The sequence below is a fragment of the Hevea brasiliensis genome, chromosome 5 (genome assembly GCF_030052815.1).
Source record: "Hevea brasiliensis isolate MT/VB/25A 57/8 chromosome 5, ASM3005281v1, whole genome shotgun sequence".
NCBI lineage: Eukaryota > Viridiplantae > Streptophyta > Magnoliopsida > Malpighiales > Euphorbiaceae > Hevea > Hevea brasiliensis.
The window spans coordinates 111,430,455-111,493,392 of record NC_079497.1 but is presented as its reverse complement, the minus strand read 5'-3'; the positions used below and the strand labels follow the sequence as shown (position 1 = coordinate 111,493,392).

At 29.5% G+C, this 62,938-nt stretch overlaps 5 protein-coding genes across 5 annotated transcripts; 1 reads left to right on the top strand and 4 right to left on the bottom strand.

Moving 5' to 3' along the window:
• Window positions 1-17,983: 17,983 nt before the first annotated feature.
• On the bottom strand, window positions 17,984-21,617 carry LOC110649673 (GDSL esterase/lipase At5g03610). Its single transcript, XM_021804343.2, has 5 exons — window positions 21,414-21,617; window positions 21,058-21,258; window positions 20,070-20,341; window positions 18,449-18,755; window positions 17,984-18,242 (listed from the first exon to the last, which is right to left on the bottom strand). The coding sequence occupies exons 1-5, from the start codon at window positions 21,565-21,567 to the stop codon at window positions 18,034-18,036; spliced, it is 1,143 nt and encodes a 380-aa protein (XP_021660035.2). The 5' UTR covers window positions 21,568-21,617; the 3' UTR covers window positions 17,984-18,033.
• Window positions 21,618-24,895: 3,278 nt separating this feature from the next.
• Window positions 24,896-25,819, bottom strand: LOC110649676 (uncharacterized). Its single transcript, XM_058147789.1, has 2 exons — window positions 25,503-25,819; window positions 24,896-24,947 (listed from the first exon to the last, which is right to left on the bottom strand). The coding sequence occupies exons 1-2, from the start codon at window positions 25,817-25,819 to the stop codon at window positions 24,896-24,898; spliced, it is 369 nt and encodes a 122-aa protein (XP_058003772.1).
• Window positions 25,820-26,525: 706 nt separating this feature from the next.
• On the bottom strand, window positions 26,526-31,193 carry LOC110649674 (uridine nucleosidase 1). Its single transcript, XM_058147429.1, is given in 11 exon segments — window positions 26,526-27,216; window positions 27,219-27,314; window positions 27,434-27,514; window positions 27,517-27,540; window positions 27,624-27,720; window positions 28,089-28,151; window positions 28,153-28,194; window positions 28,280-28,372; window positions 28,374-28,463; window positions 29,939-30,054; window positions 31,080-31,193. Coding segments are annotated over 11 exon segments (861 nt in total). The 5' UTR covers window positions 31,186-31,193; the 3' UTR covers window positions 26,526-27,163.
• An 11,609-nt stretch (window positions 31,194-42,802) lies between these two features.
• Window positions 42,803-43,840, top strand: LOC110649672 (zinc finger A20 and AN1 domain-containing stress-associated protein 4). Its single transcript, XM_021804342.2, has 2 exons — window positions 42,803-42,983; window positions 43,082-43,840. Exon 2 carries the CDS (start codon window positions 43,123-43,125, stop codon window positions 43,594-43,596), a length of 474 nt encoding a protein of 157 aa, XP_021660034.2. The 5' UTR covers window positions 42,803-42,983; window positions 43,082-43,122; the 3' UTR covers window positions 43,597-43,840.
• A 3,403-nt stretch (window positions 43,841-47,243) lies between these two features.
• On the bottom strand, window positions 47,244-52,530 carry LOC110653265 (purple acid phosphatase 22). Its single transcript, XM_058147428.1, has 5 exons — window positions 52,022-52,530; window positions 51,624-51,915; window positions 48,682-49,250; window positions 48,489-48,577; window positions 47,244-47,571 (listed from the first exon to the last, which is right to left on the bottom strand). The coding sequence occupies exons 1-5, from the start codon at window positions 52,184-52,186 to the stop codon at window positions 47,343-47,345; spliced, it is 1,344 nt and encodes a 447-aa protein (XP_058003411.1). The 5' UTR covers window positions 52,187-52,530; the 3' UTR covers window positions 47,244-47,342.
• Between the last annotated feature and the right edge of the window lie 10,408 nt (window positions 52,531-62,938).

Here is a 62,938-nt window from a genome sequence, read left to right as displayed (position 1 = left end):
ACAAATACAAATAAATAATCCAACAATCTCCCACTTAGATAGCAGTAATTAATTTATTAAACTAAAAGAATAGATTAATAAAATACAAAATAATATCCAATAACAAGTAGGCAATTTAACCTATAAAATCCAGTTAATGAAACGGTGAACAAAATAACATTGAATCCAATAGAGAAAATAATATTATATATATATGTGCCAACAAAGTCTAAAAAAAACTGAATTTAAATGGAATATATGATAAAATATGTCCAAAAACAAATGGTCTAAGCATTTCATACAAATGTTAACCCAAATGTAACATAAAACAGACTCCCACTAAACGAAAGCATCATCAAAAGTTTTCACTACACCTATATGTGTAACATGCTTTTGAAAAACACTAATAGCCAAAGCTTTGGTTAACAGATCCACAATCATTTAGTCCATAGTAATATGTTCAATCAGAGTCTGTGATTCATGAATCTTCTCTCAAACAACAGGAATTTGACATCAAAATGTTTAGTCCAACTAGAATTCCAGTGATTTTGAGAGAAGCAAACAGCAGGAGCATTGTCGTAATAAATGGTCAAGGGCTTTGAGATGCTCTCAATAACAAGTATACCATAAATCAATTTCTTTAACCAAATAGCTTGACAAGTGGCCTCATAACAACCAACATACTTTGCTTCCATAGTGGAGGTAGTTGTAAGTGTCTGTTTGGCACTCCTTCAAGAAACAGCTCCTTTAAGCATCATAAAGATGTAACCAGAAGTAGATTTTCTATCATATACACAGCCTACAAAGTCAAAATCAAAGTACTCAATGACTTTCATATTGCCAGATCTTTTGTAAGTCAACATATAATTTTTAGTACCCTGCAAATATCTCATAACTTTCTTTGCAGCTTTCCAATGACTCCATCTAGAATTACTCAAGTATCTACCAAAAACACTAATAGCAAATGCTATATCAAGACGAGTGCATACTTGAGCATACATCAAGCTCCCAACAGCACAACTATATGGAATCTTTTCCATTTCAGTTCTTTCCTTGTCATCCTTAGGACACTGAGCTTTAGAGAGCTTCCCACCTGACAGAACAGGTGCAACAGAAGAGAAGCAAGTATGCATGTTAAATCTCTTAAGAACTCGATCAATATAAGTTCTTTGAGACAAACCCAATATGCCTCGAGACTTGTCATGGTGAATCTGAATACCCAGAACATATGCAGCCTCACCAAGACCTTTCATGTCAAAATGACTAGAAAGCATGTATTTTTTCTCATTCAAGAGATTGATGCTATTATTGGCAAGAAAAATGTCATCAACATACAACACAATAATAATAAAATGGCTCCCACTCACCTTCTGAAAGATGCATTGATCTGAAGCATTCTCCTCAAAACCAAGAGAAGTCAGAACTTGATCAAACTTTAGATACCATTGTCTAGAAGCTTGTTTCAACCCATAAATGGATCTTTTCAACTTGCACACTAAGTGTTCTTTACCGGCTTCTATGAAACTATCAGGTTGAACCATATACTCATCTTCATATAAGTCTCCATTTAAGAAAGTTGTTTTAACATCCATCTGGTGGAGTTCTAAGTCATAATGAGCAACTAAAGCCATAACCACACAAAAGGCATCTTTAGTGGACACTGGGGAAAATGTTTCTGTATAATTTACACACTCCCTCTTATTATAACCTTTTGCTACTAGTCTAGCCTTATACCTTACTATTTCACCTTTAACTCCACGTTTGGTCTTAAAGACCCATTTACAACCTACAACATTACAACCATCTAGTAATTTAATAAGATCCCAAAATTGATTGTGATACATAGAAGATAGTTCATCTTGCATGCCTCTCTTCTATTCTGAAGAATTAGGACCACATATAGCCTCCTGATAAGAAATAGGATCAGAAATATCATCACCATCAAACTTGTGTTCCTATAAATAGACCATTTAATCATTTGATATTGTAGGTCTACAAATCCTCTGAGATCTCCTCAATGGTATAACTTCATTGACTGTATTAGGCCCCTCAGCATCCACAACCGGTTATTCTAAATTGGCATTAATAGGATTCTGAACTTCATCATTGTCCTCAGGAGGATTAAAATCTACTGAGGAAGGTAGCAAATGTACAGAAAAAACAACAGTTTCATCTCTAGGATGAACAACACGTGGTACTTGACTCCTACTATCCATCTCATCCTCAAAATAAATAGCACGATTTAATTCAATCGCTTTAGTAGAATGAGTTAGACAGTAAAATCTCCTACCTCTAGAACTTGTACAATAGCCAATAAAGAAACCACTAACAGATTTAGTATTTAGCTTTCTAATCTGATAATTATATGGCCTCACCTCTACCTTACAACCCCATACATGAAAATGTTTCAAACTGGGCTTCTTACCAAATATTAACTCATAAGGAGTCTTAGGTACTAATTTACTAGGAACCTGATTAAGAATGTACACAGTAGTTTTCAAGGCATCACCCCACAAAATTTCTAGTAAAGAAGAATGACTAAGCATACATCTCACCATGTCCATCAAAGTACGATTTCGCCTCTCAGTAACCCCATTTTGTTGTGCCTCAATCCCACATTCTTGTAAACATAAAGCAAAAGGACCTAGATTTCTACCAGTCTCAGTATAGCTGCCATAATACTCACCGCCCTAACTGACCTTACACATTTTATCTTCTTCCCAGTTTTCAGTTCAACTGCAGCTTTAAATGCTTTAAAGGCATCCAAGGAACTAGACTTCTCATAAAGAAGATCAATCCAACCATATCTAGAATAGTCATTAATAAAAGAGATGGAGTATTTAAAACCTCCCATAGCAATAGGAGAAATGGGTCCACAGATATTTATTTGAATCAAATTCAATACATCTTCATTCTTAATTGCCCCTTTATTTCTAGCTCTAGTATGAAATTCTTCCTTAACACAATCAACACATGTATTAAAATCAGAGAAATCCAAATTATGTAAAACACTTTGTTTAACCATCCTTTCTAATCTTTCCCTAGAAATGTGACCCAAATGTCTATGCCATAACATTGAAGAGTTCTCATTAACTATTTGACGTTTATGCCCAATAACAACATTGATAGGAAGATCAATAGATTGAAAAGGAACAAAATTTAAATCCAACATATATAAAGCATTGCATAAAATAGAGGAACCAACAATATCAGATTTAAAATAAATAACAATTTTTCCATTGCCCTGAAGAAACACATAACCACACTTATCTAAAACAGAATTGGAAATTAAATTTCTCCTTGAAGAAGGAACATAAATAATATCATTTAGTTCCAACACATGTCTAAAAGATAAATTCAAAGAAACAGTCCCAATGAGTTCTACTACTGCAACTCCATTTACTCCTAAAATAGTCTTCTCCTTTTCACTTGGCTTCCTCACATTTTTGAACCCCTACAAGGAATTTGAAACATGAATGGTAGCACCAGAATCCAAGCACCAAGAATTTGAAGGAACGTTAACAACATTTGATTCAAAACATACTAGAGCTAGAGGGGCAAGTTCCAGACTATGACCTTCCTTCTCATGCTTCTTCTCAAGCTTAAAACAGTCCTCCAACTTATGGCCAGGCTTCTTGCAATAGTTGCACTTGCCCTTAAAGGGCTTCTTCTTAACAGTCAAATTATGATCATGCTTACCACTTTTCTTATTCTCAAATTTAGCTTTAGGCTTCTTATCCTTCTGAAATTTCTCATTAGTCTTACTCCTAGAACCGTGAAAAACATAATTAATAGAAAGAGTATTCCCTTTCCTCATAGATTCCTCTTCTTGGCACACAATGGCTATCAACTGATCAACTGTCCACTCCCCTTATTGGGAGTTGTAAGAAGTCTTGAGAATCTTGTATTGAGATGGAAGAGATTCAAGAATACGCCAGACCAGAAACTCTCTCCCAAATCAAGATCAAAAGACTTGAGCTTGTTGAAATAACTTATAAGTGTCACGATGTGTTCCCATACACCACTGACACCATCATATTGGGTGTGCTCCACCAAGGAAAGATAATGACTCTTTTGAGCCTTGTTGAACTTTTTAAACTTTTCAGCAACGACCTGCAGAAATTCCTTAGCAGTCTTCTTGTCAGGAACACCCTGTCTTATGGACTTATCTATAGTATACTTTATCACCATTAAGCAAACCTATTAGAATTTTGCCACTTCTTATGATAAGTCTTTTCAGTAGCAGTGGATTCATTAATAAGTTTAGCAGGTGCATCAACCCTTAAGGCTAAATCCAATTGGGCTATTGCTAGGTACATGCCCAGATACTCTTTCCAATCATCAAAAATAGAGCCATTCAGAGTTTTGATAGCATATAATTGCATAAAAATAGTAGTTGGAATAAAACAACAGAGGAAACATGAATTATGTATGTAACATAATCATAAAACTAAAGTTTCCTTTCAAATTTAGCTAAGAAAGTAAATATATACAAAGTTGTTATTTATTATAATTCCGCCTAAGGGTCCCAGATTACAATAAAATAAAATAAAAACTCATTAAACTCATCAAAAAAAAATTATAAACCAATATCTTTAACACTTTTATATCAATAGGTTATTAAAAATATTAAAGATAATCAACAGATAACATTATAACCAACAATGACATATTATATTAATAGTGTTATACCAATGGATATATCCATTACTAATATAATCCAAATAACTCTTGAAATCCATGGAATAAATTTTAACCAAATTAACAAAACAATTTTATTATTAGTCCCATAATAGGTGAGCTCATAATCACAAAAGTATTTACCATAATCAAAATTTCCATGGACACCATATTATGAACATAGTAACAATTTTACTACTCATGAATATGTTCTCAATATGCTTGAATATAATTAGTCCAACAAAGCCAATAACTATTAATAAATACATAATATTATCATAATTAATAAACACATACCCAAATAGAATTGTAAATATTTTATGCTCTTGGCTTTTGTTAAATTAATCACATGTAACAGTATGCAGGTTTCATATGGGCTACGTGTGTGTGTGTGTGTGTGTGTGTGTGTGTAGCCATATAATTTGGTCATGAAAAAGAACACGCAAACACATCACCATTTTTAAAAATTTGTGAAATTGATCAGCTCATGACAAAAACCATAAGATTGGTGTTCAGTATGATCATGGCTGCCAAACGAATAGGGGTGGTGATACCAATTGTTAAATAATTAAATCATTATAGATTACATGATTAGAAAATATGTGTACCAAGAAATACGATTGTATTCATGCGCTTGTATCCATGATTTTTTATGAACGATCAAGAACAGAGAAAAAGAAGCGAAATAGTAGGTTTACAACTCTCAATATCCACAGCGTTCAAATTCTATATGATATTAAATGGGGTTATCAGAATATATATATATATATATATATATATATATATATATATATATATATATATATATATATATATATATATATATATATAGTACTGAGAGTTAGGGCTTCTTCCTTAATGGGCTTATGGATAGCCTGACCGATTACAGGCTTGCCCAATTACATAACTCAATCAATTTAGATATTACCAGTTACTAAACTTATTATTTGATATCATTATTTAATCTGCCAATGAGCCTAACAATTGATTATTGCTAATCCACATAGAAATATAAATAAATAATCCAACAATTCTATGTAGGAAATCTTACGCAGAATTACTGTTTTATTATATAATTTCTCCCACCTAAAAGCTTTGTTGACCCCGTGTAGCTCAAAATGAGCATTGATTTTGATGATAACAAAACTCAAAGAGAATCTATCTAACCTAACCTTAAAGTGATGTGTAGATTCTTTGTCTTATGCATAAAGAACCTTTGAAGTTGTATCTAAGGAGAAAGGATACTCAAAGGTATTTCAAGACAAATCCAAAATGAGAAAAAGGCTATGGAAATCAAGACTCAAAGCAAAGGTATGAAAAGCATAGTGTTAGAGTCTTAGGTCTTTTTATGAAAAAGAATAGATGAGAATTTAGTCATATGGAGCTCAAAAATGAAAATTTATTTTCTAATTACTTTTTCTCATCATGACCTTGAACACAACTATTGAAACATTTTTTAAAAGGTCTAAATCATTTTGCATTGCAAGTTGAGACATGCAGCTGTTGACTTAGTTTCCTAACTGGTTTGCTAAAATTTTCGGTTTGCTAATGTGTTTGCTAAAAAAATTAGTTTACTAACCAGTTTACTGACTGCTCCTAAAATTTCATTAGTTTGCTAATTTATCAGAGCTGCTCAACTTCGCACAAAAGGACAAAATAACAACTATTTTGTCTTGGGCAGTGTGTGTAACGTTCCAAAAGGGTTTCAAACGGTCTAAAATAATTTGGGACTATAAATACACATTATCTACTTCATTTACACTTGATGAAAGCCTACATTTGAACTCCAACATTGATTTTTCATTTATTGCTTTCATTCAAGAGCTTTAAAGATTTTGAGCTTCCATTGGCAAATCAACTCATCTCTTCTTTATAGTTTGATTTGTATTGAGTAAGAGTGAGTGTTACAATATTGAATTGCATTCAAGAGAGGTTGTACAAGCACCTATTGAAGCTTGGGAGAGTTAGTGCTTGTGATTGCACTTGAGAAGGTTTCAAGCTACCTTGGTGTAAAAGCTTGGTGTTGAGAAATTGTAAAGGGCTTTTGGTCTCTTGCCTTCAAAAGAGCAAATAGTGGAGAGAAGACTCAAAGAGGGTTCTTTGAGAGAGTGGATGTAGGCTAGTTAAGCCGAACCACTATAAAAATCCTTGTGTTTGATCTCTCTATCCTTTACCTTTTTACTTTTGTGCAATTTTAAATTTTTCCTCATATACATGATATTGAATGTTGGTTAAATAGATTGAGTTGATAAATTTGTGGACATATTGAGTGACTTGAGAAATTGGTTGTATATTGTATGATAAATGCTTTGTTGGATATTGCCATATATATTGATTGAGGCTTAAATTGTAACCTAGGAACACATTGTTGAAGCACATATTATTTTCATTATATATAGAGAAACACTTAGTTGAACAAAGCCACAATTTTTCATTAGGCTACAAGCAAGGGCCGAAAAATTGTTAAAGTCCAATTCACCCCCCTCTTGGACTATTTTTGGGACAACAAATTGGTATCAGAGCCTGACTCTCTTGCTTAGGGTATTACAACCTTAGAGTGATCCATAATGGCTAGTTCATCTAGTAATACTTCTGGTATACCTGTACCTTTAATTGAAGGCTACTCAATCACTAGACCACCACTTTTCAATGGCACTAATTATTCTTTTTGGAAAGTAAGAATGAGAAATTTCATACAATCTGTAAATATTGATGCATGGAGAATTATTAAAAATGGTCCACATGTTCCTCAAAAGAATGGTCCAGGAACTTCAAAAGTTCCAAAACTTGAAGATGAATATGATGACAATGATTGGAAGAAAATTTCTATAAATGCTAAAGCCATTAATATTTTGCATTGCTCACTTGACCTAAATGAATACAATCGTGTTTCAGAATGTCAATCTGCTAAGGAAATTTGGGATAAGCTTGAAGTGACTTATGAAGGAACTGATGTTGTTAAAGAATCCAAAGCAAACCTTCTTATTCGAGATTATGAGCTGTTTGAAATGAGGCCAGGAGAATCAATTGCGGATATGAGTACAAGGTTTACTGATCTTGTGAATCTTCTCAAAGCGCTTGGTAAAAGATTTGAGGAAGCTGAACTTGTGAAGAAAATTCTTAGATCACTTCCAAAGTCTTGGGAAGCAAAGACAACAGTTATCCAAGATACTAAAGATTTTAAAACATTCACCTATGATGAACTCATTGGTTCTCTCATTGCACATGAGATGGTATATAAAAAGGATGAAGTTGAAATTGAGCAAAAGAAGAAGAGAAGTATTGCTCTCAAGTCAAACATAGATGAAGATAAGAAGAAAGGAGTTGCATTCAAAGCTGATTCTAGTAACAACTCAAGTGCTTCAAGTGAAGATGATGATGAAATGGCTATGCTTGCACGAAAATTTAAAAGAGCTTTCAAGAAGGGAGGAAGCAAATACAAGAAATTCTTGAAAAAGTATACTCCCAAGGATAAACATTTCAAAGATTCAAAAGAAGAAATTATATGTTATGAGTGTCACAAACCTGGACATATCAAGCCCAAATGTCCATTGCTCAAAAAGAAGAAAGGAAAAGAAGATAGGAGCAAGAAAGCTATGAAAGTAGTTTGGAGCAACAGTGAAGAATCTTCAAATGATGAATCAAGTGACAAAGAGACTGCTCTTCTTTGTATGATGGCACTTGAAGAAAAAGTTGAGAGTTCACAAAAGGAAGAAGAAAGTGACAATGAGGTAAATTCTTATGAATCTCCTAATGTAGAAGAACTTGAACATGCATTTGCTAGAGTATATGATGAGTATAGAAATTACAAGAGAAAATGCAGTAAAATGAATTTAGAGATTGAATCATTGAAATCACAAAATATTGCCATGTCCAATGTGTATAAAGAAAATGAATTTTACAAAGGACAAATTGCTTTGTTTAAAGAACTAGACTTAGAGTTGAAATCCTCAAAAGAAACTTGTGAAATGCTCATTGAGAAAAATAAAGTTCTTGAAGCTAAAGTAGAGTCTTTGACAAATGACTTGGCAAAATTTACAAAAGGAAAAGAAACTCTAGATGTACTTCTTGGAAACCAAAGAATTTCAAATGAGAAATATGGAATTGGTTTTGATGGTTTCATGAACTATGACAAGTACAAGAATCATTTCATTAAAGCATCTACATCCTCCTTGCCTAATGTTACATGTTATTATTGCAATAAAAGAGGTCATATGATTAGTTCTTGTGCATTTAGGAAAGGTCGTCTTAAGGTAAAGAAGGTATGGGTACCAAAGGGAACCTTACCTAAGGTCACTAACCCCCAAGGACCCAAAGTTGCTTGGGTACCTAAAGTTCAATGATTAAATTTCAGGTTTGTTTCAAAGGGATGAAGGAATGTGAAAAATGGTACATAGATAGTGGTTGTTCAAAGCACATGACTAGTGAAAAGGACAAGTTTTCAAAAATCACAATGAAAGATGGAGGATACGTAAAATGGGGTAGTGGAAAGGAAAAATAGGACTTTGCAAGAAATGACTAGAACTATGTTGAGTGAAAATAATTTGCCAAAATACTTTTGGGCTGAAGCTGTTAATACATCTTGCTATGTGTTGAATAGAGTTTTGATTAGACCAATTTTGAAAAAGACCCCCTATGAGCTATGGAAAGGAAGAAAACCAAATATCTCATATTTCAAAGCATTTGGCTGTAAGTGCTACATTTTAAATAACAAGAAGGATAACTTAAAGAAATTTGATGCTAAATCCGATGAAGGAATCTTTGTTGGGTATTCAACAAAGAGTAAAGCCTATAGAGTGCTCAATAGAAGAACTTTGGCTATTGAGGAAACTATTCATATTTTGTTTGATGAGACTAACCCTTCTATTAGAAGAAAAAATGTTTGTGATGATAATAATGAGCAGGTTTTTGGAAAAGAAAATATAATATCAAGTTAAGAAATGGAACAAATTGATGACAAAGATGAAGAAACTCAAGGAGAAACTACAATAGATGTCCATGATGCTAATGAAGATCAAATTAATGAAGAAATGCCAAATTTGGAAGAATTACAAGTAAATGAGCCTCAACATGAAGATTTTCCTAAAGAATGGAGATTCCATAGAAACCATCCTCAAGAAGACATTATTGATGATCCATCTCAGAGGATGATGACTAGAGCACAGTTGAGAAGATATTTTGGTAATGTTGCTTTTGTTTCACAAATTGAACCTAAATGTTTTGAAGATGCTCAAAATGATGAAAGTTGGATTCTTGCCATGCAAGAAGAACTAAATCAATTTGAGAGAAATAAAGTTTGGAATTTAGTGCCTAAACCAAAAGATCATTCAATTATTGGTACTAAATGGGTTTTTAGAAACAAAATGAATGAAAAAGGCAATGTTGTTAGAAACAAAGCTAGACTAGTGGCTCAAGGCTACAATCAAGAGGAAGGGATTGATTTTGATGAAACCTTTGCTCCGGTTGCTAGAATTGAGGCTATTAGGATGTTGTGTGCCTTTGCATGTTTCAAGGATTTTATGCTTTATCAAATGGATGTCAAGAGTGCATTTTTAAATGGTTATATTGATGAGGAAGTATATGTTGCACAACCTCCAGGCTTTGAAAATCATGAGCATCCAAATCATGTTTATAAACTTACTAAAGCCTTATATGGTTTAAAGCAAGCTCCTAGAGCATGGTATGAAAGGCTTAGTAAATTCCTTTTACAAAATGATTTTCAAAGAGGCAAAGTGGATACAACACTTTTTGTTAAGAAGCATCATAATGATATACTCATTGTGCAAATTTATGTTGATGATATAATTTTTGGTGCTACTAATGAATCTCTTTGCAAGAAATTTTCTAAGATTATGCAGAATGAATTTGAAATGAGCGTGATGGGTGAGCTCACATTCTTCCTTGGACTTCAAATTAAGCAAATGAAAGATGGCATCTTCATAAATCAATCAAAGTACATCAAGGATATGCTAAAGAAATTTAAAATGGAAGATTTGAAGAGCATGGACACTCCTATGAGTTCAACAATTAAAATGGACAGTGATGAAAAAGGTAAAGAAGTAGATACCAAGCTTTATAGAGGTATGATTGGCTCTCTTTTGTATCTTACTGCATCTAGGCCAGACATACACTTCAGTGTTTGCTTGTGTGCAAGATTTCAATCATGTCCAAAAGAATCTCATCTAAGTGCAATTAAAAGGATTTTTAGATATCTCATTGGCTCACAATCAATTGGTTTATGGTATCCAAAGTGTGAATCATTTAATCTTGTTGGCTATAGTGACTCTGATTTTGCTGGAAGTAGACTGGATAGAAAAAGTACTTCAGGTACTTGTCAATTTCTTGGTCTTGCACTAGTTTCTTGGCACAGTAAGAAACAAACTTTAGTAGCTTTATCTACAGCTGAGGCAGAATATATAGCTGCTGGTAGTTGTGTTGCTCAAATTTTATGGATGAAACAATAATTGGAAGATTTTGGTTTAAAATACAATCTTGTTCCAGTTAGGTGTGACAACACAAGTGCCATAAACTTGGTCAAAAATCCAGTCCAACATTCAAGAACTAAACATATTGAGATTAGACATCATTTTATTAGAGATCATGTTCAAAATGGAAATATCAAAATAGAGTTTGTTGCCTCTGAAAATCAACTTGCTGACATTTTTACAAAACCTCTTAATGAAGAAACTTTTTGTAGAATTAGAAGGGAAATTGATATGTGTGAACCACTTGCTTAAAATTTAAGTCATAAAAATTTCATGTTTTGCATCTTGTTTAATGCATGTGTGATCTGCTGTGATATAAAGTTTACTAAGAAATTTCTGAAGATATTAGCTAACTTGTTTGTGTACTCGTAAAATTAGTTTACTGTGTTGTATGCTAATATTGCGTGGCTAAAATTAGTTTGCTATATCATGTACTGTTCAAATTTCAAACCAAAAGGTGATTGTTCTTGAAATTTTATACGTGTCCACCAATGCATTTATCTTTTCACATTTGATATCCCATTCTCAATGCTATGTCAGACATGTAGAAATGTGTTTTTGTGCATATAGGTATAGGTAGACTTGTTTGAAATGCAAAATAAAGTAAAAAAAAAAAAAAGGGAAGAAAAGGGAAAAACAGGTTCAGTTGAAAGTACAGTGAAAATGAAAAGTGCGGGACTCAAGAGGACTTAAACCCTCTGCCACACGAAACCCCCACGCTTTCTCTCTCTCCTCTGTTTCGATTTCCGACACCTCCCAAACCATACCCGATACCTCTATCCGGCGAAACATACCCTAACTCACAAAAAATCTCAAGTTTCCTTTCCTCTTCCTCTCTTCACTCACCGAACCATCATTACCCGATTTCATTTTTGTTTCAATGGCTCGCACCAAACGAAAATCCCCTGTTGTTGCAGCTGCTTCATCTTCCTCGTCAGCCTCTGACGATGTTCCTGTCGCGGCATTGCGGAAGAAAATGAAAGGAAAGCAAAACGTGCCGAAATCAAAATCAGCTAGTGAGTCTTCTCACTCGTCCAAGGGTGTCGAATCCCCTAAATCGACGCCAGAAAAGAAAAAGACAGTACAGAAGCAAGGGATGGATGCCAAAAGAAAAATGGGTATCGAAAAACTTTCGGGTTCAGTGGATAAAGCACTGTTGGATTGCAAATTCATCAAATGGGAGAACTTTAATCAGGTAAACTTTCAATTTAAAGAGCTTTTTGAGTTTCAAGGATGGTTGGATGTATGTGAATGTGCGAATGAGTACTACCCTAGGCTTGTTCAAGAGTTTTATAGAACCATGAGAACTGTTGATGATGAGGATCGATTTGAAGTAATTTTAAATACAAATACATATAGTGTTTCTGTTGAACTGATAGCCACGGCTTTAAAATTGCCCAATGATGGAAATAGAATTTCCACACATAAGGATGTTGCTAGAGTAGCAGGATTCAATCTGGTTGAGTTTGAAAATGAGGTGTTCCCTGCTAACACTGCCAAAAATGAGAAATCCACCAGTACCAAAGCCCTCCAGCATATCAAAATTATTCACAGTATGGTGAACTATGTGTTTTGTCCTAAATCTGGTAGTTATGGTTATCTGAGTCACTTAGACATGTGTATTATGTGGCACATTGTGAATAAAGTTAGGATGAACTTGGCTTATTTAATTTTTAAGAATATGTGCAAAGCCTATGGGATTGGAAAACTGCCTTATGCACATTTGTTGACTGCTGTGTTTAAAGAGCTAAAGGTGAATGTCGCTAAGGAAAGCTCTAGGTCTGACTTGATAGTGCTTAGAGAAATACATTCAGACACTGATGGGAGAAAGACAAGATTTGAAAAGGGTGGTTCCTCCTCTGCTAAGGTTGATTCTGCTTCTGCTAGTGAAGTTTTGAATGAAATTCAAGGGATAAAAGCTACTGTTAATGAACATTTTAGTTCAACAAATCAGTCCCTTGACATTCTCAGATGTGGTTGACTACAAAGTGAGTCACCTGCTCACTCAAAATGAAGAATTGAAAAAGTTGATTATGGATCTTCAACAAGCCAAGGAAACTGGTGTTCCAACTAAAGTTGAGGCTGCTACTCAAGTCTCTGCTGATAAGGGAGAAAGCAACAAAGTTGATGAGTCTCCTGCTGCTATGGCACATGAAAGTGGCCAAGTAGCTGAACCTGACCTTGAACCTGCAGTGGAAACCCATGTTGAGCATGCTGGTCACCAAGTCATTGAACCTGAGATTGGTACTACAGCTGATGTACCTACTGAGCTTGATGGCAAAAAGGTTGTAGAAGCTGAAAGTGAGTTACCAAAGGAAGGTGACAAAGTTCTAGAATCTGAAAAAGTTGTTGAACCTCAAATTACACCACCAATTGAGCCAGCTGCTGCCCCTATGCAGCACCAGGAAACTTCTTTAAAAGATCACCAAGCTAGTGCTCAAACACAGCTATCTGCAGCTGCTGCCCCTACAGCAAAGAAAGGTAAGAAAAGGTACAAGTCAACCGTGTCAAATCCATACCAAACCCTCGCTGCTGCTCTTCAACCACAATCTGAAGAAGATGAGTCCGAGAAAGATGATCAAGTGGTTGAACAAGCACCTCAGCCCCCTGTTATTAAACTCCCTAGGAAGAAAATGGTGCCTTCAAAATCCACTCGCAGGAGTAACAGACTTAAATAGCCTCTCATCTGGATTTTTAGTTTACTGATTGCATATTTAGTTTACCAGTCTGTTTGCTGCTATTGGTTTTTAGTTTGCTACTGTCTATCTTACTGCATTTACATTCTGGCTCACATGATTCTTTTTGGGTACTTTCTCCTGTTTCCTTTTTGATTGATGACAAAAAGGGGGAGAATGGTTATGGATATGAGAATATGTGTTGATGACCATGAAAATATGGAAAGTGTTGATATATATATACTTGTGAAGTGTGGTGATATATATATGTGATGATACTTGTGTTGCTGGATATATGCTTATACTTGTGATTGATACTTGTGAAGTGTGAATATGTTTTTTAGCATAATTTCAGGGGGAGCTTATGTACAGAAAATGGATTTCTTGGATATTATGTGCATATATTTAAGGGGAGCATTTTCGGTATACTATACTTGGATTTACATACTCACATAAATTCTCACACACTTTTATTTTTGGTGATTGATTGATTGAGTTTTGTCATCATCAAAAAGGGGGAGATTGTTGACCCCGTGTAGCTCAAAATGAGCATTGATTTTGATGATAACAAAACTCAAAGAGAATCTATCTAACCTAACCTTAAAGTGATGTGTAAATTCTTTGTCTTATGCATAAAGAACCTTTGAAGTTGTATCTAAGGAGAAATGATACTCAAAGGTATTTCAAGACAAATCCAAAATGAGAAAAAGGCTATGGAAATCAAGACTCAAAGCAAAGGTATGAAAAGCATAGTGTTAGAGTCTTAGGTCTTTTTGTGAAAAAGAATAGATGAGAATTTAGTCATATGGAGCTCAAAAATGAAAATTTATTTTCTGATTACTTTTTCTCATCATGACCTTGAACACAACTATTGAAACATTTTTTAAAAGGTCTAAATCATTTTGCATTGCAAGTTGAGACATGCAGCTGTTGACTTAGTTTCCTAACTGGTTTGCTAAAATTTTCGGTTTGCTAATGTGTTTGCTAAAAACATTAGTTTACTAACTTGATTCTTGTTGCTCCTAAAATTTCATTAGTTTGCTAATTTATTAGAGCTGCTCAACTTCGCACAAAAGGACAAAATAACGGCTATTTTGTCTTGGGCGGTGTGTGTAACGTTCCAAAAGGGTTTCAAACGGTCTAAAATAATTTGGGACTATAAATACACATTCTCTACTTCATTTACACTTGATGAAAGCCTACATTTGAACTCCAACATTGATTTTTTATTTATTGCTTTCATTCAAGAGCTTTAAAGATTTTGAGCTTCCATTGGCAAATCAACTCATCTCTTCTTTATAGTTTGATTTGTATTGAGTAAGAGTGAGTGTTACAATATTGAATTGCATTCAAGAGAGGTTGTACAAGCACCTATTGAAGCTTGGGAGAGTTAGTGCTTGTGATTGCACTTGAGAAGGTTTCAAGCTACCTTGGTGTAAAAGCTTGGTGTTGAGAAATTGTAAAGGGCTTTTGGTCTCTTGCCTTCAAAAGAGCAAATAGTGGAGAGAAGACTCAAAGAGGGTTCTTTGAGAGAGTGGATGTAGGCTAGTTAAGCCGAACTACTATAAAAATCCTTGTGTTTGACCTCTCTATCCTTTACCTTTTTACTTTTGTGCAATTTTAAATTTTTCCTCATATACATGATATTGAATGTTGGTTAAATAGATTGAGTTGATAAATTTGTGGACATATTGAGTGACTTGAGAAATTGGTTGTATATTGTATGATAAATGCTTTGTTAGATATTGCCATATATATTGATTGAGGCTTAAATTGCAACATAGGAACACATTGTTGAAGCACATATTATTTTCATTATATATAGAGAAACACTTAGTTGAACAAAGCCACAATTTTTCATTAGGCTACAAGTAAGGGCCGAAAAATTGTTAAAGTCCAATTCACCCCCTCTTGGACTATTTTTGGGACAACAAGCTTGATTTTGGGTTTTCATTTGCGAACTAATATAACTTGTCTTCTTTTCGTTTGGTTTTTCTTAGTTTTCTTGTCTTGCTTCACCTCTACGGATCATGAAGCTTGTTAGTACTGTAATATCAGATTAATCATTCTTTAATAGATTACTTTGGACTAGAAAAGAATATAATTACTATGATTTACAATCAACGCCAAACAGAAACAGATGTTCTTGGAAAAAGATGCCTATATATTACACATTGAATGATGCAGAATGGGGAAAAGAGAAAAAAAGTTGCTTTCTACTGAGACGACATTCTTGGAGGCTTGCAAAAAGTTCACTTTCTGCAACCCCAAATGCGCAAGGCAGCTGGTTAGTCACTCATCACGCAAGAAAAGTTTAGAAATATCAGTTTATTTGTTGTCTATATTACGTATTTACACAAATAGAATGGAGGGTTCGCTTTTTTAGGCATAGGTTGAATGTTCTTTTCCTTTTAAAGTAAAAAAAAAAAAAAAGAGAATGTTTTTCATGCATGGATGTTGTCAATTTTTTTAATAAAAAATTAATAGTATGAAATAAAAATATTAATATTGCAAAGTTCAAATTCATGACCATTAACTGTTTTTGAAATAAAATGAGAAATGATCAATTAAAATAGTTATATTTAACGTAGAATGTCAAATATTTCAATATGAAGAGTGATACTAAAAGAAATTCAAAAGAAAAAAGATACAGAATTAAATTAATATAAGAGAAAAATTATAATTTTTAAATATTAATACAGAATTAATTTTATGGAGTTGAATAAAAAAAAAAAAAAGCATGGTGGGTTGTTTCACTGTTTGCTTGATTAACTTCAGCTCTCTCAAGGATCTTAATTCGGCTGTTTCAATATGGTGAAGCCTTGGTGCTTCGAATAAAAAACGATGTAGAACCTTGGGTACGACATCCAGATGGGTGGAAAAAGAAGAGATGGACCCTATTGCCAAAGTAACCCAAGTCCAAATTTTTTAGATCAAACTGGGTTAAAGACAACATGAAGAAGTGTGGGAAGCAGTGGGCTGGGTCTTTTGCCAATGACATCGTAAATTGGTCTGTGAGATGATGGACTTGGAAGCTCTTAATATTAGTTGAAGTTTATTTATAAGCCCAAAACTCTTTCTACTAAGACCAAACTCAAAAGTCAAACCCCTTTTTTTAATATTACGAATTTATGAGGGCTAGATTGTTATTCTAATTCAATTTGCCACAATCACAATGAAAATTTTCTCAATTAAAAAGAAAATTAAGTCATTTATTAAAAAAATAATTTTCTTTTTTTAAAATAAAAAATTATTTTTTATTTTTTAAATTTTAATAATTTTATTAAAACATAAAAATATTTTTATTTATATATATATATATGACATAAATAAATATTATTAATTTAATATTGTAACAAAATAATAAAATATATTTTTATAAAAAATATTCTTTCAAAAATATTTTTTACGAAAAATATTTTCAATTATTTTATACGAAACAAATAAAAATTCACAGTATTGAAAATGATATGTTGTCATAAATTTTAGTCCATAAAATGCAGTGACATTGATAGGCCATTGCCAATTTATGTCTCACAATATTAGAATTTTAAATTTTGATTACTTTCTCTTTTCTTTAAAATTTTTAGGTGTATAAAGAAAAATAATAGAATAAATGGCTAAAAATAGAATAATAATACACACTGACACAATGCATGCAAGAATAATTTATTATTCTAACCATTTCAAGTAATATTTTAAAAAGAAATTGTCTTACTTTATTTATTTTTTTATAAATTAAAAAAACTATTAATTTTTTTCAATTTTACTCTTATCTATTAAAAATATCTTTATTTATCCTTATCTCCAATGCATTTATTTCTTCTTCATTAACATTTTTTTATATACAAATAAAATTATTTGATTATTTTATTTTTATGAAAAATTTAAAAGAGATAAAGACAGAAGTAAATAAAGGAAAATTAAAGAGATTTTTTTTTTTTATATATGTGGGAAACCGAAGAGTATGAAAAATTAAAATATAAAAGGAAAAAACACAAAATATTTATATTTTTTTCAAAGGTAATAAGGTAAATAATTGTATACTTTTTGTATATATACACTCTCACTTATAAAAGTGTAGGTCTCATACTTTTAAATTTAAGGAGTAATTATTTTTTTTATGTGTAATAATTGTAATTTTTTTTTTAGCGCATTGAGTGATTTGTGTAACTTGTTGATACAGCAAATTATTGTGTGCTCCATATAATTAATTAAAGTTTTTTAAGAGTGGCTTGCAAAGCTCGATACACAGATCTCCATCCCTGTTGTGTGGGGTGCACTCGGTCCCAGAAGAATGCTGCTTCAGGGTTATCGCAAACTGTATACTTCTTTGCCCCATTTTCATCTACATTACCACAGGAATATTCAGTGCTTACTCCAATGCAACATGGCTTCAATGGATTCTCAAACTTTGAATCTCCTGCAAAGACAAATAGAAAATTGTAGAGTCAACCTAAACTTAATGGAAACTCACTGGTTATGAAATAAGAAAAAAAAAACGTAAAAGAAATAGAAAAAAAATAATATGATAATCCATAAACTGAATGAAAATTATTTCAATTAGACCGACTAGAAAATTAAATGATCAAAATATTACAAATAATTAAAAAAAAAAAAAGAGTTTACCTGGATGTTTTCCTTTGTTCTTTAAAATGGTCATGAAAGCTGAATAAAGATCAAGAATGAGAAAAGAAGAATCCTTTGTCTGCTTGTTCAACTTAGCGACTTTTTGCTTCAACAAGAGGTTGTGGAAGCTGACGCCCTTGTTATCAGCTCCATTGCATCGTTGGAAGGAGGAGGCAAAGGTGCTGCTAGGGAGACACCCTAAGGGTTGTAAGCCACACACTGCTATTTTCTTCACTCCCAGTCCTTTAATGCGTTTCAGGTCCACTGTATACTTATTCACCACTTTTGTAATGAAGCCTTGCAAAGCCTATAAAAGGCCAAACACTCATTAAATTAATAAATGAGTAAACAATGTTGATTTTACACTATTAAATTAATAAATAAGTAACTTTTAAGACCCAAAAAATAACTAAAATATTAGAAATAATTAAACGTAAATTTAATTAAAAAAAAATAAAGCAAATGAAACAAAGAGAAAAGATTTTCCTTCACTTTCCCGGCAACAAAACACCAAAATAAGTTTAGAAGCCAACCATTCATTCAATGTTTCTACTAAAAAACTATCTCCTCCCATAATTTCATATACAGATCATTTCCTACAGTCACCAAGCTCAAACCCAAATTAAAAGATAATAAAAAAGAGTGATATAAAGGGTCAAATAAGAAAAGAAAATAGATTTAAACTCTGATTGGTTACCAAGAAAGCATAGATGAAAATGGATGCTAGTGAATGAACAAAAAGCTCAAGAAAAATTGATTTCCTTCACTTAATCAGCAACCAAGCACTAAAAATTTCAGATTTTTATCACCATCTCAACAATTAAATACCGAACTTTTCCTCCATTATCTCAAATTTAATAAAAAAAAATTAAAGCAAAGTTAAAAAAAGAAAAATCGGAAAACTTCATGCTACCTGCAAAAAAAAACAAACAATTGAAAGAAGATATGTCTTATATGGTTGAAGAATGAGATGCTAAGGTTGGTTTGTTCTAACAATTTAAATGAAATAGAGTGACGAGGTCATTTTTCCAAATCTTGAACAAACGGATCTTAGCCTTGTAACACAACAATTGATGAGCTATTGACTTGTGCCCAGGAAGGGATATCATAATGAGGCTGTGGAAGATATAATGATAATTATAGGAAGATTAGGGTATGAGGTTGTGAAGGTGGAGATGGCCGTGAAAGCAGAGAAGAGTCAAGGGTATCAATTTAGTTGGTGAGAAAATTTGGGTGAGTGAAGATAAATCTGGGTTTTTTTTATTTTTTTTAATTTTTCTTTGATAAATTTAAGTTTAAATATTTATAAATTAAGTATTTTTTATCAAAAAAATTAATTAAGTTTATTTTGAGTTAAAGTATGTTCCTCAAAGAACTAATTTAATATTATTAGATGGTCGTTTGGGTCGCATGATCTAAAATTGAGTTTAATTATTTATTTTTCAATAGTTTATAAATCTATATAACCTAATTAAAAATAATGAAACCTAATTGACCCTAAACTTTGTTTAAGGGTTTGACAGACTATTTTGAAATAATTGAGGGGCTAAAATAGCGAGAAAAGATATATATTTCCTGTGAGATTTATCAAATTGGGTCTGCTCAAGTGTATGAAAATTACCTGAGTAGAGCCAGTTCTGGCTATGTAAGTAGAGTAGTCATTGCCTGAAAGAGTGACAAGGGCCACAGAGGACAGTAGGTCTGTGGTGTTGTAGACTTTGTCGTTGATCAGTTGCCGAAAGAAATCGATCTGGGTGGTCATGTTTGGCCCTGGAAACAATGTATCAAACACTCCTGTCCCTCCATATGCGAAATTCATTCCATATTTCAAGTTATTGACTGCAAAATTTCTCAATCTGTATGGGATTGGAGACTTCACCCCAATAAACCTGGCTGCATGCACGTATGCACATACATTACACACAAAATATTAATTAATGGAGAGTTAATAAATCCAATAATATAGTTGATTAACTACATAATGAGATTAGAAGATAATGACATAGGGATTAGGAGGGGGAATTAATCATTCAAAACAAAGATTAAACTACAAAATAATTTACGGGAATTGAGGAAACTTCTTATGGGTCTAAAAGAAGGAAAATAAAGAATGGAAACGAGGGGTAAAGTTGCACAGGGCAAGAGAATATACCAGAAAAAAGCAGTGAAACTTATAGGGATAGTAAATGGTACTAATAAATAAAAACGTGCAAGCTGAAGGTTACATGATAAAGTAAGGATTGAATAAAAAGGGCTAATTGGTCCAATAATTTTATTAATCGAAAAATTGTATCTAAATATTTTAATTTTTATTAATAAAAAAAATTAATATTTAAATATATTGTGGTATATAATTGCTAATTAACAAAAACGTTTAGCTTTTTGTGTATAATAAACTAAAAAAGGGGAAAAAATTGCACCAATGATGCAGCGTTTTACAGGCAAAGCAATTGAACAACTCGGTAGTAATTTTCACTATAAAATAGAAGTGGCGAGCGTGGAAGCAACATGAACCCCACTTGCACACTAAAGCAAAGCAAATCCCATCATATGTAGTTGATATACCTCAAAAAGTTGATTCATAAAGGCAAAAGAGAATAAGGACTAACCAAGATAATCAGTCAAGACACGGCCGTCGGAGAAACGTCCAGCGGGTTTTCCAGGGAAGGTGATTCCATAAGGGATTTTCCATGAGCTGGCTAAGGATTTCGGCGTATTGCCTGTATCTGCATATGAGTCTCCAAAAACAAAGAGCTTGTTTGGCCTGAAATTGAAGTGATGGCTGTGTCTATGGTGGTGGCCTCCATGCACTACTCTTATACGTCACATGAGAGAAACCAGAGTTCAATTTTTGAAGCAAAGAATCATGAAAAATTATTAACAATATATAAGTATGTTTAACATAATCGGAGTTACAGATAATAAAAAAAAGGGAAGAAAATTAAAAGAAGGAAATTCTTGAAACCTGAGAGAAGGAAGAGGAGAGAGAAGAAGGAGGAGGAGAAGAGTAGCTTTTGAAGTGTGCCCATGATAGGGGAGCTTCCAAGAATTTGAAGCCAAACTGCAGGAAGTGAGAATTTATGCCAGAGGAACGAAGTTTTTAGAGGGGGAGAGATCATGAGTTCCCCACTCTATATATAGACATTGGCGGTGAATTAGCTGTAACCTAACTTATTTATGTTAAATTTGGAAAGGGTACTGATAAATTATATTTTAATTTATTTTAATATAAATTTATATAAATAATTAAATTATTTATATAGAAATATTTTCATTATCTATAAAGAAATGATAATGGGAGGTGAAAAACAAGCCTTATTAGAAAATTGGAATAGGGTAGCTATAAATAGATAAGCGCGTGTATGATGAAACATTCCTATTTTATTTTAATAACTTAATTTGTGAAATTTTATAATATTATATTATAATTTAAAATTCAATTATTTTATCTTAATTTTTAATTATTATTTTTAACAATACATAGTCATGAAGAAGATATTAGAAATAATATACCAATATATTCATTAAAAATTAATTTTGTATTAGTGAAGGAAAAAAATAAAAAAAAAGGGAAACCTATGAATTTTCATTAAAATATTACTATTTAAAGTGAAATTAAATATATTCATAAATGAATTTCAACTTGATTTTTTATTTAATTTAAATTATAAATTAATTAAATGAGGTGGCAAAAATGATAGGCATCTTTATGGTTTTAGAATTATAATATATTTATGGAAATTGTATTATTATATGTCAAGTGTTCTATTTATAAAAAAAAATAATACTTTTGTAAAATAATTTGAAGAAAAAATTTAATTTAATACAAAATAATGGCCATTTTCAATAACTGCAAATCAATAAAAGATGAATTATATAAAATAACAAAATTATCTAAGAAACTTTTTTAATATTGAATAGAGAAATCGAAAGTTGTTGAAATTAATTATCAAAATTAATAAAATAAATAATATGGCACAAAATTAGATAAATCTTTTATTAACTTCAGAAATATATATATATATATATATATATATATATATATATATATATATATATATATATATATATATATAAAATATTTTTCTTAGAACTGTCACGTGCCTTAGTGCTGTGGTATTTATCATATAATTTTTTTTTCCTTTTACACTACCTTCATACATTTCATAATATTAATGTTATTACTTAGAATAATAGTAATATTACTAAGTTAAGATAATTTTTGAATATATTATATTTTTTTAATATATTAAAAGGATATAAATTTTTTTTGATATTTTAGATTTATATTTTTTTATGTTAAATATTTAATTTTTTTATTTTTTTTAAATATCTTTATTATTGTAATTATTACGTATAATTTTATATAATATATATATTTATTTTTTTTCTTGTACATTAAATTTATGCTTTCATATTATTAATATTATTTTTAGAATATTTTAATATTATTAAATATTACATTTAAATATATTATATTTCTTTAATATACTAAGAAAATATAAAAAAAATTTAATATTTTAAAATGAGAAAATGGTGATTATATGATTTAATCAAACTCAAATTATTTTATATCTTTAATGATTATATTTTTATTATATTATTAAATTATTTTTATTAAAAATTTTTAAAAATAAAAAGTTTAATTATAATGAAAATAATAAAAATAAAATATGAAATAATTAATAATTAATTTAAAATATTATTTTATTTTTATAAAATAAAATTTTGTACATTGATAATTCCCTAATTAATTAAGAAAAGCATGATGATATGGAATTTATAATTTGAGCCGTCCATGCGTAATGGACCACTTGAATTGTCAGATTTTTACGGTCAAACCAAATTAAACTAAACTCACCTTATATCGATTATTGGGCTTGCTAGTGACAAGCTTCACATGGCCTATTGTTAAATATATGAGTAAGGGTGAGAAAAGAAGGTTGTGATTGAATTATTTTAGTTTGATTTTTAATTCGATTTTTATTTTGGTTTCATTTAATTTTATTAGTATTTTTTTTAAAAAAAAATCAGTTTTTAATTTGGTTATTTTCATAAAAAAAAAATTAAAATGATTGAATCAATCGATTTTCCTAATTTGTGGCATTTTGTTTTTATGTATATGTAATTTTATGAAATTTATAATAGGTCTAAAGAATAAAAATTAAAAAACCCAATAAAATAAACCCAAATCAATAAATTAAACTGAAATTTTTGAATTTGAAGTAATTTAAGAATTTGATTAAAAAGTAACTTAATTTATTAAAATTATAAAAAAAATGTAATTGAGAGCTGTGATTATTAAAATAAAAATAGTATTAATATTATTAAAAATTATTAAAATAATATAATATTTTATTTAATTAAAAAGTAATTTTAAAATAAATAAATAAATTATAAATAATGAGTAAATTAACAGATAAATATTCACAACATATTTATTTTAAAAAATTATCTACCCCCTCCCCCTTCACAGAAAATGGATATATGCCATTGAAATTGAGCTCATATCAAGGTTTAGCATAAAAGATTAATAACTTAACACTAAATTTTTAGTTAAAGTATGTTTTGTTGATGTAAAGGAAAAGACTCTGTAGAGTTTTAACATAAAAGATTAATAACTAAACACAAAATTATTAGTGAAACTATGTTTTATTAATGTAAAGAAAAAGATTGTGTAAGAAGTGAGAGTGCAAACTAACTTAGTTGAGCCGAGTTTCGAGAAATTCAAGTTTAGTTTATCAAATTAAAGTTTTTCAAACTTAAATTGAGCTCCAACTCAACTCATGTTGAATTTGAGCCGAATATCAATGGTTTGTTTAAAAAATGAAATTTAAATAAGTTAAGTAAAGTCGAGTTATCGAATTGAATTTCAATTATTTTTAGAATATTCATAAATAAAATGATAAATATTTATGACATAATAAAATATAAATATTTTTAACAAATAAGTTCAAAGTCCATTTAACGAGTCCACTTATAAGTCGAATCGCTAGCTTGTAAATGAGTTAATTTACGAGTCAAATACTATAAAACTCGAATTTGGCTTGTTTATTAAATGAACCTAAAAATTAAATTATAGCTTGACTTCTTTTTTAAATGAATTGAACTAAATCAATTTTTTATCGAGTCAAACCTTCAGCAGCTCGTAAATAACTTGGTTCGTTAATAGCCTAATAGAGAGTGATAAAGTCGCTAGAATTTTCATATGTACAAAATTAATTATACGTCCAAAAACACACTAAATTTCTATTAGAGTTGTCTGCCCATATATGGATATCAACTCGAGTGAGCCACAATGCAGTCCAGGAGAATGATATGTATGTATTCAAAATTCAATCAATTAGACCCGGCTAAGGGTCAGTTAGATGCTTGAATTGGATCAGGGTTGGTCTGAGTCAACGATTCTGGCCTTGAATCGGTCTTAAACTGAAGTTAGGAGGCCGGTTAAGCACCCTCACCTTCTAAATTGGGCACATAACCCGCCAATTCAAACCGACTGTTTCAAAAAAAAAAAAAACTGTCCTGATTTAAAAAACTTGTTTTCTTTTTTTTTTTTTAATTTATATTGAGTTTATATATGGATTTTTTATTTTTTACATTAAAAAATAAATTATTTAATTTGGAAATGAAGTCTAAAAATTTATTATAATTTGATAATATATCTAGGACACAACCCGAACATTCCAAAACTGTTTCAAACTAGCAGTGGGCCGAATCGTGAAACTGGGGCACAGAACCGGACTAGAACCGGCCTGTGACCATATCCACAATCAACCAACAAATGCACAGAATATCAATGAGTCAATGAGTTTTATCTCAATAATATTAGAGTTGTGTATTCAAAATTCAATTGTAATTAAAATTAAATGAAACGGAAGCAAATAAATACACATAATTTCATCATTATGTGGATTTCCACATGAATGTGAATAAATATATATATATATACATACTACTTTCATATTCCTTTTGCTTTAAAAAGCAAAAACCATATATTATACAAGAAAATCTCATGGAAAATTAAAATACAAATAAATGAGAGTTTAATTACCTATTATTGAAAGGGGTAATCTTGATAACCAAGCCAGGAAAAACATCATCAGGGTCATGAATGTGAGGGTTTTCTTCAACTATATAAGGATCACCACATTTTTCACTAATGGTGTGTAAGGTCTCTCCTTCTCGAACCATATAGATCTCATCGCAAATCTTGTTCACAATGTCCTTATTCTGGTTCACAGTCAAGCTAAATTCGCTTTCGGTTTCGCTAACTTCACAGCAGCTGAAAACCAGCAGTGTTGCCATGAGCAAAGCACAGTAGCAAGAAATCTTCTCTGCCATTATAGTTGATGAAGAAACACCCACCATTATTGAATAACTAGGCTAAATTCTTGCTTCTTAATGTGTTCTGGCTTTAAAAGCTTTTGCCTAAAGAGAATTTTTTGTATATAGGATTGCTAAATAAGAGAAGAAAAGGTTATTTTCTGTAGGTGGTTGAAGTGGGTGGTGAAGTTTCATCATGTAGGGAGTTGAGAGGGTTCCTTCAGTGTGGTAGGTAAGTGTCAGCGGGAAGGGAATTCAAAATAAGAGGAGACTGGAGAGAGTTGGTTAACTGCTTTTGTTTAATGGGTTTGCTTCCTTACTCTCATCTTTCAATTTTCAACGTTAATTCAATAATCCAACAATAAAGAAAAGAAATTAATTTCATGCAAAACAAGAATAGCACCAATCCTTGAAGACATCAATCCTCTTCAATTTTATGTATGATATATTGAGGTTGAGTGATTAATTTAATGAATTAATTATTTTTTATTCTTGATTAATTAAATTAATTTGGTGAGTGGTATCGATAACTTATGTAGTATTTTTAGTTTGAGGGCTACATTCCAACAAAACCATAAGTGGGTAAGGCATCATGCGTCTGAAAGTCCTGCGGTGCCTATGCGCACTTGCTCAGAGTGTGACTGTACTTTGCTTTTGATACGCATATAGATTCTTGGACTTCATTAGGCATCAAGAATTGGCTTAGCCCGAGGCAAGATATTAAATTTAGATTTTCTTGAATATGCACTAGTGAAGACCTAATAAGGCTCTGCTTTATGAATTATGAATTGGAGAGATAGTTGAAAAGATAGCAAACTAACTAAAAATGGTTAAATAACCAAATGCCTCAAAGTTGTTAAACCCTTAACATCATGTACTACAAGGCAGTTGCTTGATCTTCGTGCTTAAGTGCTTAATTGTTGACATAAGAGACGCTTCCACATTGCAACACCGTGGTTTGTTGCCCATAGTTTTAGCCCAAGTGCTGGTACACAGGTTAAACAACAGAACTCGCTATGTTGAATTCATCTAGTTGAAAATCAATCAAGAGAACGTTTTTGCACGCATGCTTCGGAGTTTGAAATGATTGTTAGAACAATTGTTGGCCCCTTGTGCCCAAACCAGAAAGTGAAGGCAAAGATCATATGGGGCTTCAACATTCCTACTTTGGCGTCTGGCATCTTCAAAAAGCCAGGATGGAGAATAATTCTCACGGTTTCATCAAAAATTTTCTGATGTAATTGAGCACTTCTTCCACATCAACTGCCCAAGCAACTTCTATAGGGGCATATCCTGTCCACGGGTGCTTGTACTCCATATGCATCAAATTACAGCATAATGATTGGAGAAAGCAAAAGCAAAACCAATTAGAATACATTAAAGAGCATCCTAGGTTTGGATATACATTTTAAGTCCTTGGCCCATCAGTGTATATCCCACACGATGCCCTGTGTCTCGACTCTCACAACCCCCTTCTTGTATGTGAAGAGATCACGGCAAACTAGCGCTACAAAACTCACAGGGTCATGAAGAAAAATCCCTGGAACAACAACTCAAGGAGCATTTCACTAAAATACATAAAAGCTCAAACAAATAGGCAAAATATAAACCTTGAAAAGAAGAATTCTATGTTGATAAAAGATGGAAATGGAAAATTACCATATACACCATCAGACTTCACATGCCAATCTCTATAGAATTTGCACATGTCACATATTATTTGAGCATATTTCCCTTTGATTGCCTCAATTCAAGAAGGTCATCATCTGCAATATAAGAAATTATTGAAAAGAACCATGAAAAAGAAATGCTAAGAATGAACTGAGAACAAAAGAAGGTGCTATTCAACCTGTAAATTTAACTTGGGTTGTGATATTTATTCCAACGACAACAATGTTTGCTCCAGATGTAAAGACTACATCTGCCGCTTCTGCGTCTCCATAAATCTGCAAGTCCCAAAAATGTTGGACTTGAACTTGAAGCATATTTGTTGGCAAAACAGTTATTCAAGTTAGCTAAAACTTATTTAGCATGTGATCTTAAGTTGCAGAAAGCTAAACGTTAAAGTACAATAATTGATTGGAGGCTTATCAAATTACTGTTGCTTCTATCATACAATGCAACACCTTCCATCAACATAAAACATTATCAACATTATTGAGTGGAGGTCTTATCACATTTAAAGTAGTAAGAGATTGAGAAACAAGTATCCAACTAGGAAAAGATCCACTGAAGGAGTAGGCTAAGTCAGACATTGTATGTATTTCCATAGCTCGATTGTACAGATCAGATGGATATGCACATTAGCACTTACATTTCCTTCAGCAGCAGGATTTACATTTCTCAGTGCAAAAAATGCACCTCCAAGTACAACTATATTTTTTCACCTTGTTTGCAAAGGAGGAGTCCCTTTTGATTGCCTAGCACCATAAAAATGATAGTTACAAAGTCATATTTCTCAAATTACCATAGGTAAAGCTGGAAAGAAGGGGCAATAAAGCTTACCAGAGCCAAGTTAGTCAGTGGTCCTAGCGCAAGTATGGATACTTCACCGGGGTATTCAGAGGCCTTGTCAACTAAAAATTCAGAAGCAGTCTTTCTCAAATTTCTGAGCTTTTGGAGAAGGTAGAAAAATGTTTCCCAGTCCATCAGAACCATGAACAAAGTCAGCAACACGACCCTTTCCTCCCTTTTCCATATGCAAACATAGTTAGGAAATATGAAAACTAAAACTGATGTAATTTGGCAATCTAATAAGTGAAACAGAAGTATTCACAAGAATGCAAACCAAATTATATCCCAAGATGAAATACAAGAGTTTTCCTATGCAAAAAATTTGTAGAAAAATAAGTCCCACAATAAACATGGGCAAATAACTTAAATTCTCACACAAGGGAAACAATAAGCCAATCAGACAGGGTCAAGAATAAAACATTGCAGAAAAAATAATGTTGAAGGAAAACAAAAAAAAAAAAATTAACAAGCAACACGTCAGTGTTTTCCCTAAAGGAGTTAGATCAAGCATTATTCAAGATATACAATATCAAGTCTACCTCAATGATAAGCCAATGATATAATTAGATAGTTACTTTTAGAGGCTCAGGGCTGCCATCTGCCACAGGAACATCTGGAGAACCTGTGATCTAATACTATCCTTTTGCACATATAACTCAACTCAACTAAGTCTTTATCCCAAAAATTTATTGGGATCGGCTATATGGATTCTCTTTCTCCACTCTAAACGATTTTGGGCTAAATACTTGGAAATGTGTAATGCTTCTAGGTACGATTTTGAGATAAATTCTCGGAAATATGTAATGCTTCTAGATCATGTTGTACTACTCTCCTTCAAGTCAGTTTAGGTCTCACCCTTTTTTTCTTTCTATCCTCTAACTCAATGTGCTCTACTTGTCTAACTGAAGCCTCCGTATGTCTACGCTTCACATGACCAAATCACAATCTCCCTTCTCTCAAATTATCCTCGATTGGCACCACTCCTACCTTTTCTCTAATACTCTCGTTAAAGACTTTATCTAGTCTAGTATGACCTTTGGGCTAAATACTTGGAAATGTGTAATGCTTCTAGGTACGATTTTGGGATAAATTCTCGGAAATATGTAATGCTTCTAGGTCATGTTGTACTACTCTCCTCCAAGTCAGTTTAGGTCTCACCCTTTTTTTCTTTCTATCCTCTAACTCAATGTACTCTACTTGTCTAACTGAAGCCTCCGTATGTCTACGCTTCACATGACCAAATCACAATCTCCCTTCTCTCAAATTATCCTCGATTGGCACCACTCCTACCTTTTCTCTAATACTCTCGTTAAAGACTTTATCTAGTCTAGTATGACCACTCATCCACCTTAACATTCCTATCTCCACAACTCTTATCTTAGACACATATGACTCCTTCATTGCCCAACACCCACTTCCATATAACATGGCCGGTTGTATAGCTATGCGGTAAAATTTTCCTTTCAATTTATTGGGAATTTTACGATCACATAAAACTCCCGTAGCACGTCTACACTTCAACCATTCGGCTTTAATCCATTAAAAACAGAAATTGATCATGAACATGTTCCAAACACATTAAACACCTGGATGGGGGCAAAATAAGTATCATACTATAAGAGATGGAACTAGCTGTACAAAGATACATACCAGAAGCAAAGCATTACGTGTGTCATCTTTTGTTGTAACATTAACAAATATTGTTGTCAAGCCCAAGATCTCCAACTCTGGAGATTGAAATGCCATCATGATTGCCATGCTATCATCTACTGATCGATAAGTTCACATCATAAAGCCAATTCAGTCACCTAGATGATCAGTAGCACAATGTACAGAGGTAGAATACTTTCTCCATGCCTTTCAACCCATAGAAGAGTAAAGAAGTAAATAAACAAAAGGTAATTTCATTGTTTAAAGGATAATTACAACTTTTCAAAACCTCCAGATCCTCTGGCAACTAAAGATAAAGAAGTAAATAAACAAAAGGTAATTTCATTGTTTAAAGGATAATTACAACTTTTCAAAACCTCCAGATCCTCTGGCAACTAAAGATATATCTAGTGGCACAAAGAGGCACCCATGTGCATGCTTTCTTTGCCTCATCCAAATTTTCCATACTTTTGATTCTGTTACTTCTTAAACAGTTGCTACACCTCACTCATCGAGAATATACTTGAACTTGGAATAAAATTTGTTCCACTCTAGCATCTCTAAATTGATTCTCTCATCCATATGACCATATACATAAATAGCAGGCGAAGGAAAAGAAACAAAAAATTTCAAAACTTTCAAATCCCCCCTCAGCATCTGGGACTAAGATAAAGGAAGTATTCCAAAATTTAGCAAAGCGTCAACCTTTTTGACCTTTTATACTCAACATTCAACTTTAAGTCTTTAAACAATCAAAACTTTCAACTTTGTTCCGATTTTCACTTTCTCCCAAATTTTACCAGCAACCCAACAAAGGTTAACTCAATTACACTCACTTCTCAACAAATTCCAAGTTCCATGCCCAACGATACAAAGAACAAGAACCAGAAAATGCCAAAAATGATAGAAGAAACAAGAAAGAAAGACACACAAAAATAAAATGAAGAAGAAATGAACAAAAAGAAAACACTGATTCCATGGAACAATCACAATGAGAACTTACAGCACTTACGTCCATTGAAATTACAGGACTGATAAAAACATGAGCAGTTCTAAGGCCATTACTAATTTTCATCCCCACATTATCACATTTAACAACAAAACAGAAGCCCTAAAAATTAAAAGGGGAAAAAAATCTCACCAATCCCAGGGTCAGTATCGATAATGAGCTTCTGGGGCATAGCAGGTGCAGATGCAGCCAAAACGCCGTTGGTTTCATTATGAATTTTATCCATCCCAGTATCCATGTTGCTTCCTCTTGGACAATGAAATAACATAGGAAATATATGAAAATTAAGAGAGTTCGGGCAGCTTTATGTCAGCTTCCCCAGGACGAATGACTATGATGACGAGAAGCTTAGCCGCCGCCAAAGCAAACGCTTAATTTTATATATTTGTTATTATTTAATTCATATATTTTTAAAAAATTAATAATTTATGTACTATTTTTATAAAAAAATATTTATTTTCAGTCGTTTGAATATTATAATTATTTAATTTTATAATTTTAAATCTATTAATTATTAATTCTTATAATATAAATAATTCATTTACTTATTCTCTTTTAATTTACTTGGCTGACGAAAAATCTAATTTATAATGGAAATGATTACACAGTTGAATTTAAAATGGAAATGATTACACAGTCAGACTAAAAAGTGAAAGTTAAATAGTATATTTTTTAAATAGGAAAATTAAAATTTTAATTTTATAAAATATAAAAAATAAATTATAAATTTTCCTTTAAAATTTTCATAGTTTATTAAAAAATTATTGACATATTTAATGAGATTTAGTTTAATTAAAGAATAAATATTATTTAATATATTTATTTAATATATCATTAATCTTATATTTTTATTTTATTTATTCTTTAATTCTTGTCATTTTGATTGATAATTTAAATTTCATTTGATTTCTGTAAATTAGAAAACATAATTAAATAGTTTTTCACCTTTTTAAAATTTTAAATTATTTAATTCACATAATAATTTTTCAATTAGCTTTTTTTTAATATAATTGTCTAATTGAGTCATTCTCAGCAATTTGTGTGTTAAACAATCTATATTAGAATTTTTTTTTTAAATATAAATGGCTCTAATTAAAATTCGATGTTTAATAATTTTAGAGACAATTTTAATACTATTGAGTTAAAAATATTTTTTAATGAAATCAAATTGTTAAAATTTAAATTCATACCTTTTACCATTATGTAACATCCATTAATTTTTTTAATTATTGAATAGTTCAAAATTTGTGAATTTTTATTTTAATTTTATAATTTTTTATTTTAAAAATAAACTTTAGTTTTTCAAAAAATAAATTTTAGTTTTTCAAAAAATAAAGAAAATTGAGAATTCTTAAAAAAAAAAAAAAAAAAAAGAAGAAGAAAGAAGAAGAAGAGAAGAGAACTGAGGGTCTGAGAAGTTGACTTCAACTAGAAAAACCGGCATGCCGTTTAAGTGTAATAGCGAAACGGCATATTATATAGTCAAAAAAACGCGTGCCAGGCCAGTGAAAAACGACGAGTCGTTTTGTTGTCACCTTTCCCAGTTGAGCTTTCTTCCTTGCGAATCTGTCAATCTATCTCTCAAAGAATTCTTCAATATTTTATGAACCCATACACCAAAATAAAGCCAAGACTTAACATAAAAGGATTTTCTTTATAAAAGTCTAGGTTTTGACCTTTGGGTTGGAAGAAATCGAAAGGAGGAAAGGTTTTCGAAGAGATAATTCTCTATAAAGTTTTACTTTTAAGTTAGGAGGGCAAAGATTCTATCTATAAAAAAGATTATCTATTTAAATTTAAATTTAATTAATATTTATAATATTTTAATTTATTTAAATCTCATTAAAATTTTATTTTAAATTATTTAAATTTATTTTAAAACCGATTATTGAATTTATTTAGATTTATATATTTTAATTAATATTTATATAAAAATATATTTTAAAAATTTTATAATTTTATACAGATATTTAAATCTATTTATTCAAAATATATTATATAAAAAAAATTTATAATAATATTATAAAATAAATTTCTCATATTTATTAATTATTTTTATAAATAGATTCAAATAAATAGTATACAACACACAAAATTTAAATTAAACCCAAATTTAATATGGTTCAATTCTAAATTCTAAAACCATGCAGAGCCCTTTCCAACATCAACAACTCCTAGGAAAGGTACCTGTATCAAAAAAAAAAAAAATAGTCGCACATCATCGTATCATTTCATTTTATGATAAATAACAATTATAAGCCGGGATTTTGAATAAACAAATATAATGTAATTTAAATTAATTTTTATGAGAAAGCTTTTCTTCTCTATTTTTTTGATTTTTTTAATTTTTTCTTTAAATAATAACTGGTAAGTGTTTTTATCGTTGTATTTTTTTATATTATTTTAGTGTTTTATTCCTTTTAATGAAATTTTATATATTTTTATTATTAAGATTTTTTTTTGAAAAAACGTATTTTGTAAAATGCATATCTTTTATTCTATATAAAATCTAAATTTAGAAACAATCAAATGGGATTTATTAAAAAACCATGAAGTGAATAGTAGGGCGTAAAATTCGTCAATTGATCAATTTATATCACATTTTACCTCTCTGTAAGTTATAATGAGAGACACAAATTAAATTACTATGCCAACTATAGTTTCAAAACAAATTGAAATATTTCCATTCAAAGAATTATATTGGAAATCAAATAAATCACAATTCGTTCATCAATTTCCCCATATAGGATTGACAACACATAAATTTCTCAAACACTTCAAATAAACATTCAAACCGGCTCACCCCCTTACTTCAATAAAATTCATAGCCAACATCTACCTTTACAGAATCACAAAATTCCTTTCGCTATATTAAAGTTATCAAATGCAAGAAAAATCATAACTCATTCATAATAAATTTATTCCAATCCATCATAAAGTAAAAAAAAAAAAAAAAAAAAGGGTTAGTTGTACACAAACCTCAATGGATTTCCTTTTTCTTGATTTACTTCTCCTTGCTTTTTACGGCCTCCTTTTCTACTGAAAACACACAATTAAAGTGTATGAATACTCATCCCAATTATCTCTAATAGCTAATCAAATAAATGTCTAATGCATTCCTAAGTAAATTTTGAAATTTCAATGTATTATGGGTTAAGGGTAGTTCTGAACCCTGACTTTGCAATCCCATTTCAACCTAGTTTCAATCATTAACAACCCAAAAATTTAAAAATAATAATTAATTAATTAATTAAAAATTTAATTAAACTTTAACATAATAAAATAATTTAGGACCTAGTTGTAAACCTCTAAGAAGTTGAGGGACTAATAGTATAATTAGAAGTTAAAAAAAAAATTCAGAAACTTAAAACGCAGCAGCCTCCCCCTCCCCCCCCCCCCCACCATTCTCTCTCCCCTACTCCACTCTCCCCCTCACTTTCTCCCTCCCATTTTCGTCCCACGCCAAAGATTAGTGCCGTGAGGTACCGTCGGCCTTCCCAGTGTCGGAACAACCACTGCATAACGGCCGAAGGTGAGGCAGCACAGAGAGAGAGAAAGAGAGAGGAAAGAGAAGATAGAGGGAGAGCGCACGCGACAGGGGCCCGACTTTGCGGCGTCGCCTCGGCGGCCATTCCCGGTGATTTCAAGTGCCACGGACTCCCAAGATGATGAACTTTCAGATGAGACCTGTGGCACCCCGTTTGGTGGCTAGAGGAAGGAGAACCGGCAAGGGAAAGTTGGAAGAAAATCATATGGGTTTCCCGGTTTCTGATCACTTTTCCGGCGATCCGACCGTCTGATCGGAAATCCGAGGCCACCGATGGACTCAGGACGACGATATCTTCGAGATAGGACTGGTCCCTCCCCAATCGGACACCGTTTGAAAAAGGCGATAATCGGACGGTCCAGATCGCTTGGTGAGATTTTTAAACTTTTTCGATTCTCAAAATTTAAAAATAATTTTATGATAATTATTAACAAAATTTATTTATTTGGACTTTATTTAGGTGTGATCGGATCAAGTATAGCTCACCGGCGTTGGGACCGCAATTTCAGCCAAATTCGGCTACCCGGTGGCCCGTCTCATAACGTAGTCGACATTATAGTTAATCCTAGCATTTTCAGACATTCTGGACGTGTTCCGGATGTCAGAATTGACATAGGTAAACCTGAACTCCAAGTTGCTCATTTTCGGCTAATACCGATTTAGAATAAAAATTCATAAAATATTCGTGGATGATCGAAAAATTATAATTCCTTTTGCAATAGCCTTATAATATTATTAAGGACCGCGGAGCAAAATTTTAAAATTTTTAGAGCTCGTTTGAATAGTTTTTTTTTTTTTGCAAAAGGACTAGTTATAGGGGCTAAATTGTAATTTTTGTAATTGTGGATTGTTGACTGTTTGGGTGAGCCCAGGAGGGGCCTTGTGATGTGATTGAGTTGTGATTTTGTAATTGGCGGATATAGAAGTGTATTTTGAAGCCTTTTTTCAGGTTGGGTAGGTTGCAGGTATAAGAAAAACTCTGTTGGATTTCGGCATGAATTAGGCTGTCTGTTGCCTCTTTAGAGTTTTATTTTGACTTAGTACTAATAAATTTATAATTTAATTATTAGGTAATCGATGTCAGCTATTTTCCTCCATCCAACAGCCACAATAGTCCTCGGTGTACTGTGAGTAAAATATTAATTTTAATTGTAATTTCGATATTATTATATGTTCAAGTATGCCCATGTATCACTTATAAATATGTATTTATGTAGTTAAATGCTAGGCACGTTTTGTGTTGCATTCATAATTGTTAAAGTGCCATGGATGTTGTTGTGATAATTTGGAGCAGTGTGCGTGAGTTGGCGTGCGTGTGGTATGGTGTTGGCTATGGACAGAACGGGTAGACACGACTTGAGATCTTCGCTAGGACCTGGTCCTTCGAGGTAGACATGGCTTGAGTTCTTCGCTGGGACCCCGATTTGATTTATTAAGCGAAAGTCTGGCTTAAGTTCTTCTCTGGCACAGGTTGGATTAAGAGGGTTGTATAGGGGATCAGCTCCCATATATGTATTGTTTGACCTTATCGGGTGTGTGAGTGCTCCAGATTATCTTTTTACTGTTATGATGTGAAAATATTGACGATGTTGCATTTCACTCCACAGGATGCATTAGCTTTAGATAGCTATAGAGATTACGGTTAAAATTGGTATTTTACTCTCTGAGTCGAACGCTCACTCCTGTTCACCTATTTTTCCAGGCTACAGGAGGAGTTCTTTTATAGAGCAACCTGTTTTCTTCCTTGCAGATTTAACGTCGGTTATTTAATTGTTTTATTATTTTTTCAAAATTTGAAATATAAAACTCCGCATGTGTTAGTAATAGTGTAGACCTTGTTAGAAATCCTATTAATTTAAATTTTTTAGATTGATAAATGAATATTTGTATGGTATTTAAATAATTTGTAAGTGATGGTAACAGAGTTGAGCGGGGCTCCTCTGACTTCAGTTTTTTATGGTTATCGGGTTGGGTTGACCTGAATAAAAATATTTTATTTTATTTTATTTTATTTTATTTTATTTTATTTTATTTATATGTTGGGCATCGGTTATGAATTTGAGAACAGTAAGGCTTACTACGAGTCTCGGGGGCTTTATGCTGGCCCAGGTCCTAGTGCCGGTCCGGCCCATAGGTTGAGATGTGACAATAATTTGGGAAGGTGATCTCAATGAAAGTTATTTCTCTATGTCTTATTTTATTTTCCTTTTTGAATCATTCAATTTAGAGTTTTAGATCTCAAGTTATGGCCAAATTACTAAACACTATTCTGGGTGTCATATCCTGAAATTCCAGGTTTTACAGATTTGTATCTTAACTTTACATTCTATATCCGAGCATCTTAAGTTTATAATTTGACCCTGGTCCCTAAAATAATGTTTTAGGACTTTGTCTCAGGTTTTCAAATTATTTTGAATCACTTCAATTAGAGTTTTGTAGAGGAATTTATAGCCTGATAACCATTCGGAGGTCACAGGGCAATTTGGCTAAAATGCAAAAATTTCAAATTTGAGATTCCTGATTTATCCCAATAATTCCCCTACTTTGCCCTAATAACTGGGTTCTGGTCAAAACATGAAGTTTTTAGTTATATATCTTATGAAAATTTTGACTTTGGAATTACTATATTTTCAGTTTTGTAATCCAAGTTATGACAATTTGCCAAAACTAGTCACATGCTTAATCCTTCACATTTTTCAGGTTCAGTCTAGCACTAAGGTAGATTTGCTGAACTAACTTTGTCTAGCAATTTGATCAGGTTATGGTCATAATTTAGCTCTATTGTCTTCATAAGAATTGTTATTCTATGTCTTAGATTTTCATTGATTCAAGAATCACCTGAATTGGAGTTTTTTAGAGTGAATTATGCCTAATTTACTAAGTACTATTCATATAGTCATTTTCTCGAGGTTCATAATTGGTAACCCAGATTCAAGCCTAATTTGAGGTATCCTATGGTCATTTTCTAGGCAGGGTGTCTTCATAAAAATTCAAGCATTATGTCTTAACTTTCATCTCCAATTGATTTCACACCAATTGGAGTTAAGTAGTTCAACTTATGAGCATTTAAGTGCATTGGACACAAGCTGTCTAGATTTTAGCACATTAGCACCCTACCATTTTACTAATTTCTTTCATCAATTCAACACCAAATCACATTAATTGTACCTCAAATGACCTTAATTTGATATCGATAACCCTAATTTCACTTAATACAATAAAAACCCTAATTTCTCTAAAACCCTAATATTCCATCTCCCAATTCATGCAAATGCATGCAATTCCAACACACCAACCATGTATACTACTTCATATAAGCTAGAATTCATGATCAATTTAATCAAAACACATCAAAACCCTAAAGTCCCCGAGCTGGCCAAAAATCCATCTTCAAGATTCATGCATAATTTTTTTGATTTCTTAAGCTAAATCCCCATATCTAAGCTTAATTCAACACATACATAACTAATTAAGCTAAAAGAGTAACTTACCTCTAATGGAGCTTTTCCAAACTTCTAGTTCTTTAAGTTTCCCCCAATTTCCTTGCTTTCAATCTTCTATTTTAGGTCCAATTAGAGGTTTTCTAATGATTAATTATGGAGTTTATGGGAAGAATTTAAGGAATTTAGAGCTTGGTTGCTTGAAAATGGAGGGAGCATAGAGAGAGAGGGAGCCAGCCACACTTAGGTAGAAGATGAAGTGATTTTTTTGTTTTTAATTTCTTTTGTCTCTTATATAATTATCCCAAAATTAATTTATTTAAATTAAAATTATAATTATTTTAATTTTAACAATTTCATTAATTCCCTTCATGTCCCAAATTAATTTTCCATACACATCTTTATATTTTCAATTCTATTTCAATATTTTAATCTCACTCATTTTAGTGGACATTTAGGTCAAAAGTCATTCTTAAAATGAATTGATCAAAATGCCCCTATCGAGTTATAGTCCATATTTTTTCGCAATACCCAATGAGTCCTTAGATTTTGATTCCCTTATTGGCACTTTTTCTCTTTTCATTTCTATGATTTTTACATTCCCAATAATTTCTAAATAATTCATTCATTAAGGTCTCCATAGGGTCTCACGTAAATTTAAGGTAGCAACTGAACTTATAGTTGCTTCCCGTGTAAGTCACTCATTACTGGGACTTAGACTCATTTAATCTATCGGTGCGCCATTTCTTTTATTTTTATCCTACCTCATTTGGTTTTTATTGATTTTATTCTCAACTTTTCTATGTGATTTAGATATAGTTCCAGACATTCTAGCTGTCCGAACAGATATTGATCACCGAAACAGTAGAATGTACGAAACTATTTAGTACAAGGGTGTTACAATTTATGTACTCTTTTAATACTATTAAATCTTTTTAAATTTTTTATATTATTTTTTATGAGTTTAATTAATTTTTACAAAAATATAATACGTTAATTTATATTTTTTTTTCTCTATTTGTAATTAATGAGATATTTTTTATTTTTATAAAAAAATAATTTTTATGAAGTAAAATAATAATAATTTTTAGAGAGATTATTATATGCTTTTACAGCACATATGCCTCTCCTAGTACATGAGACTCAATTATTTATAAATTCAAAAAATAATTGTAATTATATGTATATAAAAGCACTATTTTTTTAATATTTTGGTGCATGCTAGAATTTTTCTAAATTTTAACTTTACCATATTTATATATATCTAAAAGTGACTTTTTTCTAAAGCAATTTTATTTTTGTTTTTATTTTATTATTCACTCTATAGTTCTCATATGTCTTTAAATCTATTTTCTTTTGATTATTTATTGATTAATTAATTTTATATCTTCAAAAGTTTCAATATTTAATCCCTTTTTCTGCCTTAATTTGTGAAATAACCTAATATAAATTCCAAGGTGAAAACTATAATAATAATAATAATAATAATAATAATAATAATAATAATAATAATAAGATACTACATTTGCACTTTTTATATTTATTTATATTGTATATTATAAAATTCTATTTTACATGAATCAAAATATAATTATTTTCCTTAATATTTGAAAATTTTAACTTAAAAAAAAAAAGAAACACAATCCCACAATTGGGTACATAAAAAGAAGAAAAGTGAATGCCCCAAGTCTTTTTTTTTTTTTTTTTCTCAACCATAAAATTAAATTTCAGATACATTCCACATTTCCAGTTGGCTGTCCAGAACCCAACTTGGATCTTGTAAAGCAAGTGACAATGACAACAAATTTTATTCAATCTTATCAATCATTATCCATCTCACCATTCTGGAAATGTTTCACCAAAGCCTCATGAAAAAAAAATCCCAACAATATATATATATATATATATTTGTGCAAATCCTTTCCTTTTCATTGTGTAAATAATTAGATTTTTGTAACTATAACACATGTATTTTAAGATGATATATATATATATATATATATATATATATATGAAGATGATTTGCAAATGGAATTTCAATTTTCCAAATATTAGATTATTAATGTAATTTTTTATATTATAAGATAATCATGCACTTTTAACCATTATATTGAGTTTAATTTTTTGACTTAGACTGCTCATACTAAGACAAACGGATTCAAATAAAAGAAAAAAAAATAAATACAAGAATTTATATATTTTATGAGAAATAATTTATATATGAAAAATATTTTTATGAAAATGTTTATAACAAAATAATAATTTTATTTATTAATTATTTTTAAGCTTAAAAATTAATTAAATTAATTTTTGTAAAATTAATTAAATTAATTTTATTTTATTAATTTAATTAATTTATTATTTAAGATAATTAATAAAAGAATTAATGATAAGAAAGTTGACAGCAGTTTATAGCGGTTTCAAACAGCTCTAAGGAATGGACAGGTGACTACAAGTAACCACACAACATGATAGAATGTATTTCAGAGTTTTCTGAGAGTTTTTCAAATACCTATACGGCAATTTGTAATAGTTTCAAGCAATTTCAAAAAGTTGGCAGGTAACTGCAAGTAATGGCAAAACGTGACAGAGTGTATTTCAAAATCTTTCAGGAGTCTTCCAAATATTTGTAGGCAGAATTATAAATATCAGATACTATGCAACGTGAAAACCTCCAACCACTCAATCAATCAATCAAACAACAATAGACTTTAGCAGACTATTTATTTTTAATTTTACATGTCTTTTTTATTTTTTAAATTTGAAATTATTTTTCAAGTCTTGTACTTAAATTCTATAAATTAAATATAATTTTCAGTTACATTAATTGTTAAGTTTAAATGAGATTTTAATGAAATTACGTTCAATCTAGTCAAGTTCCCATAACCATTTGAGAGAAGACAGAAAAGCGAGCAGTTGATATACTCAATATCTAGCACACCAACAATTCTTAAGCTGTTAGCTAGCCAAATTATTTTCTAATGAAACATAATTTTTCTTTTAAATGTTTTCATAGTTGAATAGAGAAGTTTATCCTTAAACTTTACCAAAAAAAACTTTTATGACACTCTAAACTTTTAAAACGTCAAATGACACACATCAATTCCTATAAACCTCTCATAACATATCTCAACTCTTGTAAAAGTATAATTAAGATACCTTTCGAATTCAATTGCTCTGACATGATAATTTTCTAACTAGGATTCGAAAGATATTTTAATTATACTTTTACAAGAGTTGAGATATGTTATACGATATTTATAAGAGTTGAGGTATGTCTTGAGATATTTTAAAAATTTAAAGTGCCATGAGGCTTTTTTGATCAAGTTTAGGTGTAAAATAGTGTATTTGACCTATTTTATTTAATTATCAAAATTTAGAAAATAATTTTCTTTAATTAGAAAAATATTATTATCCTTAAAAATGTCTTTCTTTTAATTAAAAAAATATTATTTTTTCTTAAAAATAATTTAATTTTTCCTCCAACCAATAAAATATTTTTCAATGACAATTTTTTAAGTGTCCAAACATTAAAAAATACCAATAAAATATTTTTCAATGAAAATTTTTTAAGTGTCCAAACATTAAAAAATACCAAAAAAATATTTTTCAAAAAATATTTTTTTACAAAACAAATGAAACCTAAGTTAATTAATAATGATATAGGATTTCATTTTAATAGAGAATATTTTTAATTTATTTATCATAAATGCACAAAAGTAATACAGAGAAGTGCATATTTAATATTGTTGGGTGGGATACTTGATTTTGATGCACAGAAGTTTACCCGATAACATTTATGATAAAAAATATTAAAAAAGAAAAATAATAATTGTATGATCATATTTAGAATTTAAATTATAATTGGTAAAACAAAAATAATCACTTATTAATTCAGCAAATTTTTAAGATTATTAATATAATAGTATTATTTAATTAACAATTACACTATGTTTAAAAAAAATAATAAAAAAAAAATAAAAAGAGAAAATAATGATAAGAGGAAGTGTTGGGTGTGAAAAATTATATATATAATATATGTGTGGGTGGAAAGTTATTTTATGAATAATAAAATTATAATTTTATATTTAATTTTTTAAAAAATAAACACAAATTTAAGAAAATATTTATAATTTCAAATATTTTTTTTTATTTTTCTCTCAATTTAAAGTGAAAATGAAAATAAAACCTAAAATTTATATTCACATAATTCTCCTTCTTTTCTTATTTTTTTTATCTCCCAAACAATAAATGAAAAGAATATATAGTATTCCATTATTTTTTAAAATTTTTTTATTAAATTGGATGTGGCATTGTTTTATTGGGTGAAGAGAGATAAAAATTGACCCGAAATTGCGAGTACAGCTAAGCAAAAACAATGAACCATAACAAAACCCACTTAATAAAACCACCACGTACACCACCAACAGCAGACACCACACCGACACACGCTCTCATTTTTTTTTTAATTAATTAATAAATATAAATATTATAAAATCAATCTCATATAAATTTTTTAATTATTATATTAAATATTTATATTTAATTTCATTTATTTATTATGTACATTTTCGTTAATTTTATAAAAATTTTAATAAAAGCATTTAATTATTAATTATAAAATTCATTTATTTATTAATTAGTTACCGCTTTAGGTCGCGTTTCATTTCATTTGCAGAGCTAACAGGGCAACAACTGGGGCCGATAGGCTGCAATTCCATTTTGGTCTTTTTCTTTTCCAACCTCTCTTTCAGTTTCAGACATTTTCCTTCTAATTATTAAATCAAGAACCCTTAATTATTATATTAATTAACTATAACTAATAATTAATAATGATTATCATCGTTTGTCCCTTTTCGCCGCTCCTTTCTCTTATTGTTTCTGTTTGTTTTTTCTAATTTCTTTTGTTTCTTTCTCATTTAATATTCCTTTCTCTGGCTCTTTTCTATCTGATAATTCTTCCTCGCTAAGATTCTCCCTCCTTGTCCTTTTCTCTTCTTATCTATTGCCCGTCTCAGAATTCTCTCTATGCTTCTTCAATACCTTATGGTACGTATCTGTGTCTCGATTTTCTATTTCTGCTCTGTTTGGTTACTCGGAAAACAGTTTTCTTATCATATCTCTGTCGTTTTCAACTGGTTACACAGGTTGAAAGCAATCGAAATTGAGATCTGCAAAAGTTTGTAATATGGCGGAGGAGCACAGATGCAAAGCGCCGGAAGGTCACCGTCTCTGCGCCAATAACTGTGGGTTTTTCGGGAGTTCCGCCACGATGAACCTCTGCTCCAAATGTTACAGTGACTATTGTCTCAAGGAACGACAACAACAACAAGAAGCTTCCGTTAAAGCCTCACTCTACGTTTCATCTTCGTTGCCTTCTGTCCCCGTCGGCGATTCTCAGCCTTCCCCGGCGATCGCCTTACCAGAGGTACGGAGTCCTGCGACGGAGGTGCCGGCAGCGGTTGAGCAGCCGAGTCGGTGCTTCACGTGCAGGAAGCGGGTCGGCTTGAGCGGATTTAAATGCCGGTGCGGGATTACGTTCTGTGGGACACATAGGTACCCGGAGCAGCACGGCTGCACCTTCGATTTCAAGAAGGTCGGAAGAGAGCAGATCGCGAGGACCAATCCTCTCGTCGTAGCTGAGAAGCTCGACAAGATTTAGTCTGGACCGGTGGATCTTATGAACCGGGGAAAAAAACGACAAAAGGATGATCGGCCTTGAATCAGATGAAAAACCACCACCGTCATCACAACCGTGAATCACGCAGCTGTTCTGGCATATGTCTACGAAGTTAGAAAATCTTTTCTCTATATTCCTTCTTAATATTATTATAAAATTATATTCTCAAAAAAATAATTTGTGAAAATATTAAAAAAGAAAAAAAAAGATTTGGAGTTGATTTTCAGAGGCGCGTAGATTATTGGTGTGCCCAAGTTGTGGTTTGTGGTTTTGAATTATGAGTGTGAATTACAGCCAATCAAAGGATATGCCATCTTTGGAGCTTTTACGGAGCTTTCTGAGTTTTTCTTGCGGGAAAAATTTTACTTTCCAAGATTTGTCAATGTGTTGATCGTGATCATGATTCATGCCCCATGCCTAAAAATGGAATTATTGACAATGAAATTTTAAATTTAAATATTAATTGTGGCTGAAAAAAATTATAGACTTGAGACTTTAAAGATTGAAAATAGAGTTGAAGAAATTTACACTACATATTTGAAGCCCAATTGTCAGTTGGGAATTTTTATATGGCTGACCTACTAGAGCTAAGGAAAATAATCTAAAAAGTAACAGTGCTTCAGTTAAGAGGTAAGAGTCTGAGCTTGTTGGGTAATATACATCGAGCTTCATAGTTATTTTATTTTGGTTATTTAATTTTAATTTATTAAAATAAAATTTATTAATTTTAATTTTTTTAAAATTTATAATAGCAATTTTCGGTTATATTTTTTAAAATTATTATTTAATCAAGATAAAATTGTATATTATTATTTATTGTTTATCTTTTTAATTTTTATATAAAAATTAAAATATTAACAAAATATCATATATTAACAAACTATTATATTAAAATTTATTATTATTGTTTTCAGCCTATTAAAAATTAAATTTTAATTAATAATAAATATATAATTAATAATTTTATTAATAACTTTACTTAAAATAAATTAATTTTATTTATAATAATTATTAATTATTTTAATTATAAAAATATAAAAAATGTGTGTAAAAAAATAATTTTATTCTTTTTAATTTAAAAAGTATTATCAATAGTCAATAAATTTTTTAAACAAAATTAAAAGGATGATTGATGCAATTTATCGAGCTTTGGTAACATAAAGAGTAGTAATGGCAGAGATGGGTTTGAGGCGGCAATAATTACACAGAGAAGACAGCATTTTTACTTAAATATTATGCACTTAATTATAAATTGAGTTTATTAAAAAAATTGTGTCAAATTAAATAAAATTTAAAAAGAAAGAGGATTTGGAAACTAAAAATGCATTAGGCCTTAAACGACGCAATTTGATGTAAGCAATTCTACGTAGAATGCCAGGGAAATTAAAGTTGACACACAAATGAAAGTGGCTTTTCTAAATGTGGAAAAGTAAAATACCCAAACATTTTTTTTTTTTAATAACTGAATTGATCTATATAATTAATTTTTAATAATTTATCATTCCACATACAAAAAATACATGAAATCTTAGTGTTAACATATAACTAGTCATTTACTCACGCATTGTATTATTGGTGTATTTTTTATTTTATTTTAATAATATAATTTAATATTTATTTTATATTTTTAAAATTATATTAAAATTTTGTTAATATTTAATATTGTAATTATTAGCTCACCACTGAATAATAAATGACCTGAATAGAAATAGATATTTTCATGGATAATTATACTTTTATTAGGTAGGTAAATACATTTTTTTAATATAACACTAATAATTATTAAGTTAAACATTATATAATATTAATAATTAAATTTATAATTAAAATTGATAAGTTAAAATGATACTTTAAACTCAATCAGCTATTATCTACTAAAATTAGTTTTAAAATGAAGTTTTAAATGTTTTATATTTTTAAATTTAAAATATTTTATATTTTCAAATAAAATTTATTTTTTATAATTATGTTAAGGGTTAATTAATAGTGGAGACACTTGTGAAATTTTAATTTTGGATCTTTAGCTTTTAGATATATGTGTTTATAATAAAAAAATATATAAATTTAAAATAATTGTACTTTTAAAATGAAATTCTAAATATTTTAAATTTTAAAATTTAAAATATTTTATATTTTCAAATAATTTTTTTAAATTATGTTAAGAGATAATTAATAGTGGAAACACTTGTCAAATTTTGATTTTGGATCCTCAGCTGTCAAATATATATATATATATATATATATATATATATATATATATATATATATATATATATATATATATATATATATATATATATAATAAAAAAATATAAGTTTAAAATGAAATTTTAAACTCAATTAGACATTATCTATTAAATAAAATTATTAATTTTTTAATTATATCAACTTGATGGTTGAACAAATTGGACAAAATAAGAACACTATTAACAAGAAAAAAAAAAAAAAGTGAAACCAACAATGTCCCATTATAATTTGGAATATATATCTCACCATAATCTTTCTATGTAGAAAAATCAATTGAAAAATTGTTTATATTTTAAAGAGTTCACTGTGATTAATCATTAATTGAAGCTATAATAGGAACTTATTTCCCCCTCTGTGTAAAAATCTAAATATAAACTGATGATTGCAAAAAAATGATAAAATAAATGTCACATATAATTTTTTATGAGATTACTTAAATAAAAAAATAAATTAAAATAGAATTTCAAATTTAGATATACTTTATCTAATATTTTAAATTTAAATATTTTATGTAATTATAAGTAATAGAAATATTTTAAATTATCTTTTTATTTAACTACTCTCATAAAAAGATTTTATATATATTAAAATAAAGATAAGTTAAAATAGAATTTTAAATTTAGTTATGCTTTATCTAATATTTTAAATTTAAATATTTTATATAATTAATATTTAAAAAAATATTTCTAAATGATTAGATGTATAGACCAACTATCTAATCATTTTATTTAAATTCTAAATATTTTATATTTTAAAATTTTTATACATTAATAAAATAAAAAAGATAAATTAAAATTTTATACATTAATAAAATAAAGAAGATAAATTAAAATAAAAATTTTAAATAATTTAAATTTTGTAAAATTTGTCAAAGAAGATAAACTAAAATGAAATATTAAATATTACCAAATTTTTAAAATTCTATATACTAATAAAATAAAGAAGATAAATTAAAATGAAAATTTAAATATTTTAAAATTTATAAATCCTAAATATTTTATATTTTTAAATAAAATTATTATGCATTTTTTTTTATTTTCATTAGCACATTATAAGATTCTGTTATATGATAAAATTTTTAATTAATTATAATTTTATTTTAAGTGATGATGAATAAATAAGTTATTAGTAGATTTTTTTAAAAATAAATTAATACAGTAATAAAATAGAAATAAAATAGGAAAAAAAAATATCATGTCATGACAATTTTTGAAATATCATTAGTAAAATTTATAGACTCTAAATATAAGAAATGTTTTTAAAATTATTTTTAAAATTTTATGAATAATTTCATATATATATATATATATATATATATATATATATATATATATATATATATATATATATATATATATATATATATCACGAACACCACGAAATTGTACTGGACCATTATTCTCTTCAACATACAGCGTTTAGCATTAAGATTACAGAATTATTAGAACCAGAAAAGTTATAATTTAATAAAATCAGCTTAATTAGAGTTCATCATTGGCAGACGAGGATGGTTCTTGTCCCTCTACAATTCCCCGGCATGCATTAGAAGTGCCTAAACTATCCAACCAGACCTCATCGGCTTCAACCGAGTCAGAATCATTGTTGCGCTGCCATGACCAGTGTGCACGCTTTTCATCCAATATCCTCAATCTTCCATGCCCGAAGCTTGGCTCCCGATATAACGACAGAGAAGATGGAGGATTCTTAAACCTGCATTTCACACCAAATACAATATCATCATCATCGTCATTATCATCATATCACAGAACATATGTGCAACTAACACCACAGTCAACAGGCCAAGCCCACCTATACAATGACCTTGCCCTTTACAAGAGACAGAGTCACATCCTAACCACTTTCTATTTATAGTAGTAGTTATGAAAATTAGTAATTACAGTCCTTAAATTTATATAGATATTATTAAAGGTTTAGTATCTGAATTTGACTTATATTATAATTAGATTTATGTATTTTTCAAATTAAATAATTTAGTCTCTTACTTATATTTTCATCAAAATCAGAAATTCTTTCATCTAAAATTGCTATTAATTTAAGTAAAAAGATAATTATACCCTTTATTCAATTAAAGAAAATTTAGTATTTAATCTATAGGTTTTAAATGATATTACAATTTGATTTCTATATTATGGAAATTGAACGATTTAATCTATTTATTTGATAATTACTAAAATTATTAGAACTTTTTTTCTTATTAATTTTGTTCTTATTAAAATTTTTTCTTAATTTTTTTTTTATAAAATGTAAAGAATTAATTTATTTGATAACAATTAATTTTAATTGAAAGGGTATATAAGTGATGGATAAAATTATTCAATTTTAAAAATATAAGTATAAATCGTAATACCAATCAAACCCCAAAAGCTAAATAGTAAATTTTTATAATTAAATAAATAATATATTTATCTTTTCACTTAAACTAACGGTAATATTAAATGGAGTGATATTTAATTTTAAAGGAAGTTTAGAAATTAAATTATTTAATTTCTAAAATATAGAAATCAAATTATAATATCGATTAAAAATCAAGTACCAAAAAGTAAATTTTCCTATTATTGATTAATATCTAAGACTAGTATATATAAATAATAGAATTAAAAACTTACGTTAATGCAAGACCCTCGCGATTCCCTCCATCACCTATGGTTATGTACACCGGGCCACATGGATCAGCTTTGTTGTTATAAATTCTAGTCTGAAAATCACACACAGAAAATAAAATAAATAAATAAATAAAAACGAAAACATTCGGATGGTCGTGATCATCAAAACCCAAAAAAAAAAGAAAAAAAAACTCACGAATCTTTCATAAGCATGAACATGGCCAGCAAACACCACATCAACTCTAGCTTCATACAAAAGATCTTCCATAGCTTTCCTCATGCTTTCTCCTTCTCCTTGATGAGCAGTATTAGTATTATACCAAGGAGCATGCAACAACACAATCACCCATGGAGTCTTCTTTCTATCAATTCTACCTAAATCACCCACGAGCCACTTGTACTGATCTGAATCAGACTCAAAATCTGTATAAGACCCTAGCATTATCACATGAGCACCAGCAACTTCGAAAGAGTAATACAAGTTGGAGGTGGAGCCGCTCTCCTCATATGGCATTAGCCACCGTGCATTGTATGCCTTGAACCCTTCTTGGTATATGATCGGAAATATCTCAATCTCGTGGTTCCCTTCTGTCACCATCCATGGCCGTTGGCTGGCATATGGCTCAACCAGGCGGCCGAATGAGTCCCAGAGAGGTTGCTGGCTATCTGCGTAAGATAAATCCCCTGGTAGCAAAAATACGTCGTAATCTCGACTGCCTACGTGTTCTAGTGTTGATTTAGTCCATTCTGTTTGCCCTAGATCACCTGAAAATAAGAATAATATCAAATAATAAATTCTATAAATCATAGAGTCGTTGATTAAGTTTAACTTAGGCTCTATTTGATAATATTAGCCATTTTAATAACTATTAGCTATTCTAGCCGTTATTAGCTATTATCTGTTATTAGTTAGTGGTTAGCAGTTTATATAGTGATTTAAAGTATAATTATTTAATAAAAATAAATATTCGATTAGATAGTTATATCATCTTATTGATCTGATCAAAATGTTTTTTTCAATTTTTAAAAATAGGAGTAACTTTTTATAAATTGTTCCCTCAACCTTTAAACATTATAAATACTATACTATCGAACAGTCTTAATAAGAAATGTGGTGACTTAGAGCTATGCACGATTCTCAGGGATTCCGAACCGAAACGAAGAACCATACCGGACCGAAACAAAGAACCATACAAAACTAATAGGAACTGTATCGAATTGAAGTTATTTTGATACTTTAGTTCGATTCTAGTTTTTCTCTAATAACCAAACTAGAACCAAACCAAATCGTATTGAACCGAGAACCAAATTTATACATATGTTTTTCTATATTTTTTAGATATATTATATACTTTTAATATATATATATATATATATATATATGAACTAAATATAACATAATATTCTATTTTATTTCTCTATCTTTTCTTAATAATTTTAGTTATAAATCATTAAATTACCTTATAATTCTTAATTATAAATATAATATTATACTATATATATATATTAATTCATAATTATATTTATATCTTACAGTTAAATAATACATAATTAATAAACAGTTAAAATGTATATTATATAATATACTTATACTACTATATTATATAATATATTTAAACCTAAAATACATATGCACTTTATAATTAAGGATTATATAATTTAAAAAAAGCTAAATGATGTATTATATGATATATTATATATTAATAATCCAATTCAAAACTTAAATGCTAATTTAAATAAAATTTTTTTAATTATCTAAAATTATTTTAAGAATAGAGAATCAAACAGAAACCATATCGGACCGAAGAATAAAGAATCGCACCGAATCAGAATTGAAACAATAAAAAACTGAATTGGAATCATACGAAAGTTTAAGTTCGATTTCTATTTCAGTTTCAAGGCAAACTCCGAACTGAACCGGAACCACTCATCTAGTAACATGATTTTAATAATATGGCCCATAAAGATTTCAAGGACCAATGATAATTAAAACAAGTTATTTAATCATTAAAATTAATAAAACTTTAAAATTATGATGGTACAAACTATCAATTTTTTATGTTTTATTATATTTATAGCAAAAATTAAAATTATGGTAAAGAAAATAATTTTATAAATTAATTTTGAATATTTACAGAAATACATAAAATTATAATAATTTTTTTAAAAAAATCAGAAGATAAACCACAAGAAAATGAAAAACCTAAATACAAATGCAAAATTATTTATTTTATTCTCAAATTTCATAATTAAATTTAATTTTTTTTATCATTTACCTTTTTTCTTTTTTATTTTGCTCAACTCTTTTGTTTTCTTTTTCCATGAATTTTGATTAAAAAAATAAATGAAATACAATTAATTTTATTTTGTCATTTTTTTATAAGTATAAAGAGGACAAAAACTAAAATTTTTCTTGATCCTTTTACTTAAGTTAAAATTTAGAGGTGGCAACAATTAAATTTTAAGGGGATATATTAAATTTTAAGAGGTGAAATTTCTAAATTTAATAATTTTAAAGTAATAATTAAAAAAAAAAGGAAAATTGATCCAAAGGTTAACTATGTGCCTAAAAGAAGAAGGCCGGTAGGTTGCCTTTTGATTTGAAACCTGAACTAATTAATTTAATAGTCAACTTCTGTGATCTAAAACTCTGAATATTTACTTGACATCTAAAATGAGAAAACGACCATTATATTTAAACCTTAAACTTATTTATTACTTTTTAATTTTTTTTTACATATTATTATTATTTAAACAGAAAATTAATTTGAAAGTGATTGATTCATAAAATATATGAAACATAGTGCTAAAGTTCTAAAATTTAGTCTAATAATTTTTTAATTTCAAAAGATTATATTATGCTATTTATTCAGCCTTTTTTCATCTTAAATTGAACCCTGAAAAAAAAAAAAAGTTGCAAATTTGCAGAGGCCTCCAGCCTCTGCTTGCCTGATGTCTGCTAAAAGCAAATGAACAAAAGAAAAAGATATAGAACACTAGTTGTAGACGCCAAGAATTCCAAATTATTACTGTACACTTTTCTTTCTTCGCCTTTGTTGGGCTGTTGCTTAAACTTAAAGCACCAATTAGAAATAAACAGCTAAATAATTGATGAGCAACTAATGATTAAACACTTACCGACCACAGCAAATTCAATGGGGAAAGCAGAAGGAGGGGTTCTGAAGGAGAATTCAGGGCCATATCCTCCACATCTGTAGTAATAAGTTGTGGCTGCCTCCAATGGTCCAATCTTTACATGGTGTATCTTCCCTGAGCTATAGAAGAAATAATGATACGAAGTGTGCTCTCCTGTCGCCACTGCATTGTATTTCCCCGGTTGCTTTCCATATTCTACTCTTGAATCTACATGTTTATCCTCTGTAATCCATGTTACTCTCATATGATCTCTACCCGCCAGCGAAATATGCACCTGAGAATCATACAAATCACTTACATAATTAATGCTACAAGAAAATCCATCTGTTCCTGAGATTCAAACCCCTTAAATATTGAAAGAGAAAGAGAAAGAAATTAACCTGTTGAGGTTCTGATTTAGAACCGTTGTGATGGGTGAAGATGACTCTGCGAGCAGAAGGTCGAGAGTAGACATTTTTTGAGCTGGCATGAGAAAGGAAGGGAAACTGAGGGAAGAAGGAGGTGGCTAGGAGAAGAGAGAGCCCAAATGGCAATAATTTCTCCATGTTGTTGCTGTTGTGTGATGGGAGGAAACATGCGCGATGAGCTTTATAGCAAATAAAAATGGGGTTGAGCAAATGAGAGATTTGAAGAAATTGTATAAAATATAATTAGATGGAGATAGCAATGGCGTCAAGCAAGTCAATTGGAATATTTCGGATATGCTTAATTGATTAATTTAATAGGAAGTTGGAATCCTCTCTCCAAGCAGCTTCTTCTACTTAATATAGGTAGGCTTCTTAATTTCTGGCTATCAGGCTTGTCTGGTCGAAATCTCCATCCTCCATCCTCCATCCATGGCCACAAAAAAATCTTATCTCAGACTTACCTTGGCCAAAAGATTCACCAATGGGGATGGAAAATGTGTCCAATTTCAATTTGTCCTGTACCAAAAGTTTTCTTCTAATTTCGTATACATCTAAAGCCACGCACAGGAAAAAAGAGCAAATAAATTACGTACGAATATAATGTGGAATTAATGAAAGTTAAATATTTATATTTTAATTTTTTAAAAGCTCATTTTTCTTAATTTATAATTTGAAAGTAAAAAATGGAATATGAACATTTTAAAAAAATTACATCCATTAATCATTATTTAAAAAATTTAATAAATAAAATTAATTAATCTCATCTTACTTTCTATGTTATATCCTTTTATTACTGGTAATTTTTAACAATTGTCTTGAACTTAAATAGTTGTAATACTTTAATTTTTCAATTTAAAATTATAATATAAAATTCTTTCAACTTTTAAATTTTACACAATAAAATTCCTCTACCCTCTAATCACCGGTTTTCTAGTTAGACGTTGAGTTGGATGTTCCAGCGTAATGCTTAATCATCATTTCTCTTTTCTCTCTCAAGCCACGTGTAAATCGAATCTTTCTACTCTCTGTGAAAAAAAATAATTTTTCATGTGCAGAGTGAATAATTTGACACTTTGCATAAGAAAAAAAAAAGAAAAATGTTGACTAAGTGCCACGCGAGATCTGTTAATATCAGCATCTAGCTTAAAAATCAGAAATTAAAAGTCAGATAAATTTTACTATGTAAAATTTGAAATTTGAGAGAGTTTTATGTTATATTTTAAAGTTGAAGAACTATAATATTATAATCATATAGGTTTAGAAACAGTTGTTAAAATTTATCAATTTTATTACATTTATTAACTTTCTATTTCATTATTTACCAAGTTTAATCCGGTTCTATTAATTACAAAATAAATAAATAATATACATTAATTTTTCATTTCATAATAAATATATATATATAATTCATTTAAAGTATCTAAAAATTATGATTTGTTTGGATATAATACCATGAGAAAAGGGTAAATAATAAAAAAATAAAAATAAATAAAAAAGATAATACGATGATATATTTTTATTTAATTAACATAATTTACAAAACTATCTTAAACACTGATTAAATATAGATATTTACTGTTAGGTGTGTTATAAATTTTTTATATATACTATTTTTCAGAGAAAAAAAAAAAATATATATATATAATAATTTGAATCCACCAAGTAATTTCGCAAACTTCAGTTTAACTTAGATCGGTGAACAAGAGCTAAGCCATTGGCCAATTTAAACTGCCTCGCTAATCATTGGGAGATGGACCTAATTTCTAGATTTTTATTAATTTTTATTCAGACTGATACGGAGGGAATCAAATCATATTAATTAGTCAAATTACTTCAGATTCCTCATGGCTTTTCACACGTCATTATCTCCAATTTATCACTAAAATTAATTAATTAAAAATATCATGCCAGCAAGTCACCATTGGAATATCCTTGGAATATTGTAGCTTAATTAGTAATAAGATTAATTGTCTTTGATTCTTAAAATTATAATTTAAGCAATATACTCCCCAAATTTAATAAATTCAAATTTCAATTAATTCATATACCCTAAAAACAAGTCTCTTTATGATAAAACTGTCCTATCTTTTGCCCTTTCGCATTACAATTCACATGTATGTGTATGTATATATATAATAATAATAAAGATCACAGTTTTTTTTTTTAATAATGTAAAAAATTAAGAATTCAAAGTATGATATAATTAATTTTTCTTTAAAAATTATGAAAATATTATAAATAAAAAGAAAGCCATATGCACGTGTCTTACTTTAATTAGATTAAGGATAGATACTAATCATAATTAATTTGATTAGTCATTATCCTTTAAATAATCAAGCTATATTGAATAGACTTCTTCTAATTATTTATATTTATCAATAGTTGAATTGTTGAACAGCAATGAAATAGATCATTTATATAAAAAAAAATTAAATAAATTCTCATACATTCATAAAATAATTTTTTAAGAAAAATTTAAAATTTATTTTATTAGTTTTGCTCTATATTATACTTTAATTCTTGAATTTTGATAAATTAATTATTTGGTTATTAAATTTTATACCATAGTCTATTTTAAAATATATAACAATTTAATCTCTATAGTTTTAATATTTATAATAATTTTTAAAATAATTAAATTGCATGAATTAAAGTATTATATCATGCAAAATTTAAGAAGTAAATAATTAAATTTAAAAAATTCAAGAACTAAAATATTAATATAATATAATGTAATATTTAAGTACTAAATAATTAATTTTTTAAAATTTAATAATAAAAATATAATATAGGATAAAAACTAAAGATTAAATTATAAAATTTTCATTTTTATAAATTAAAAGAACTGAAAATTTTCAATTCAAAAGAATTAATTAAAAATAAATTATTGTAAAATTTATATTCTGAGCAGAAGATTAAATTTTAATTTTAAATTAATTAAAATTAATTATAAAAATTCCTTTTCATCTTTCAATTATATTAAACACTAACTCGGCGTCGATATTTTCAGTTAGCTGTAGAAACACGTCTGCTTCATTGCTTGGCCAGCGAAGAGTTATGAAAACTGGGCTTTGAGTTTCCGTTAAGGAATTCTTCAGAAATTATAAAGGTTGACTTAATTTAAAAAAAAAAAAAAAATTTAATTACAAAAAATTAATTTAATTAGATCGCTTATTTGGCACTGCCACCTCCCAACATTAAAAATTACATACCAAATTAATTTTTTATTTAAATAATAGTCAATACTATTAGCATAATTACAGTAATTAGCATAATTATAGGAGATTTGTGTAGTATAATTACAGCAATTAACATGATTATAGGAGATTTGTGTAACATGTTAGAAGAAAGAATACAAGTAATAATTATGTTACATAAATCTCCTATAATTATATTAATTACTGTAATTACGCTAACAAATGTGTAAGAATTTTAATCTTAAGTCACTTTCTTTTACCTTTTTATTTTCCCCTTCCAATTCTCATTCTTCTTATGGATGGAAGGAAAAAAAAATATATTTTAGACATTATTTTTAAAAAAAATATGCTTACTTATTTTGGTAGACTTATCAAAGGGCTGATTCAATTAGTTTTGGTTCAAATTACAGGGAGATTGGAATTAAATTATGAAAAATTTATAATTTAGCCTTTAATTTTTTACTCTATATTATACTTTAATTTTTAAATTTTAAGAAATTGATTATTTAATCTCTTAGTTTTACATTATATCACATTTTAATATTTAAATTTTAAGAAATTAATTATTTAGTATTTGAATTTTATAGTATGTTACACTTTAAACCTTATAATTTTAATATATAAAATAATTTAACTCTTCTTCGATAGCTGATATTATTGTAAATATTAAAATTATAGGGGTTAAATTATTTTATATATTAAAATTAAATGAACTATATAATTAATTTCTTAAATTTTAGAGATTAAAGTGTAATATAATATAAAATTTAAGGACTAAATAATTAATTTTTTAAAATTTAGATATTAAAGTATAATATAATATAAAATTCAAAGATCAAATTATAAATTTTCTTTAAATTATTGGGTCTCTTAATTTTGATTGGATTCTTATTTTGATCAAATTAGTTAAACTTTCTTCTTTTCAAAATATTTTTTAAAAAATAATTTTAACTTGAAATAATTAAGTGTTTATTTGATATTGAATTTACAAGGTCTAAAGTATTTTTTTAATAAAAATATTATTTTAAATGTTATTAAAAAAATAATTAATTTTTTTTATTATTTTAATATTTATATAATTAAAATTTATTAAATTTAATTTTAAATTATTTTTTAATGTACTCTAATTAATATATTTAAAAAATTAATTTTTTCAATAATAATTTCAATTGTTATTTCAAATTGGGCCTAAAGGGTGGTGGTTGGTGGGCATGAGTCTTAAGGCGAGAGGAGCTCAAAGCCCATTGATTCATAGACTGTTTCACTAGCCATAAAATATTTTCCCCAAAATATATGGAGATTGCTAAAGCAATAGCTTCAAGCTTTGCTTCCCAGTCAAGGGAATAGCAGATTCCATTCCACACTAATCAGATTAATGGGAAGCAGCATCTGATCACAGCTATAATGTGAACTTGTGTTCCTTTAGAAAAGTCTGCAAATACAAATCTTTATAGTTGCTAGAGTTAAAGCGTGATGGAGAAATAGATTGCAACACTAATTTGTCTCTTCTTGAATTTACTTGCCTATTTGTGGAAGCACATAACTAATTAACTATGCTGGTTTTTTTTTTTTTTTCCTCTTAAAAAATTATGTGTTCTTAAAATTAATTTTAAGAGTTATCTTTAAATTTCAGGATTTATGGTAAAAATATTTTTAAATTTAAAAATATAATATAAAATCTTCATAAATTTAGAAAGCTAATTTATAAATAATAGGTTGATTTAGATAACTTTTAAATTAATAATTTTAAAAATATATTTGTAATATTAACAATCATTTTTTAGATTCTAATTAAAATTCAAATTGAAGATCTCAATAACAATAATTATACCTTAATTTTAAACTACTTAAATTAATTATATGAATATTTTTTTACCATTCAATTTTACTAATACTAAAAATATATTTAATTTAATTATTAAATACAATTGAAGGCTACATCAATAATTGAACCAAAATGTTGAGGAAACTTAAAAAATAATAACTATTGGCTACGCTTTGTAGCAACTCTAAAAATTAAAGCTGCTTATAAACTGTAGTGTTAATTTTTATTATTTAAAAAAAATAATCTTTAACAAAAATCTCTAAAAACGTAATACAAATTAAATATGTCGCTTTTTTTTTTAAAACAATAAATTCAGTTATGTGTCCAGTGATGTGCCGACTCTTGGGCGACGAGAGGATTTTATAGTCAAGTCTTGACCATCCGTTGTAATGTATAGGGGTGGCTTATGCTCAGAGTTTGTACCCAGTTGATTTTTCATTTTTCTATAAAAAAATAAATAAATATATATTTATTTATTTTAATAATTTAATAAATTATATAATATAATAAATTAATAATTATATATTTATTTTAATAATAAAATAAATTATATATATTTATTTATTATTTTACATATCAATAATATTAACAAAATAAAATTTTATCAAAAACTTGATTAAATCAATTATTATCAATTATTCATCATAAATTATATATATATATATATATTTATTATTTTACATAACAATAGTATTAACTAAATAAAAATTTATCAAAAATTTAATATAAATTAATTATTATTAATTATCCATCATAAATTAAATCGAACAATAAACTAAAAGTTATGCAAAAAAATTGATATTTTCAAGTGAAAAACTTTCTTTCCTTTTATCGGTTGTCAAATCGTTGATATTAGCCTGTGGATCATCATCAAACCAAGTAAGTGCTTAAATCTTATGACGGTTTTCAAAGTTAAACATTAAATCGTTAAGTCAACTAAGATTCAAACAAATAAGCCCAAAGAAAGCTTAAAATCCATATATATATACATTTTTTTTGAAAGCAAAAGGATTGCATTGAAGACTAGAAGTTGGGTTTGGATGGGTAATTACCAACACCAGTGGTCCCCAAAATCGCCCACTCATAAGTTGAAATTATCAAAACTGCAAAGAGCTAAACCTAAGCTCACGTGTAGGGGGTTCAATGCACTTGCTTGCAAAACCATAATAATGTAATTTCTCATCATTAGCCATGCAGGGGATTGGTATTATGTGATATGATTAAATATGACCTCAGAAAGTAGAAACTTAAAGGCTTGCAATATTGATGAGGTCATGCCCATGGCCATTGAAGAAGCTCGCTCTGGGTAAAAACGAAACACCAATCTTTACCTGTGGGTCATGTAAAAGCATAATCTCTGCCAATAAGATCACAAATTCACCCATAATGTAAATCAAAGGAAAAGGCCAACAATGAAGAAAAATTTTCTAACCCTTTCACGTTTATAGCATCATACTGTCCAATCATATCCCACGGGTCAACTTCTTCGCTCTCCTACAGGGTGAGACAATCATCTCACTCTTTCCCTTTTTTTTTTTTTTTTTTAAGGGGGAAGGGGTTGGGTAAAAGTAAAATTTGAAAGGGTCATTAACCAGTTGGGTGTCTCTGCATAATTGTATTTATAGGCAATGTAGAGGATGATGATGGTGGTGGGTACTCATGAATGCCCCTGTTTATCTGTGGCCTTGCAAAATCTCTTGAGCACTGCCATACACATTTATTATAAAAACAGCCCTAAACCTCTTTTCCCCTTTCTCACCCTTTGCTTAAATCATGAATCCAAATTTCTTTTCGTTGATTTAAGATTACTGCAAAAGGCAAAATTTATTTAATAGGGGGTTGAAAGGATTACTAGAGGAAGAGAACCATTATTATTTGGGGCTTGCCATCATTGGCTGATTCAGATCAGAGTGTAATAACCCTAGGCTCCATTCACACTTAACCCAATTTACTCTGTTGCACTTTTGGACAGACCCCTTTTGCCCCCCTATGCTGCCCTTTGGTTGACTGCTTCCTCGTTTGAAAATAGCAGATAAGACTGACTAGGGCACATGTTCTCTCCCAATCCCAATACCACAATTTATTTATACATAAATAAATAAAAATCCTTTAAAAAAATAATTAATTTATTTAAATTTAAATCCAATTAATATATTTAATATCTAAATTTATTTTTAATTTAATTAAAATTTATCATAACTATTTAAATAGATCTCAAATTCGATTATTATTATCTGAATAATATTTAAAATCATTTAATTTTATATATTTTAATTAATAATTTATATAAAATTTATTTTGTATTAATAATTTATATTTTAAAATTTAATAATTTTATAAAATATTTAAATTATAATTATTTAAAATATAGTATATAAAATTTATAAATATTATTATAATATATATATATATATATATATATATATATATATTTATTTATTTAAACATGTTCTTATAGTATAGTAACTTAACATATAAAACTCAAAATCAATATTAATATTATTTTTTAAATTCAAATTTGTTTCAAATTAAATTATATACTATATGAACTTATTCAATAGGATTTGATCAAATCAAATACTGAAAAATATTCAATTCATTATCATCCTATTTTCAAGAGTCAAAAATAATTTTCATGCTACAAGAGGAGGGAATCCTTAAACCAACTGACTTAAGTTTAAACATTATTACAAACAAAAAAGATTAAGGAAATCCTTAGCTAAGAAATGAAATTCTCAAATCTCAGTTAAACTAAGAGATTCAAAAAGTTAAAGACTCATAAGATTTGCACAACTCACAGCTGGCCATATGGAAAATGGCTACGAGTGAAGATTAATTTTGAGCAGGGCATTTCAAGGAAGTCCATTTAGAGCATACTATATAAGGATATATCATTGCTAGTCTATGTAAATCAATTATTGCAGCTGCTATTTCAAATATATCAATCCATTTCCTGAAAAATAACATTACTTCTCCCTTTCTTTCAACTTAAAAATCAAATACGTTCAATAATGTTGGAAGGATTCTCGTGAAGAGTCTATTGTCGTAATTCGGCTGTGTCTGACATTTCAGACAAGCTCAGTCACTCTAGTTCAGAAAAAATAAAGTAAATAAAATAGAAGTTTGTTGCAGTCTTGTATTCCTTCACTCTATACCCTCCGACACACTCCCCCTCTTTAGGAGCAAACTAAAGAGAAAAAACAAAACAATCTTTAGTTGAGTACACTCTTTTCATTTAAAAAGGAAGTTTTAGATTTCATGCCAAATTGATCTTTTGCAAAGGCCTAATTGCACCAATCTTCACTTAATTTAGGGGCACTTTCAATTTTGTTATTAAATTTCATTTTGTTAAAATAAAATCATTTAACTTAGTTTTTATTGTAAAATCCTTCTTCCTTGATTTCAGTGTGATCTCCGACTAACGGCTTATATGTCATGTTGTCATTTTAAAATAAAAACAATGCCACGTAATATAATAATAAGTATAGGATTTCAAATTAAAAAAAAAAAAAAACAAAGAGAGAGGGGGATTCGCCATAGCTTATCCTAATCGCAAAAGCGAAAAAGAAATCCCAGGCATTCAAAGGAAAATGCAGGAGATAAACTAGAAAAGGAGGTAAACGAAGAAGTTACAGCCATTGCCATCTAGGATTTGCAACACAATAACACATAAAAGAAAATAAAAAAGAATTTATTGCAATCATCTACAAATCAATTACAACCTGTATCATATAAAATACATTCTAACAATTGAAAATTTTATAGATTCTTGAATAGAATATGAAATTACAAGTAAAAGAGACCAAAACATCATAAATTCGAAAAAAAATTCATCATATTCACAACAAATCAACTCAAATTTTATCCTTAAACACATATAGCGATGATAAGAGTAGCCGTATTGACAGCATTGGAGGCAACACTATCAAGGAATGATAGAAATCTAATAACCTCGGGCTCTTATTCATGCATGAAAAAGATCCTTAGCAACCTTAAATGAACCATCAGTGAAAACAATAATCCCACCATGAGAGCTGAGATAAGGGCAGATCTAACATTGGTGAGGAAACCATAACCATGCTAAACATAATAAGCAATTTAAGGGTTTTGTGATTAGTAAAGGTACGATTGAATAGGACTAGAGGTTGATTGGAAAGGTAGAATAGTTAGAGAAACAGTCAAGAGGCGAGGAGTCTGTGGAGCAAGGCAACGCTAGAAAAGGTCACGGCAAACATACTCAGAGATGTGGTTGATGAAGACACGGAAGGTAAGAGTAATGATGGGAGGCTACGATTAGGCTGATGCAGCAATGGATCCAGTGGTGGAGGTGGTAGTTTAGGGATTGAAGATAAGAAGTATCACAGGAGATGGGGATGCCATTTTTGGTGGTAATGGTAGATTTTGTGTTGAGAGAAGCAATATAAGAATTGAAGAATAGAGAATATAGTATATTGATTTCATATTACAATGGGAGAAAGTTTTGCAGATTCAATGTGAGGAGGTTTCCTAAGATTTGATTTTCAAAGAAAGAGAAAGGGACATTTTGATAGAAGAAAGTGGAAGAGAGAGAAAGTTTAAGAGAAAGAGTGTTTGTCTAGGAGAGAAAAGAGCGAGGCTTATGAGGCATTATTTCATTTTAACAAATTGAAATTTAAGGTTGAAATTAAAAATAGCCCTTAAGTTCAGAAATGGTTAGTGAAATTAAGCCTAGTGTATAAGAAAGTCTTATATATATATATACAAGTTCTCATGATCCCAACAATTTCTACCTTTCCTAAAAGATATTATTCTTATTCGCAAAAAAATTGGTTTCCTTGAATTTAATAAATAAAATGAAATAGGGATTAGAGAAATAAAAACATATTTATTATTGTCGACACCATATTTTGGCCGATCCCCGGAATTAATAAATTTCGAAATCAATCTCCAGCACTAGGTCTCCCTTTGCCAGCCAATTACATTTCCGATCTCTCTTCGCCGAACAACCACATTTCCGACCTCTCCTCATAAGGAATCGAATCAATACTGAGTCCCCATATCATTTTAAAGCCTTACCGACCTCTCGGACCAATTGTCAAATCTCACGACTAGTCAATTACATTCCCGATCTCTCTTGTCAAATGAAATTGAACCAACACTAGATCTTTATGTCACCAGTTTTATTGCCGATCTCCCTTTTAAAAGTTTAGGAATAATCAAGTTAAGGTTCCAATCCGGTTTAATGATGATCCCGATCTTAAGTGTTCAAGCCAAATTTCCAATTTTAATCAAGTCCCGTTTAGCGTTGGTTCCCTGCCGATCTCATGCTTATTGTGTCTTCTGACCTCTTACACTTAGATTAATAATCACTTTTAGTTGTTTTAATATGCTCAGACAATCAAGTGCTTAAGTAATTTAGAGATTTTCTGATCACATCCGTTCACTAAACAAAAAAGGGGAAATTTCATTTCATATTAAAATTTGTACAAGTCATTCGGCTGGAGGATCACCCCCAGCCTGATCTACATTTTGCTCACTTCCTCTCTCACCCTCAGCCTCCTCCTCGCTTTCCTCTTCATCTTGGGGAGTCAGGTCGACCATCCAGATGAAGTCCTCCGAGGGATAACGCTTCTTGAGCTCGGCCAAGAGATCCCTGTGAGCATTTACATAAGCGTCGGCCTCCCTCGTTACCGCCTCTTCCTCTTTTGCTTTGAGCTCCTCAGTGAGGTGAGCAACTTCACCAGCCCGGAGCGCTTGAACTTCTTCAAGAACATGGGTTCGCTCAGCCAGAACATGAGCTTGCTCGGCCAGTTTATCCTCGTAGAACTTCATCTGCCCCTCAATTTCAGATATGTAGTTCTGAGCGGATGAGAGTTGGGATCGGAGGGA

Bases quoted from the DNA above. Each gene is read 5' to 3' on its own strand.
- LOC110649673 (XM_021804343.2), bottom strand. From the start codon at position 21,567: ATGATCTCTCCCCCTCTAAAAACTTCGTTCCTCTGGCATAAATTCTCA. The intron at 18,756-20,069 runs GTAATTTTCATA...GGCCTTTTATAG, and splicing joins CCAGAACTGGCTCTACTCAG to GCTTTGCAAGGCTTCATTAC. The intron at 18,243-18,448 runs GTAAACTCTTTT...TTGTCTTTGCAG, and splicing joins GAACAAAGGAAAACATCCAG to GAGATTCAAAGTTTGAGAAT.
- LOC110649676 (XM_058147789.1), bottom strand. From the start codon at position 25,819: ATGGTGGGTGTTTCTTCATCAACTATAATGGCAGAGAAGATTTCTTGC. The intron at 24,948-25,502 runs GTAATTAAACTC...TTTTTGAAACAG, and splicing joins ATTACCCCTTTCAATAATAG to TCGGTTTGAATTGGCGGGTT.
- LOC110649672 (XM_021804342.2), top strand. From the start codon at position 43,123: ATGGCGGAGGAGCACAGATGCAAAGCGCCGGAAGGTCACCGTCTCTGC.
- LOC110653265 (XM_058147428.1), bottom strand. From the start codon at position 52,186: ATGGAGAAATTATTGCCATTTGGGCTCTCTCTTCTCCTAGCCACCTCC. The intron at 51,916-52,021 runs GTTAATTTCTTT...TATGATTCTCAG, and splicing joins CTAAATCAGAACCTCAACAG to GTGCATATTTCGCTGGCGGG. The intron at 49,251-51,623 runs GTAAGTGTTTAA...TCTTATTTTCAG, and splicing joins CATTGAATTTGCTGTGGTCG to GTGATCTAGGGCAAACAGAA.